Source organism: Neomonachus schauinslandi, chromosome 11 (assembly GCF_002201575.2).
Source record: "Neomonachus schauinslandi chromosome 11, ASM220157v2, whole genome shotgun sequence".
In the NCBI taxonomy this organism is placed as follows: Eukaryota; Metazoa; Chordata; class Mammalia; order Carnivora; family Phocidae; genus Neomonachus; species Neomonachus schauinslandi.
In genome coordinates, this window is record NC_058413.1 from 54,394,950 (window position 1) to 54,467,038 (window position 72,089).

A 72,089-nucleotide genomic window follows, 5' to 3' on the forward strand; every position below is an offset into this window, starting at 1 on the left:
TCCTTGAACTCCCTAGTCACAATGCCCCCACAGCATCTTCTAGCCAGCAGGCTCCCGGCAGCCACTGCGCTCTTTATAATGGCCTATTGAGATGCCTGTTCTCTCTAGACAGAACCCCTTGAAAGTGGGAGCATTGCTGCACCCCCAGCACATACACATCAGTACATGTTGGGGCATGAGTGGGTGAGTGTGTAGATGGGACAGTTGAGTTGTCAGGGTCCTGTTATCACTTAAGCAATTCTGACAAGGTCTACTCAACTTCTCCTTGTTCATATCCATCTCTGTCCCTCTCCACTGCCACCGCTACCACCCTAGTTCTCTTCTGTCATCGAACGTCTAGACTATGGCAGCTGCCTGCTCACTGACCTCTTTGCAATATTCTCTCCTCCGGTTTATCCTCTACACAGCATCAAAATGATGTTTTGAAATAAAATATCCTTCAAAACTCTCAATGGAAAAGAGGGAAGTCCATAATGGTCTGAACTCTTTGGCCCCTTATGATCTGGCCCCTGGGGACCTGTCCAGCTCTCTCTTGCTGTGCGGTCTCGCACCCGAAGCCTTCACCATAGTGTTGTCTGTGGTTTCACCTAATGCGCTTGGCTGGTTCATGCCCTGATTTCCTTTCTTCTGCTTAGCAAGGCACCAAACCACTTTTTAAAAATTGAATTTTATTTATTTATTTATTTTACCAACCCACCTTTTGAGTTTCTCCCCAAAGATTCTCCTCTACAAAAACTTTCTAATCTTCTCCCCAAGGAGAATTGACTAATCCCTTGTTTGTGCCCCTCTTTCCCTCCTTATACTTTTAGCCTGAGACCCATAACACTCCATTTTTTCTTCTGCTCCCTGCTTGAGTGCAAGGTCAGTGTTTTATTTGATTCCACGGAGCTTAGCATAGCACCAGCAAAAGAGTTTTTAGGTACTTAATAAGTGCTTACAGTGACTGCAAGCATACATGAATGAATATTTGAAGGACAGATTAATCTGAAATACCTGCATTTTAACTGGGATTGTATATATGTATAGAGGCTTGATTTTTTATTTTTTATTTTTGTTTGTTCCTTGGTTGGTTGGTTTGCTCACTTGCCCAACTCTAAACCCCTTTCTTATATGTGGAGAATTCTCCACCATAGGATTCTTGGAGGGGGGCGCCTGGGTGGCTCAGTTGGTTGAGCGACTGCCTTCGGCTCAGGTCATGATCCCAGGGTCCTGGGATCGAGTCCCACATCGGGCTCCCTGCTCTGCGGGGAGCCTGCTTCTCCCTCTCCCACTCCCCCTGCTTGTGTTCCCTCTCTCGCTGTGTCTCTCTCTGTCAAATAAATAAATAAAATCTTTAAAAAAAAAAAAAAAAAAAGGATTCTTGGAGAAAGGCAGATCTTGTCTCCTATTATAGAAGTCAAAAAGGCCAGAAATTTGCTTTCCAGCCCTCCCTGACAGCTAGGGTGTGCGTATATAATTTAGACCCTACCAATCAGGTACATTCTCCTGGAACTTAGAATAAGATGCTTGTATTGCAAAGAAGCAGGGATGGTGGAGAGTTTGGCATTGGTGAGGGCAGTGGCAGCAACATCTAGGTTTCAGGGCAGCAACCCCAGTAGAGTGAGTGGTGGCCTCTGGGTCCAGTGTTCAGGGCAGGGGTAGAAGTTGCAGTGGTGTCCTTATTGAATCGGTTCTGTAGCATGATAGATTAGGGTTGAGGTTGTACCTGCCCTGACTCCCTTTGCTTCTGCCAATTGTTCTAATACCTTTATTGAGAAATAGTTCACATACCATACAATTCACCCATTTAAAATATACAATTCATTTTCTAGATTATTCATCATTATGTGCAACTATCACCATAGACGATTTTAGGACATTTTTATCATCTCTAAAAGAAACCTCGTGCTCTTTAAGTATCACTCCCACCCCTCCTGCTTCCCCCTCCCCATCCCTCTCCTCAGCCCTGAGCAACTGCTAATCCACTTTCTGTCTATAGATTTCCCTATTCCTTTCATATGAATGGAACCACATGGTTTATAGTCATTTGTGACTGGCTTATTTCATTTAGCACAGTTTTTTCAAGGTTCATCTATGCTGTATCTTGTGTTAGTAATTCATTCCTTTTTTATGACTGAATAATATTCCACTGTGTTCCAGATCTTGTTTATTCAGTCATTAGTTGATAGACATTTGGGCCTTTTCTACTTTTTGGCCATAATGAATAATACTACTATAAACATTTTTGTGCAAGTATCTGTGTGGATATATGCTTTCATTTTCAGCCTATTTTTTGAGCCTGATTCTTTAGGCTTTCTGATGACTGTGTGAGCTATAGAAGATCATCCTAACAAATTTATTTCTTGTTCAGATCAGCCAGAGTTGATTTCTATTCTTTATAACCATGAGGTTTTTACTCCTTTCCCTTGGGGCCAAGTTCTTAGCCCCAAGACAAAAGGGTTGTTGTTGGCTACTGTGACACACTTCCCAACTGACCTTCTAAGTTTCGAGTTTAAGCTTTCTCTATACTTTAAAGTGGATATTGAGATCCAAAGAGAGAAAGTGACTTGCCCTAGGTCACACAGCCAGTCACTGGCACATCTAGGACTAGAATCTAGGACTCCCCATCACAATTTAAGTTCTTCCCTTTATACTATGCTTCCTTTCATCAATTCAACAAGTGTTTGTCAAACTCTGGCCATAGGATATATGGAAGAAGCAGAGGATATAAAGTCCAAAGACATGATTTCTATTCCCAGCTTTGCCACTTCCTACCTTTGTGATCTTGAACAGTTTACCTAATGTCTCTGGGCCTCAGCTAGCCCATCCTGGGGGGAAGAGATTGAATTAGACAGAATCTCAAATGCCTACAGCCTCTGTAAGGTGCTACTGTTTTACTTATTCTGTTCTATTTTACTCACTTATAATTTATTCCCTCTTAATTACAGTTTATAGCAGAAACATTTATCTGCATTAAAAAGAATAAATTCTGTTGATGTTTTAGTCCTTTCTTCCATTTTGTTGCTTTTTCATCTCACATCTTTTCCATATTCTTCTTAGTTCTTTTTTTTTAATTTTTTTTTAAGATTTTATTTTATTTATTTGACAGAGAGAGACACAGCGAGAGCAGGAACACAAGCAGGGGGAGTGGGAGAGGGAGAAGCAGGCCCCCCGTGGAGCAGGGAGCCCGATGCGGGGCTCGATCCCAGGACCCTGGGATCATGACCTGAGCCGAAGGCAGATGCTTAACGACTGAGCCACCCAGGTGCCCCATCTTCTTAGTTCTTATTTTGCTTTATTTTCATAATGGCATTTCAGGTTGTATTCTTTCAACACAGACAACACTGTGCTTACTTCCTTTTCACAAAAACTTGGTTCTTTCCCCCTCTTTTTCTGAAGCTTGTGGTCCTCTCAATCTAGCTCTTTCTTCCTTCTGTTGAATACATGGCCAAGAAATATTTCACTTACAACAATAAGGTTTAAGAAAAATAACAGAACAAGTACTTTGACCAATGGCAAAATATCCTTGGCAGAAGATAGCAGCTAGATGTTTGGATTAAAAATAAGACCTGAAATATGATTTTTAATATAAAATCCCCTGTTCTTTAAATTCAGGCAATGAATTCAATTTGAAGATTGACCCACATAGTGTTTTCTAATTAGTGTTGTTGAGATCCTATAGTCATTGTTACTCTTCCCATGAGAAGGAGTACCAGCGCCTCCTAATGGGAGATGACAGAAGGAACGACGACTCTGACCATACATACCCGCCAGTCCTTTATTAGGGTTTGAGCACCACCCTCTGAAAGGGTCAGATCTGGAAGGCCTTGTCCTGGGCCCCTTGTTTTATGGATGGGTGCCTGAGGCACAGGGAGGTCTTTCTTCCCAATACCCAGAAGCCTCCTAGCCAGCTCCTGGGTAAAATCCATGAATAGAATCTGTCGTCTGGTAAGCATCAGGGATGTACTGGCACAGAGCCCAAAGTGTGGCTAGAGAAGGATGTGGGGAAAGGAGAAAGCTTGGAACAGGAGATACCGAAGGAAGTTGGAGGCTGTTACAGAGCTCTAGGAATGGGGCAAGGGCTAAGGTAAGAAAATGAGAAAAAAGTGATTTGAGAAAACAGGACAGAAAAGAAACAGACATGGGGAGACATGGGATCCACAGAATGAAGGGGTGGGACTACCAATGTCCACCAATGAGTAATACTTTATGCTACCAGATTAATTTTTAAAAAACTTCAATTTGGTCATTCATTAACTCCAGCCAAATTTGGCTTCATAATGAGACCAGACACAAGGCACTCTGTCCCCATGTGGACACTGAATGCCCTTCCCCACACCCAGTCTTCTCCCCCCAGAAGTCTATCAGGAATCCTAGACTGGATGGGGGTTAAGAAGTCCCAGCGTGAGTCCCAAGTTCAGTTATTTTCTGGTGCGTGAGCTTGGAAAAAATCACTAAACATCTGGGACTTTAACTTTTTCATCTGTAGTATACCCATCTGAACAATGGCTCCTTCCATGAGGCTGTTCTGCTGAGCCTGTGTTTTCACTTGGTCTCTCCTCTAATTGTGTATGTTGTCTGAATTTACTCTTCTTACACAGGTACAAGTCTTATAGGATTAAGGTCCACCCCAATAACCTCATTTTAACTTAAAAACCTTATCTCCAAATACAATCACATTCTGAGGCACTGGGGGTTGGGACTTCAATATATGGTTGGGCTTGGTGGGGGGGGGGGACACAATTCATCCCATAACAGAAGCCAAACACAAATAACTATACGTTGTAGATTCCATATATATTAAAAGACAAAATTACAAAGACAGAGAACAGATGAGTGGTTACCTGGAGTTGGGGATGGGAACAGGGATTGGTTGTGTAAGTGGGGAATGAAGGCACACGGGAATTTTTGGGGGGTGATGGAAGCATTCTAATATTGGGTTGTTGTTTTAAGTAGGGGGTAACATCATCCTGGGGGCACCTGGGTGGCTCAGTCGGTTAAGCATCCAACTCTTGATTTCCGCTCAGGTCATGATCTCAGGGTTGTGAGATCGAGCCCCTCACTGGGCTCTGAGCTGGGCGTGGAGCCTGCTTGGGATTCTCTCTTTCCCTCTCCCTATCTCCTCCCCCCTTTCTAACAAAAAAAGAAAAGAAAAGAAAAGAAAAAGAAATATCATCCTGGAACTGGTGTTAAAGATGGACCATGGTGCAGATTGGAACAGAGATGAGGCTGCAGAAGATGAAGATGAACATGAATTTCCTTAATAAGCAGAAAAACAAGTTAAGAAAAACAGACCAATGATAAGGATGTCCTGAAATTGGACAGGTACAGAGAAATCAAAGGTGTGATGGAGCCATCTCCTCATGGACAGAGAAAGGGGAAATGAGAATTTGTTTGGGTGAAGTTTACCACTTAATTTCGTTTTTACTCCAGAGTCTTGGGAAAAAATATTGAAAGGTAAGATAATTCAAGTTAGTCAATCCACGGAGTATTTATTAGATGAAATTTACTAGATAAAACCCTGTGTATGAAGTTTATATATATAGGAATGTATGAAGCCTCCGTTTGGGGTCCAGCAGCAGTACTCTCTGCAGCTCTCAAGCCTGTTTAGGACCTGTGCTTGGTCCTAACTTTTGTCCATAAAAGCACCCCTAACCCTGCGTCATTTCTGATCACTGGTCCTTTGAAGGAAGCTGGATTTCCCCAGTTAGTTTATCAGCAATGCTCACTGTGATAACAGACTATGTAATAGTTTGAGTGGTGGAAGGGAAGGTAGACAACACCTTCTACAAACAATATTCCGTAGATCAACAACAGGGATTATAGAACAGAACAATATTTAATTCAGTTTTATCCATCCATTGATTCATTCAACCATTCAGTTACCAGTCAATGCATATTTGCTAAGGGCCTACCCTGTGCCAGCTGTGGCCACTCTGGGTGCTTGGAATCCAGGATGAAAGAGCTTTAAGAAATTTCCATTCTGTGGGAACTGAGGATCTACCATATGCCCTTCTTCTTCAGATTCTGGCCTGAAGTTTCTGAGGGATCCCTACTGAGGACATTCCAGATGGAAAAGACCCCAGAATGCCTGTCATACTTTTTTCTAAGACAAATGCCCACTACCACCTCCCACCCCTATTGCTTGGGTAGATATGTTGTGAAGTTTCATGACCACCCTCACTCCCAACCATTTCTCCATTCCCACATAGTTAATTGGCCAGAGTTGTCTTTACCCTCCATCTTTAGTTCTCCTTCTTACTTTTTCTCCCTCCTAACTCACTGCCATCTGGCTTTTGTGCCTCTTGCTCCTGGGGCCCACATCATCAGAGGCCTCCTGACTGCCTAATCCAATGCCTTCCTTTCAACCCCTACCTAACACCATTTCGGGGAAGCATTTGACACTGTTCCACACTCCCTCCTTCAAACTCACTTCTTTTGTTTCCACACTGAGCCCTCCCAGTGCTCCTCCTCTCTCTCAGTTCCCTTTTCAGGCCTTTTCTTCTTTGCATGTCCCTTATCTGCAGATGTTCCCTAGGGTTCTGCCTTCAGCTCTGTCCCTGGGTGATCTACTCCCCTCTGAAGGCCCATCTAGATGTTGTGGATCCCCAGTCTAACTCTGCATCTGAGCATCTTGTATTCTACTATATCTCATGTATATAGTGGGCGCATAGACGGAATTCAATGAGTGATTGAGGAAGAAGTAAAGGAGCACCTGTCCAAGAGGAACCTGTCCACGGCTGCTCAGTATCCTGAAAAAGATACTGATACTCTGAGCTAGATTTATTTATTTGTTTGTTTGTTTGGGGGGGGAGGAGCAGAGGGAGAATCTTAAGCAGGCTCCACACCCAGCGCGGAGCCCGATGTGGGGCTCAATCTCATGACCCCGAGATCATGACCTAAGCCAAAATCAAGAGTCAGACACTTAACAAACTGAACCACCCAGGTGCCCTGATAACCTGAGATTTAAAAGACCAAACCCTGAGATAAGCTGAGCAAACCAGGCTCAACCACTTAGGAATTACAGAATGGGAATTGTCAAGAGCATCTGTAACAATTCGGGGAAAAGCTGGAGGTAGTGGTGTGGTTGAGCCCTGGTAACTTATGGCTGTTAAACATCTTTGATGTTTCCTCATAAAACCATGAGGAATTAGAAACTGTGATTAAGCCAAAGCCAAACAGAATAGTCGCAGAGAGAGAAGCAGTGATGCCAGGAGAGAGACAAGGAGGCAAAGAGAGCAGCTACTACATCTGCTGGGTCTAGAATGGCCTTTGCCCCTCCTTTACTCCATACCAAAGCTGAGGTCACATGACAATTCCTCAAGAAGTCTTCCCAACCAGCAGTGCTAGGGGCCAGAGAGCAATGGTCTCTAGAGAAGGACCATGTTTCTTTCTAGCCCTGAATGCCAAGCCTCCCTCACCGCCCCCTTCCCACCCCCAATTTAATAATTCAGAAATGATGCACTTAGGACAAAACTTCCCATAACCAATTTCTAATTATCTTTACTTTTACCATCACCCCTCTGGTTGTAGGTAATTTTGCCATAAGCATCTTTGTCACGTAACTGATTGGCTGTAAGGCAATATTGCCACAAAAGAAAAAAGTAACTAGTTGGTTGTTTTGACAGTCTGTTGGTTTCATCCACTGGTTGAATTTGGTTTCATTTCTCCATGAATGCAGTACTCCCATTTTTACATTAAATGAATCTTAGCCCTCATAATGGTCTATACAGTGGCACAGGGGTTTGAACCCACATTTCCCATAGAATTTTATAATGTCTATCAATGGACATGTGGCAATATGCCAAGAACAAACAACAGTGTAGAAGGCTTTCACAACGGCCATACAAAGTTCAATTACAGATACGCATCCTACTCTTCGGAAACGGATACTTCTCTTCATGAAGGAAGAAATTTTAGCAAAAAACGTTTGATGTCCAGTGAGATGAATCAACAAGCAAAAAAAAAAAAAGTATAATACTGTGAATGAAAGACTTTGAAGACAAATGCTTAGGTATAATCCACAAAATAAAATAAGTTATTTACGCAGTACTGACATGAATCTACATTATACATTTTGAGTGTATTCAAATATTTCGTATTTTGCCATAAGGTCTTTTTAATTTTGTTATTCATTTTTAATTATGTCCTTTTTAATGAATGTCCCTCTTTTATTTTTCGTGATTTTATCTTTTATGGCAAAATTGCCTTTTTATGTGGCCAAAATGCTTGCAGCAAAGATGTTTACAGCAAAAATATGGACACACACTCCTCCAAAGCACCCTTCCAGCCCCCAAGGGGATGGGGAAAGGAAAATAATATACAAAGCAATTGCAAGATGGGAGTGTGTGGAGGGGATCTTCCTGCTCTTTTTCTGTGTGACTGAGGCAACAAAGGTAGCGACGTGAACCTTTTGGTGATTGAGCTGAGAAATAAACAGGCTGAGGTGCAAGCGTGGGCTGGGGGTGTGTGTGTGTGATGGGGTGGCAGTGGGTGGGAAACAGGGGAACCAGTGTCTGAGTGCCCTCTTGGCTCACCCACTTTGTTTTGGTAACTAAGGGGTTTTACATTGACTTTTATAGAACTGATAAGGTGTGTTAGAACAGCATGTTATTTTAGCCTTCCCTGGGCTCTTGCCTCCCCAGCTGTCAAGAAGGTTGATGTGTCCTGGCCTTGATAGCTGTACATTCCACAAGACAGTCTGCACAAGGTACCACATGTTCTCATAAAATAGCTCTTTTTATATCAGATTGTTGTGCATGTTAGAAGCTGTAACAATGACAGCACTCCAATTTCATTTGTTATATATTTCACCTAAAGTGAAAGGATATATGCCATCTAGTCCTGGATACCTAAATCCAGTTTTCCCCACATTTCTTCTGATCCCCAGGTTGAGTTAGTTGCCTTTGCCAGGTTTCCCTGGCAACCTGTGCTTCCCTCACAGGGCAGCTGTTTACTCCCCACAGACTAAACTCCCAGAGATGAAGACCATGCTGTGTTCCCAACAGTCACACAGGGCCCAATAGACAGGAGGCCTTGAATAATACTTGATGAATGATCTAATGCTAAATACCTTGGTGTTAATAAGTTCTGGGTCTCCAGGACTCTGGAATGACCCATGGACATTTATGTGGCCCCTAAATCATCATTCTTAGTCTTGGATTCCTTCTGACCTGTTCTCCTTCCTGAAATGCTATCCCCCAGAGACTTGTGGCAGCCCTGTATCCCAGCTAGCTGGGTAGGGCTCCTGAGCTGCTCCCACAGGCCCCCTTTCCTGGTCAGAGGCTTGGCCTCTTTCCCCTACTCTCAGTCTGGGGGTTCTGCCTGCATATAGGTTGACCACTCCTCATTTCTCCCCCATATTGGGTCCAGTCTAGATTTCCCATCTGATACCCTGTCACAATCATTATATTTTCTGATGCCAATCATTTCTGGGATGAAGTGGGAATGAAAAGGAGGAAATAGGAGGGTCAGTCTTCTATTTCTAACATCAACGTCTTTTGAAGCATGAAGGTGAAGAATCTTGATCCTATGGCTCCCACTTCTGGATCAGCTGACACTACCATCCCCAAGTTTTGTCTGGCCTCATTTGCTTAGGAAATACTTTGGTTGGTTGTTCTGATTCCTGGAGAACTCTTCTTGTTTTTGACATTGATGTGAAGCTTCATCTTTAAGGAACAGGGACTGAATTGTCCTTTTTTTTTTTTTTTTTTTAAGCAGCAGCATTAAGGTAGAGGTAGAAATGGTGATACCTTTCCCTTTTGGAGATTTGCCAGTTACATTTCAAATATGGAAAATGTTATAGATGCCTGGAATAAGATGCGTTAATTTTACATTGCTAATGCCCCAGGCACAGAACATGCCCTGTTGGGTCTGCAATTGACAAAGAATGGTAGGGCTTGAGAGCTCCCCTTAGTGACCCCCCAAGTCTATTCCAAACTAGGTTTCCTTTTATTAATTCTTCACGAGAGCCGTTGCTAAAAATTAAATTATATAAATTTACAATTAAATCATATTAAAAACAAAGACAACAAATATCCAAATATCATCACTTCCTAATTATTTTACTACATTTTACTGCCATATATGCTCTTGAGGTTATTTGTTTATTCTACATGTATTGTGGAAGTACTGGTGTGATATTGTGTGTCTCTACCTAACTCTGTGTTTAGTGACATCAATATCAGAACTTGAAATCTGCCGTGATGGAAGTATATACACCACAGACACTGTCAACCACTACAAATCAGGGCTTTTTACATTTGATTGTTAAACATTTATTAGTATACCATTGTGTTTTATTGTCCCTTCTTTTAAAGCTCATGAAATGGAGGACTAGAGAAGTTAAGTGATTTGCCTAAGGCCACACAGCTAGGAAGTGGTAAAGCTGGGATTCAAGCCCAGGTTTTTGTTTGTTTGCTTGCTTTTTAAAAGAAAAATAGATTTCTAAAGCCCACATGTGTTCCATTCAGCTCCTCTCCCCTGAGGTAGGAATGTTCAAGCTGGGTAGGCCTCCCTAGGTTAACTTCTAATCTGGCTTCTAAAAATCATGCAACTTTTTAATATTGGTATATCTGGGGCCATGTTGGGGCAGGTATCCTATACAGTATTATCATCTGCTCCCTTTGGTGGGGGGGTAGTGTCAATATTCTTTGGCCAATTATCTTGACTTACTTCCCATTCCTGTGGAACAATGACAAGAAACTTGAATTCCATTCCCAGCACTACTACTCAACCCTGTGGCCTGGAAAATCCATCTCTCCTCTCTTAAACCTCAGCAATCTAGTCTATAAAATATAAACAAACACAGTCCATTTGCAGGGTTGCTATAGGAATTAAATGACATCTCACTCTCAAAGCACCTAGTACAGTGTGCCTGGTGTATAGTAATATAACCCAACTGTTATTGATTTTATTGTGTGCATGCATGATATGAGGGTTTTATATATGTTTTCTCAATTACAACTATGGCCAAATAGAATTCTTTGATTTTCTCATCTGCTCTCTCTGGCTTCCACAGCTCAGTAGTCAAATGCATCACAATTTACCTAAAGATTTAGATTCCCAATCTAGGTATTTTCCTTCATTCCTGTATTTCCTACATTCTATTCATCTAATTCATCAGCAGGTTTTGCTGACTCTAAAAAGAAAACCTAAGTCACTCAGTTCTCTCAATTTCCACTACCGCTATCCTATTTTAAGCCATTACCATCCCTCAAATATCTTTATGAGAATGTAAGCTACATGTGAGCAAGCTCTTGTGTATTATTAATCATGGCTATATCCCCGGCACCCAGAACAGTGCCTGGCCCTTAGTAGGTTTCTGCTGTTGTGAATGAGTACATGTTGCAACAAAAGTTTTAAGTGGGTACTATTATTATTTCTGTATTATAGATAGGGTAACAGGCTTGCAGTGGTTAAATAACTTACTTAAGGTCACACAACAATGATCAAAACCAGGATTCAAATCCAGGGTCTAACTCTAGAGCTTGCTCCATTTTCCACCATGGTGCCCTACTGAACTACACTGGCTTATGCTGAAATCAATTATTATGGGTACTTTAGCTGATGTTAGGAGAAATTTTAGTTGAAATCCCCCAACCTGAAACCTTTTCCTGAGAATAAAGTTCTTGTGCCCCTTCACACAAACCTCATAGGTGCAGCATGAATTACCTTCTCCCGTCTCACCTCCCTTCAGTGGACTCTTCTCCCAACATTTTAGCTACAACGAACTCTTTTTTTCTTCCCAGCAAATGCCCCTGCCTCTATCTGAAACATTTCTCTTCGTCCATCCCTTCTGGAAAACCATCCATAATTTCTCAATTCTGAGGAATTATAACAAGCTGCACTTTATCCCAGCTGCCATCACTTTACTAAAATTACTGGTTTACTTCTGTCTTTATCATTCACTGCTGTGTCCCCAGTACCTGGACTAGGTACTTGATAAACCTTTGTTGAATAAAGGTATGAAAGGGCAAGGATTATTTTATCAATTTACAGGTGGTAAGGTTGTGGCTCCTACAGATGAGGTCTTTTGCCCTGGGTTAATCATTAGGTTGTAGCAGTGAAACACTGGCTCCAAAAACACCCCCTCCAGATCACGCTCACGAACCTAGCTCCTCACTTCCGTCCTCTCCTACCTACTAGCTCCGCCTACTTGAGTCTGCGCCGTCTCCGAGACTAGTTTGACCCTCGGGCGGCCGCCGTAGCGCGTCGCCTCCGTTGCTGTGGGAAACGACCCGGGACCCGGGAGAGAGGAAATACGTTTCCCGCCGGCGGGAGCTGCGGTTGTGGTGGCGGGGCTCATAGCTCCGCAGCACCATGGCGGACCAGCTTTATCTGGAAAATATAGACGAGTTCGTCACGGACCAGAACAAGATCGTGAGGACCTAGGACTGGGGAATGTGGGCATGCGACTAGAGTCCTGGGCCCGGCGAGGGTGGCGGGGGCCTTGACCCCTCTGCGCTTGGCCTGTTGGGGACTGGCCGAGGGGAGACAGGTCCCCACGTCTCGTGCCCCAGGGCGAGCGAGGACTCGCGGGGGGAATTTCTCTGGCGCGCGCGCAAGTCCGCGTGCCTTGGGTGGGCGTGCTGGGCACTGGCAAGGAGCAGGGGTCAAGAAGGAGAGGCGTGGAGGGAAGGGTACTGGTAGATAAAAATTCTGAGGCGTTTCTACACCTATCTGATAAGGTGGTTGGAGTTTCAAGTCCCAAGTTTTCTGTTGAGGAAATTGTACCTTAATTGGGTTAGGTGACCACTTGTTTAACCTTACAACAGTCGGTTTCCTCCTCTAGGAAGTTTGGTATTCATAGCCTTGACCTGCTTCCCGGGGTTGGAATGAAAGATCCAGTGAGACGATGAATGTGAATGGACTTTGCAAACCGTGATAATTGAGTGCCTACTGTGAGCTTGGGATATGCATTATTACATTTAATGGTTACAGCGACACACCCAGAGGGCCGTGGAAGTATCCCTAAAAAAGAAAGTTGAAGCAGAGGGGCCAAATAACTTACTTACTTTTGGTTAGTAAGGGATAGGCAGTTTTCCAACCTAGGTTAGTCTCTTTTGCTAATGCTTTGCCTCGCCTGTGTAAGTCTTAATTATTGGAAACTCAGCATTTAGAATTGGAAGACTTCAGGAGATGAGGAGCATACAAGGAAGTGACAAATGACAGGAGAGCCCAAGGAAGGATGGACGGAAGATCAAGGCTTGATGCCAGTGGATTCCAATCTAACCGTAGATACAGTAGTCATCCACTTCTTTCATTCCCTTGCCCCTGCACCACCTGTGCCTGTTAATGTTTGTATGGCTGCAACTTTTCTTAGAAGTTTATGAGTCATACACTTCAAAGTAATCTAGCTTTTGGATGAGTTTTAATAGTTACCAGTGGTGGCCACAAAAAAGGACACAATGTGAAAAGGGCACTAGTAAAACAAAGAATGTGAGGAAAAATGAGAGCTTTTTCTTTGTATAATCAGCCTTTCTTTTTAGACTCTCCCGTTAATTAGCCTTTTTAGTATTTGTAAGATAAAGATCTCAGTCGTACCTGCCCAGATGGATGGTTCTTGGCAAAACTAGGGTGGCATCTACTGTAATTTATAAGGCATAATCATCTAAGAGTGGGAATCTTTAGGAGCCCTTAGGACTGACCTACACTCTGGAATCGTCTGATGTTAAAAAAACAATTCCTCTTCTTACAGGTGACATACAAATGGCTGAGCTATACACTAGGAGTTCATGTTAACCAGGCCAAACAGTAAGTCCAATTTACTACTAATTTTACTCACATTGGAGTTGTTTGTTTTGTTTGTTTTTTGTTTTGCTTTGTTTTAAGCTTTGCAGATAGCCTTGAAGTTAGAGATTTTTTCTTCCCTTGGAAAATAGGAAAGAACACTATTTTTACTACGGTATACTAGATTTGTCTATTATTTAGGAGATAGGTGGACTTATATACAAATGTGTGGTGATACATTTACTGGATTTATTTGTAGCGTTGGCTTCTGGTTAACATCACTTTGTTATTTCAAATTTATTAAGTGGGCTAGCCAATTCTGTTTACATCTCAGGTTTTATATACCTGTTATCTTATATCTTTGTTACATTTTCATATGTGTTCCTTAGGCCCACATCTGGGTGTTACTGAAGTACCTTCATAATGAGGTCAGCAGGTGTTTGACAGAAGCTGTGTGAGAGTATAAAACTGGGGAGAACTATTTAAGTGAAAATAAAAAGGGAGTGTTCAGGATGGCACAGAGCATTGCCCTTCTTGAACTTTGCTGTACAACCTTTGCTTGCTGAAACTTGTAGTGCAACTTGAGGCCAAAAGGGAAAAGGCAAGCTTTTGAATTAACTTCAGAATTTCTTAAAGATGTTGTCTCTGTTCCAAGGGGAGGAATTGGTGAACAGGCTGAGGGCACATATATTAAGTTAAATACCCATTCAGTTCACTTTATTCCTAAAAATGGTCTGATTTTTCCCCATTCTTTGAGTCATGGGAGCTTTCTTTGAGTCAGGGAATGTTCCATGTGTCTTAGAAAATTCCTGATTATCTAGAATCGGTTCATTTGGCTTTATGTGGACTGCTGTTTGACAGACCTAGAATCTGGCTTTGACTGTGATGTTCATGCGTTCAAGACCTGAAACTCTTGGCCTAGGGATGAATTTGGACTGATTTTGACTATCTGAGATTTCTGTTGCTAATGCCAGTGCTGACCCGAACCCAAGAGTTTCAGGTAACTTTCAGAATGGACCTATATAAGCCTAATTTGTTATGGTTACAGATGTTTATGAAATAACTATTATTATATAAGCCTGTTGGGGCTTAAAGGTGCATATTGAGGGCTGGGGATGAAATAAAGTTGCCTGTAATTTTATTGTAGTTTACCTTGATTACCTGTAATTTTTATAGAATATAGATTCTGGTGGTTTGCTGGCAGTCTTTGGCATTCTTTGGCTTACAGCTGCATAACCCTAGTGTCTGCTTTCTTGTCACATGGCATTCTTCCTGTGTGCCATATCTTCACCTGGCTATCATATAAGGATACCAGTCATATTGGCTTAGGAGCCCACCCTACTCCAGTATGACCTCATCTTAACTAATTACGTCTGCAAAGATCCTCTTTCCAAGGAAGGTCACACTCTGAGGCACTGGTGGTTAGGACTTCAACATACCTTTTTGTGGGGCGGAAGAGGGGGAGAACAGGGACACAATTCAACCCATAACATACTTAAATAGTATATTTTATTTATCATCATCTATTGATGGACCTTTGGGTTGTTTCCACATTTTGGGTATTACGAATAATGCTACTATGAACATTTGTATACAAGTTCTTATGTGGACATATGTATTCAGTTCTCGGATATATACCTATTTCTGGGTCATATATAACATTTTGAGGAACTGCCAAGCTGTTTTTTAAAGTGGCTGCACTAATTTAAAATCCCACCAGTAAGGTATGGGGGTTCCAATTTCTCCACATTCTTGCCAGCTCTTTATCATCTGCCTTTATTTTAGCCATCTCCTAGTGGGTATGAAGTGATATTATGGTTTTGATTTGATTTGCATTTCCATAATGACCAATGATGTTGATCATCTTTTCATGTGCTTATTAGCTGTTTATCTATACCTGTTCAGATCCTTTGTCTATTTTTTCACTGGGTTGTCTTCTTATTGTTAAGTTGTAAAGACTATGGATACAAGACCCTGATCAAATACGTATGTGCTGCCGAAGTGAGCATGTGATCAGATATATGATTTGCAAGAATTTTATCCTATTCTGTGGGTTGTCTTTGCACTTTCTTGATGGTACTTTTTGAAGCACCAAAGTTTTTATTGTTGATGAAGCCCAATTTATTTCCTTTATCTTTTTAAAGTAAGCTCTATGCCCAATGTGGGGCTTGAGCTCACAACCCCAAGGTCAAGAATCACATGCTCTACCTATTGAGCCAGCCAGGCGCCCCTGTTTCTTTTATCTTTTGTTGCTTGTGCTTTGTATATATTATCTAAGAAGGCTTTGCTCAACCTAAGGTCATGAAGATTTACTTCTATGTTTTATTCTAAGAGTTTTGTAGTTTTAGCTCTTTTAAAGATTTTTATTTATTTATTTATTTATTTGAGAGAGAGAGAGAATGAGAGAGAGCACATGAGAGGGGGGAGGGTCAGAGGGAGAAGCAGACCCCCTGCCGAGCAGGGAGCCCGATGCGGGACTCGATCCCGGGACTCCAGGATCATGACCTGAGCCGAAGGCAGTCGCTTAACCAACTGAGCCACCCAGGCGCCCCTGTAGTTTTAGCTCTTAACAACAGTAATTATCACTATATTCAAGGTTTCTATGTATCATGTGCTTGTTAACATCTTAAAAATACTTCAGACCTCACAAGAATACACTGTAGTTTTCAAATTAGGTGTTGGCTCAAGCCAATTTTATTTTATTTTTATTTTTTATTTTTTTAGGGAGGGATGGGGAGAGGGGCAGAGGAAGAGGGGGAGAGAGTATCTCAAGCAGGCTCCACGCCCAGTGCACAGCCCAGCGCGGGGCTCAATCCCACACCCCTGAGATCATGACCTGAGCCGAAATCAAGAGCTGGACACTTAACTGAGCCACCTGGCTGCCCCAACTCAAGCTAATTTTAAATTAAGCCCTAAAATATGTAAAGAGGCACTATTTCTTCCAGGAATCATTTTGTATATGGTGTAAGGAAAGGTCCAGTTTCATTTCTTTGCATGTGGGTATCCAGTTGATCCAGAATTTTATAATTATTACCATCTGACATTTTCTAGGGCTGCCCGCCTTCACTAGAATATAAACTCCATGAAGATGGGTTACACGCTTATCACGTTGATCACTTTTCCAATTACTATTGCTATGAAACAAATTATCCCAAAATTTAGCAGCTTGAAACAACCATTTTATTATGTTCATAGATTCTTTTGGTTTGGAATTTGGGCAGGGCACAGTGAGAATGGTTTATCTCTGCTCCATAATGTCTGGTGCTTCAGCTGGGAAGCCTCAATGGCAGGGACCTGATCATCTGTGGGCATCTTTTTTTTTTTTTTTAGTTGATATAGAGGGAGAGAGCAAGCACAAGCAGGGGGAGCGGCAGGCAGGGGAGAAGCAGGCTCCCCAATGAACAAGGGGCCCAAGGTGGGGCTCTATCCCAGGACCCTGGGATCATGACCGGAGCCAAGGCAGCTGCTTAACTGACTGAGCCAGCCAGGCGCCCCTGTGGGCATCTTTATACAAATATCTGGCAGTTGATGCTGGCCATCTGCTGGGACTTCAGCTGGGGCTGTAGATCAGACATTGCGTATGTCTTTCTGTATGGCCTGGGCTTTGTCAGGGCATGGTGTCTCCAGGTGGTTGGACTTCTTACACAGCAGCTCTGGACTCCAAAAGCTAGTGTTCCAGAGCAAGGCAGAAGCTGATTGCGTTTTCCAACTAGTGTCAGAAGTCAAGCAGTGTCATGTCTGCTTCATTCTTTTGGTTAAAATGAATCACTAGCCCTCCCATGTTCAAGGGGCAGGGGATGGACTCCACCTCCCTATGGGAGAATGTAGAAGAGCATGTGGGATGGGAGATGTTGTCGTAGCCATCTTTGGAAAATACAGTATGCCACAATCATTGTATCTTCAGTGCCTGGCTCATAATAGGCGCCAATAAATATTTGTTGAGTGAGTACTAAACACTATGGTAGATATTTTCACAAATACTTATCTCCCATAATCTTTTAACAGTCCAATATGATGGGTGTTACCAACTTCTTTTAACAGTTGAGAAAATTGAGACTTAAGTGTCCTGTCATCTTTTTAAAATTTTATCTATAGTGAAAGCATTTTAAGTATCATTGGTGGCACTGAGGGCAGTGACTGGGCGTGGTTGTTATTGATTTGACTGGATTTGTTAAAGAAGTATTTTTTCATTTCTTATTTTTAGCATTATTTTAGACTGTGTCATAAAACAGTAAACCTGACAGACTAGATCTTTCTCATCATTGATTTAAACAAGATAAATTCAGGTTGTAAAAATGCTGTGAAGGAATTAAAATAGGTTAGGGAAGACAGTATAGACTATACACTGTATTCATCCTAGGGAAAATTATGGGTGGAACTGATCAGGGAAAATTAACAAATTAAAATGAGAAATATAGTTAATCATGTGTTGGAAGTGCATCTTATAAGAAGTCATTTGTTGTCATTTGATATTTAAGAATATTTTGCATATTTTGTCAGTAAAGATAAAATGGTGTAATTCAATTAGATAAACATATTTTAGAGACTCAAAAGATATACAGAAATTATTATTATTATTATTTTTTAAAGATTTTATTTTTAAGTAATCTCTACACCCAGCATGGGGCTCAAACTTACAACCCCGAGATCAACCATTGTATGCTCTACTGACTGAGCCAGCCAAGCACCCCAGGAAATTATTTTTTTAAAAGTTTGTGCAGTTTTGACCTTGTTAATATAAAAGAGAACTTGGGTTGATTTGGGGAGACAAGTGCATAGAGGACAATGGCTGTGATGATAGAGATAAGACTACAAGTTGTAGATAAAAGAGAATGCATTTAGCCAGCAAGCTTGAGAGCATCTTGGTCATGGCCCCTGCCTATCATTTCTTCTCCTAACATGATCCTAACTACCATAAATAAGCTAAAATGTTCATGGATCTGCATTACCTCATCTTCCCTAGCATAATTGCTACATGGAAGGAAACACTAAAGAGGACAAGATAGAAGAATCAATAAGAATACTGAATAGGGCACATTTTTTTTTTTAAAGATTTTATTTATTTATTTGAGAGAGAGAATGAGAGCGAGAGCACATGAGAGGGGGGAGGGTCAGAGGGAGAAGCAGACCCCCTGCTGAGCAAGGAACCTGATATGGGACTCGATCCCGGGACTCCAGGATCATGACCTGAGCCGAAGGCAGTCGCTTAACCAACTGAGCCACCCAGGCACCCTGAATAGGGCACATTTTTGTCCTCAAGGAGCTAGCTTATAGTCCAATGGGGAGGCAGATATATAACTAAGTAGTTAGAATACAATGTGATAAGGGCTATAACAGGTATGGTATAGTTTTGGTTAGAACTTAGAAGGCAGGGGTGCCCTGCTAGCCTGGTGGTGTTGGGGAAGGCTTCACACATGAGCTGTTGTCTTGATGAGGAGTAGGTAGATGAGGTCTGAGAAGAGCATTCTAGGCAGAAGAAAGGGCATACAAAGGAGCAAGGGGAAATGTAGAATGTTTCCTAAGACTGAAAATGGTGTGAATGTGGGAGAATGGTGAGAGCTAATAGGGGCCAGAACAAGAAGAGTTGTACATGTCATTGCTAGGGTGTTGGAGTCAATCCTTAGGAGATAGGGAAAGACTGAAAACTTTGGAACAAGGATATTCAGAGAATAATTCCAACTACCTTTCAACATCACTTACCAATAGGCATCTCAGACTTGACATGCCTCAAAACCTAACTCCTAATTTCTCCTCAAGCACCTGCTTTTCTCCATCTCAGTGAATGACAACTTCATTCTTTGAGTTGCTTAGTCCAATCGTCCTTGACTCCTCTTTCTCTCATACCTCAAAATCAGTCCACCAGCAAATTCTGTTGTTTCTCCCTTTGAAATATACCCAGAATTCATCCACTAATTGCTACCTCTATTGTTAACATCCTTGTCTGAGCTACCATCATCTCTAGCCCAGATTACTGCAGTAGGCTCCTAACTAGTCTCCCTCTTTCCTCTCTTGCCCCTCAACAGTATATTCTCCACACTGCAGTAGGAATCCTTCTAAAAGGTGAGATCATCTGATTTCTGTTCTAAACCTTCTGATGACTTCCTTGCTTGAAGCCATAACGACCTGCATATCTGGCACTTGGCTCTCTCTCCCCTACCACTCTTCTTCCTCTACACTTGTCTCTTTTCTGTTCCTTGGACCTTGCTTATTTACATTTTTGCCTCAGAACCTTTACATTCCTGTTCTCTCTGCCTGGAACATTTTTCCCCAGGATATCCGCATTGGTGGCTCCCTCACTTCCTACAGGGCTCTGCTTATGAAGCCTTCCCTAATCACCTTATATAAAATAGCAAAACTTGGGCGCCTGAGTGGCTCAGTCGGTTGAGTGTCTGCCTTCGGCTCAGGTCATGATCCCAGAGTCCTGAGATTGAGTTCCGCAGCGGGCACCCTGCTCTGCAGGAAGCCTGCTTCTCCCTCTCCCACTCCCCCTGCTTGTGTTCCCTCTCTCACTGTGTCTCTCTCTGTCAAATAAATAAATAAAATCTTTAAAAAAAAAAAATAGCAAAACTTCTCATGTACTTTCTATTCTCCTTACCTTTTTTTCTTTCCATAGATTTACTACTGTCTGACATATATATACTTATTTGTTTCTTTATTGTTTGTTTCTCTTTTCTATAATGGTAGGAATTTTGACTCCTTTGTTTACTGCTCTATCCTCAAGACATAAAACATAAAGTAAAATTTTGTTGACCAAATGACTTGATTTACATTTTTAAAACTTCATGGTGGTGGCCTTGTGGATAATGAATGGGAAAGGGGCGGGGCAGAAGTGACACTTGAAATTGAAACAGTCCAGTTAAGAGATTTGGGGCATGGAGTCAAGAATTACTTGGGAGGAAGAACTAATGAGATTTGGCAACTCACTGGATAGGGAGAAATGAAGGATAATGACTCCCAGATTTCGTGTGTGTGTGGTTTGAGCCAATGATGTTGTTGACAGGAATAAATGAAACCATGGGGATGAATGAAACCAAAAGGAGAATAGGTAGTAAGGTGACCAACCATCCTGGTATGCCTAGGACTGTTGGTTTTTTTGTTTTGTTTTGTTTGTTTGTTTGTTTTTTGTTTTTTAAAAATTTTATTTATTTATCTGAGAGAGAGAGAATGACAGAGAGAACACGAGAGGAGAGAGGTTCAGAGGCAGAAGCAGACTCCCCCCTGAGCGGGGAGCCTGATGCGGGACTCGATCCTGGGACTCCAGGATCATGACCTGAGCTGAAGGCAGTCGCTTAACCAACTGAGCCACCCAGGTGCCCCAGGACTGTTGGTTTTAGCACTAAAAGTCCACGTCTCAGGAAACCCCCCAGATCCAGGCACACCTAGATGACTGGTCACTCTATAAATTTAAAAAGATAGCTGACAACAGAACTCCAGCAGTATGGAAAAGGAGGAGGTAGTCAAGTCTGTGCAGGAAATGGGGCAGAGGCAGTTGGAGGGGTAACAGGAGACTCAGTGGGGCATGGGATCATGGAAGCTAAGAGAGCAGATACCTCAAGAAGAGTGGTTAACAGTGTAGGTTGAGTTTCCCTTGGAAGTTTTGAGTTTTTAGCTATCCTTGGCAGAAGTATAACATGTCAGAGACTCAGTAAATGTTTCTTGACATAAAAGACACAAATGATGCATCTCTTTTGTTATTTTTGTTAAACTATTTCCTTAAACTGTAGGTTGTTACAGGAAGCCAACTTCTGATGCTTGCTGGAATATAAGGGTAAAAATGAATGTAGGGATGTTACTAAAAGCAACATTATTTCTACATTGAGTGGCAATTTCAGGTTAAGGAATATTCCGAATACTGGGCAGTGTGAGTAAGTTGTTACATTCTGCAGTTCTGAAACAGCACTGAGTCTGAGTGAACACAAAATTGGAGTTTCAGAACTAAACACTTAATAATCATCTACATAGTGGTTCTTAATGTTTTAGAGTAATCCCTCTGAGAATCTGTTGAAAACCCTGAACTGTCTCCCCCCAAAAAACACATGTGCATTTTGCTTGCATTTTGGGGGGTGGAGGATTATAAATGGCCATATGAATCCCAGGTTAAGAGAATCACTGATCCAATACAGCCTCCTGGTTTTATACCTCAGGATTAAGAGGCCTAGAAAAATTAATTAACTTATCCAGGATCACATAGTGACTGAACTTTTTCTTGACTCGTTGTATCCATTGTATGTTATTGCCACTGTTTTAAAGCAGGTTCAGTCCCTCTTGGCTTATTATTAGATTTATTTCAGTTTGGTCACTGTGCCAACTCAGTACAAGTTGACCCCAACCTGTATGTCCTGTCTAAAGTCTGTCTTTTTTTAACTTTCTGCCCATGGGAGCAAAATATCCCGTAAAAAAAAACTGATAGACTGTCAGATTTAATATATCTAACTTTTAAGTCATGAATTAAGAGTTGATGAGGTGAAAACTCTTAAAAATAATGACTTGTACCTTTTGTTTGGAACAGGATGCTGTACGATTATGTTGAAAGAAAGCGAAAGGAGAATTCGGGAGCCCAACTGCATGTCACCTATTTAGTGTCTGGCAGTCTCATTCAGAATGGACATTCCGTAAGTTGTCAGAATCTTAGAATGAGTTGAAATATGTTTGAGCTGTAAACCGTGTTATATAACATAACATGGGAAAAAAACAGGATTCAGTATTATGGAAGTTTTAAAAGACAATTCAAGATGATGTTTATTTTGGATTTTTAGACTAAACCTAAAACTCTGCGAAGTTTGGGTAATATCTTAGCTGTGATGCAGAGACAATATCATGATTATGCAGTTTTCTTAGGCAATAAGACATTAGGAGACTGCTCTGTTAGTCCTCTTTCTTCCTCTTGAAAGTATATTGGGAACAGTGATGGTTAATTTCCAGACTGTTCAGATGTCAAACCACAAACTCAGGTGTTCAGGAAGTCCAATTTTATTTATTTTTTAACTGAGCTTGATTTCAGTTTGAGCTTTCATTTTGGTAGGCTTATGTCTGAGTAGCTGAAGGATGAGGATGTTGACAGGGGGCTGAGTTAATGCAGTGCATAGGCAGAGGCCAGGAACATCCTTATTCTCATGTATCTTTTTATAGCCCCATCTGGTCTCTGGGCATCCGTCAACACAGGTCACTGCTGTGTTTTCATCATCCTGACCACAAAGCTTTCTCAGGCCTCCTGACTTTCTCTTAGCTACTTTCATGTCCCTCTTAGGGGCTCCGGGATCAATTACTTCCATGCCTGGATGGGCACCAGAGTCTCTGCTGAGATAACTCATTCCTTTCCCTGTGCCGGACTGATCCTTGGGAACTTTGATAATTTCTCCTCTCTGGCTTCCTCCCAAAAGTAAGGCACACGTCTTCTGTTCTCACTTCCCCAAACCTCTACGCTGAAGGCTCTTTTGCTCCCACCACCACCACCATCAGGCCCATAGAACTTAGCCCAAGGATTAGGTTTCCTTCTCAGTTATTCACTAATACATGTTTTCTCTTTCCCTTTGACTTTCCCTTAGAGTCCTAAATTCAGAAAAGTCTAATTTATCAAAATACTGATTGGATTTGTCTTGTAGCAAGAGTCCCAAGCATGTGAGATTTTAAATTGGAATGGCAATTTAGTAATCTACAAGGAGAAACAACTGCTATGGGGATCAGATCCTTATATTGTATGACCAGCATTTTCTTTCCTTATTGGTAAGCTATTTGGCAAGCCAGATGATAATCAAGGTATTTGCAAGTGTAGACAGAATCAGATGTCATTATATATCAGAAACACAAAATTAAGCAGACCCAATTCATTTGCTCTCAGAAATAAACCTGCCACTAGAATCCTTTCCCCATTCATGGCTCTGGAATGGATACTGCCCAAGTTTGCATCTGAACGTCTTCTTTCCTTTTGTTTCCAGGATTAACTAACCCCCTCTGTCTCTTTCTTTAATTAGTCAATGCCTCCAATCCAGTCATGTCCATTCTTTTTTTTTTATGTTATGTTAATCACCATACATTACATCATTAGTTTTTGATGTAGTGTTCCATGATTCATTATTTGCATATAATACCCAGTGCTCCATGCAGAACGTGCCCTCTTTAATACCCATCACCAGGCTAACCTATCCTCCCACCCCCTTCCCTCTAGAACTCTTAGTAGTTTGTTTTTCAGAGTCCATTGTCTCTCATGGTTCATCTCCCCCTCCCGATTTCCCCCCCCTTCATTCTTCCCCTCCTGCTATCTTCTTCTTCTTTTTTTTTTTAACATATAATGTATTATTTGTTTCAGAGGTGCAGATCTGTGATTCAACAGTCTTGCACAATTCACAGCGCTCACCATAGCACATACCCTCCCCAATGTCTATCACCCAGCCACCCCATCCCTCCCGCCCCCGACCACTCTAGCAACCCTCAGTTTGTTTCCTGAGATTAAGAATTCCTCTTATCAGTGAGATCATATGATACATGCCTTTCTCTGATTGACTTATTTCGCTTAGCCTAATACCCTCTAATTCCATCCACGTCATTCCAATGGCAAGATTTTGGGTTTTTTGATGGCTGCATAATATTCCATTGTATATATATATATATATATATATATACCACATCTTCTTTATTCATGTCCATCTATCGATGGACATCTTGGCTCTTTCCATAGTTTGGCTGTTGTGGACATTGCTGCTATAAACATCAGGGTGCACATACCCCTTCGGATCCCTACATTTGTATCTTTGTGGTAAATACCCAGTAGTGCAATTGCTGGATCGTATGGTAGCTCTATTTTCAACTTTTTGAAGAACCTCCATACTGTTTTCCAGAGTGGCTGCACCAGCTTGCATTCCCACCAACAGTATAGGAGGGTTCCCCTTTCTCCGCATCCTCGCCAAAATCTGTCATTTCCTGACTTGTTAATTTTAGCCATTCCGGTCATGTCCGTTCTTTATCTGGGAATCATTGTATTCCTTTAAAGCAGTGGTTTTCTTTTTTGATCACTGATTCCTTTGAGAATCTGAAAGAAAAATATGTATGTTGACATATTCATAAAATTTTGAGTGTTCACAGATCTTCTGGAACAGCATCCAAGGTTAAGAATTTATGTTTTAAGGTAGAATTGTAGATTTTTATTCTAACCCACAGGACAAAAGTTCTTAATTTCAAATCTTCAGGTGGTCTTCAGGGTTCACGGAGCTTGGGGATGAATCCCCGAAAGTGCATTTAAATTGTGTTCCTCAGTGCATTTTTTTGAAACCAATCTTTCAAAATGATGTGTAACTCATAATCAGTTAAAGAACTTCTATGCTGTGGCTTGCTTAAAGAAGGCATTCTATTTCTCAATTTAAGTGGGCATTTAAATCCTGCCTTTTTAAGCAGCAGAATGGTTTTTCAAATGAAATCTTAAAATCCTAATATATAAAATATATTAAGAGTAGAGTTGCTGTGGTTGAAGTGGTTGTGAGACTTTTGGAGCTTTGTACTCACCCTCCAAACAGCCTTGCAGGGCAGCTTTGCGGAACCCTGTGGAATTACAGATCAAGTGTGGATGCTTACCTATGCTTTCTTCCTTAAAGAAAGCCCTCCTAAGGAAAGCCAGATGATTAAGCATAATGTCAGATTTTGTTCTTGTTCCTTCTAATTTCTTTTTAAAGTTTTAAGTGTTTTTATTTATTTATTTTTTAAGATTTTTATTTATTTGACAGGAGGAGAGAGGGAGAGAGAGAGAGAGAGCATGAATATTTTATTTATTTGACAGAGAGAGACACAGCGAGAGAGGGAACACAAGCAGGGGGATTGGGAGAGGGAGAACAGGCTTCCCGTGGAGCAGGGAGCCTGATGTGGGGCTTGATCCCAGGACCCTGGGATCATGACCTGAGCCAAAGGCAGCCACTTAACGACTGAACCACCCGGGCGCCGCTGCTTTTTTTTTTTTTTTTTTTTTAACTTGCTTGATTTTATACTGCTTTTTCTCTTACGTTGTAAATTTTGGTAGTTCCTAACATTATTCATAAATATGTATTTGCTTTAGCCAGACATACCAGATTTAGAAAAGCAGAACTACTATTTTTACTAATAATATGTTTACTGGAAACATTAAGATTTCTTTGCAGTTCCTTTTGTCTGTAGGATATATCTTACTAGGGATGCACAATCAGCCTGTGTTTTAGTTACTTGCAATAACTCCTCTCTGTGGTTAAGCCACCAGCTCAGTATGTAGTTAAATTAAAATCTTTTCCTACTTTCAGTTTTTAGGTTCCCCACTTTTCCTTACAGGGTAGCTACTTTAATAGATTCTGCTTCTCCTTCCATTTTTGTTGTATACATTTTTCATATATTCAAATATATATTCATATTACCCCTTTTCTTAGATAAAAGTTTTCATACTATATACCCTATTTTACACTTTGTTCTTTTACTTAACTGTAGATCCTGAACATCACTCCATAGCAGTTACAGGAAATATTCCTCATTCCTTATTACAGCCACCTGATCCTACATTGATCTACTTTAGCTTTTTCAGCAGTCCCTTTTTGATAGTTTTTTGAGTCATTTACAGTATTTGGCCATTACAGATAGTGTTATAGTAAATATGTGTTTTGTATATTTTTGCCACTTTTAGAGTTACATTTCCTAGGATTCCTAAGATGTGTATGTACTGCATTGGGTAATTGCCAAATCCCTCTCCATTTTTTATTCCCACCAGTAATGTGTGAGAGTTCCCTTCTCCACACAATGCATGTTGTCATCTGTTTCAGGGTCAGTTGCATTTCTTTTTCTGTGCACTGTCCATACCTTTTGCCTATTTTTCTAAAGGAATGTCTTTCTCTATTTTAGAAGCTATATATTAACTCTTGGTGATATGAATTGCAGGTATTTTTTCCATTTTATCATTTGTCTTTGTACTTTGTGCTTTAAGTTTATTTTTGTCATTCAAAAGTTGTATATTTGCTAGTTTTTGTGTATTATTTAAATTAATTCTTACTGTTTATAGTTAGGAAACCTTTCCTTATTCTCAGATTATATCAGTTTACATTTATCCATTTATAGAAGAATTCACCCATATTTTCTTATGATATATATATGGTTTCATTCTTTATATTTAAATCTTTGCTTGATTTAGAGTGTATTCCAAATCTGTGAGAGACAGATCCAGTTTTTATTTGGTTCCATATGATTATACATTAATTCTTATTATATCACTTACTAAGAAGTTCTCTTTTACTCACACTATTTGAGATGCTGTGTTTGCTTTTTGTGTTTGTTTTCACAGTTCTAAAATTTAGTTTTATTTTAATACATTAATACTAATGTATGCCAGATAACCTAGTGATAATAAGTTTAGTAGTTCACAACATTTTTAGAAAGCATGTAATAAACATTTATAGAAAATTTTGTAAAGAATGAAATGTTTACTATAATCCTTCTTAAAAGCCTTGGTTCATTTTGAAAGACCAACATTGAATTTTTAAAAATCAAAAGAAAGGAAAATAAGTCCTTCCCGACCCCCCCCCCCCCAAAATACATAAGAACTACTCTCTGGCATTCATATTTTAAGTGCTCATAATAAAATGGGCTAAATTTTCAAAGGCAGTTAATAACAGCGTGTACAAAGACTTGTTTCATTTGATTTAGCACCAAGTAAAGTAAGAGTAAATATGCCACGGAAGAGTCGTGTTTCTCCTCCAGCTCTCGTATTGCCCCATTCTTCCTACCAGGCCACGGGACGTCAGCAGGCATCTTTGTTGCCCCACTAAGGAATCAAAGCATTTTCATTTTAATATGGCTATTCAGATTATACTCGCTGGTAAAGGTTTTTCCTGCCAGATAACAGTGGATGTAACTATGACAGTGAACACAAGCAGGTGTTAACTTCTTTGATTAGGAATAAAGAACTCATTCAGCAAACTCAGTTATTTCTTGGTCTTTTTTAACCTGTCATGTAAATCCTTTTAATTATTTTTTTGCTAATTATAATTATAATTTTTCAGCTCATGAAGGGCCAAGCAGAGTCATGACATTGTCCGAAATGAGCTTCCCTTGTTCAGTGAAAGTCTTGGCTAACACGTCAACTTCTGTGCCCCAAGCCTATTTCAGACTGGGTCCCTGCTGGAGAGGTGCTTCAGCTCGAAGTATTGGTGATGTGCTATGACACACCTTGCCTGAGCTCAGTGCCACCATGATCACTGCGTTCAGTGGGCCTGGGCCCCACAGATAGCGGGGCTTTGGCCTTGCTGCACACTCACCCCCTTCTGTGGGCTGGCAGCACTGTGAGCTGGGGGCTGCCTTTTGTTTGGTTTTTAATTGTATTGATATGTATATTCTATCACTTTTCTTACGCAGATGGAGAAATTTTAAAGTAAACAAGTTAAAAATAAGTCTGACTTTATTAAACTGTACACAGATTTTTTTTAAAGATTTTATTTATTTGTTAGAGAGCGCATGTGCGCGCGCGCGCGCACACACACACATGCATGAGTGGGGGAGGAGTAGAGGGAGAGGGAGAAGCAGACTCCCCGCTGAGCAGGGAGCCCAACATGGGGCTCGATCCTGGGACTTTGGGATCATGAACTGAGCTGAAGGCAGACGCTTAACCGATTGAGCCACCCAGGAGCCCCTGTGCACAGATTTTTAAAAAAACATATTTATTTGTTTGTTTGTTTGTTTGTTTGTTTTGGGGGGAGGGCAGAAGGGGAGGGAGAGGGACAAGCAGATTCTAATGCCCCGCTGGATCCCACAACCCTGAGATCATGACCTGAGCTGAAACCAAGAGTCAGATGCTGAACTGACTGAGCCACCCAGGTGCCCCTGTACACAGAATTTTTAGGGGTACCCGAATGTTCCTAATTTCACATCCAAGTGTAATTGAATTACCAGCAAATAAACTTTAAAATTGCAAGTTGTATTACTGCTTTAAACACTAATGAAGTGTTATTTCCTTACAGTGCCACAAGGTTGCAGTAGTGAGAGAAGATAAATTGGAAGGTAAGTGTTTTAGCAATTTAGCAAGATTTTCCTCTTACGGCATCAATGTAGGTACCGTAAAAAATCTGCCCCTAGCATCTGCATACAATATATTTAGCTATTTAACTGAAAAGCTGAATATTCCTTTTATTAGTAGTTTCTGAAACATGTTAAAATAGGATACCACCTCTGCCTAACTTCCCATTTTTAAGACCAATAGCTGCTGACATTTACAAAGCACTTTTATTACAGGATTTCAAAACTCATGTCATTCATGCAAAAAACTATCATGAATACCATATGGAACAGCTCATGAACTGGAAAAAGACAGTAGTCTCTAAATACTGTGTTGTGTTCCCTAACGATTTTTTAGGAAGAAAATTAAAGAATGCTTTTCTAAAGTCAGAAAGACTTAATATAACTTCTAAAATAAATGGCAAGTACCTATGCCATTTAAAGGCTATTAATATTACGGTTTTATTATTTAAATATCCAGTTCAAAGGAATTTTGTAACAGGGTCCACATGATCTGGACATACGTCTCAAGATGAAACCTGCACTGTTGTACTTTGTATACAAAGACTCCTGCCATTGGCGTCGTTTTCTTACAAAATAACTCTGAGGTATTCAGGGTAGTGGAGATGTCCACTTTTGTCTTTCTGAATTCCCACAGTGGTGGCCAAAGTGAGATTTATTCATTCAGTAGATACATAATGAGTATTTACTCTGTCAAACTCTGGTAGGTGCTGGAGACTCAGTCACAGTCCCTTTCTTTGTGGAATCTAACATTTGTTCTTGTGATGTTCTTTTGTGGTTTTTTTCCTGCAGACTTAGCTGGCTAGTAGTATTTTTGTTATAGTTGCTTTCTCTGCACAGAAATTGAATTATATAATTGAGTCTTCTCAGATAGAAATTATTCTTTAATTATATACTAGAGTGTAAGATTCTTCCCTGATTGAAAAAAATAAAGAATATCATAGTCATCATCAATCATTCATTAATGTTTACTGAAAGTCCACTGGATGAGTGATACCCTCACAGGTGTTGTACTTAGAACTGACTCACCACCACCTACCTTGTCATGATGTCCCAGTTATAGACAGAAGAGTTGATGTTATACTGTGTATGTGACTCTTTGGCCTTTTAGAGCTTTTGGACCACCACAGATTGCAGATGGTTTTAATGCAGAAGGGTTTCTTGTTAAAGTCCCCACATGCTATGAAGTTTGTGTATTAACAGACTGCTTTTCCTGTTGACTTGTAGCAGTGAAGTCCAAGCTAGCGGTGACTGCCAGCATCCATGTGTACAGCATCCAGAAAGCTATGCTAAAGGACAGTGGGCCTCTGTTCAATACGGACTATGACATCCTTAAAAGCAACTTGCAGAACTGCAGCAAGTGAGCTCCTTAATGTTCCTTGTGGGCTTCTTTACGAATTGATTTTGTAAGATGTTTACACAGTGGCTGCCTCTTAAGAGTGAATGCCAAGTCTAGTAAAACCCCATTTATCTTGCAGTAAGACACATGCCTGGTTTTATTAGTACATCATAAGGTGAAAAATAGCAGCCCATACTGAAAACCCCAATGGACTCCCCATAAATCTATTCCTCATATATTTATCCTGTCACTGCCACCGAAAGGTTTGTTGTGCCCCCTCATTACTCCCTTATCCCAGTCTCTGCTTGTCTAAATCCCACCCATTTTTCAAGAACCAGTTCAGATGTCCTTCAAAAACTATTTCTAATTTGTTATCCCTCTACCTTCCATCCAAAAGCATTTGCTCTTCCACAGCCAGGATCGGGTCTTGTTCATCTTTTGTATCCTTTGTATCATTTTCAGTGAGGTGATGGACTGTAATGCACAGGCTTATGTTGTGGCTTTGCTGCTTAATAGCCTGGTGGTTTTGGACAAATTACTTAAACTCTTTTGAGCTGTGGCTTTTTCATTTTTAAATTAGATATAATAATGCCTACTTTGTGGGGTTGTATTGAAGGTTCAGGTCAGTTCCCCAGACATATTAAGCACTTACTACTTTGACAGGTACTAAGTGAGGTAATTTGAATTCATTCTACAAAGATCTAATAAGTACCTGTGCCATGCCACACACTGTAGAGTGAATATGGCCCAGTACCTGCTTATAGAACTCATGGTCCTAAGGGAGGCAATTATAGTATAGTGTGACAGTGCTCTAGTAGGAGTAATGCTGTGGGAGGATGTTTGGGGGAGCATTCATCCCCCACTTTTGAGTGAGGAGGCAAAAGAGAGAAGGCTTCCTGGAGGCGTGGCAGCTAAGCTGAGGCCTGAAGGCCTGAGTAGAAGTAGCCAGTCAAAGGAGAAGTAGGAAAGTAAGGACAGAGCTGCGAGAAAACCTGGTGCTTGTGTGGGACCACAGTCATTTTCTGTGGCGGGAACTTAGAGTGAGAGGTAGGAAATAATGAGCTATAAGACGGAAGTAGGTGTCAGATTATATGCTTTGACCGCTAGGAGAAGGAGTTTAGACTTTATTCTGAGGGTACTGGGGTGCCACTGAAGATTTTGAAGCAGATGAGTAAAATGATCAAAATTGCATTACAGAAAGATCACTTGGGGGTGCCTGGGTAGTTAAGCATCTGACTCTTGATTTTGGCTCAGGTCATGATCTCAGGGTCGTGGGATTGAACCTTGTGTTGGGCTCTGTGCTCAGCAGGGAGTCTGCTTGAGATTCTCTCTCCCTCTCCACCTCCCTGTGTTCATGTACATGCTCTCTATTTTTGAATGAATGAATGAATGAATAAATCTTTAAAAAAAGATCACTTGGCTGCAATGGTGAACAAGATCAGAAGGGACTGAATAATTGGGAGACAAAGCCATCGGTGAGGAGAAATGTAGTGATTCGGGGTGGAGATGACAGTTACCTGAAGTGTAATAGTAGTGTTGGGGGTGAAGTCATATGAAGGTTAAAAGAGTCATGCTGTCAAAACCTGGATTTTGTAATGCTTGGGGACCAGATGTGTGTGTGTATGGGGTGGGGGTGTTCATAGTGTTAAGGATGGTGGTCATGTGTCTGGATGTGTGATGGTGTCATCACTAAGAAAGGGAATATGTGGGAAGGAGTAGGCTTGGGGAGAGAAGGGAAAACGATAAATTGGGTTTGGACATGTTGAGTTTGGGAAGCCTGTGGGGAGTCCAAGCGGAGATGTCCATGCAGTGGTATAGAGTCAAGGAGAGAAATCTGGCTTGAAGATAAAGATTTGTGAATCAGAGAAAATAGCTAATTAATTGAGCCACAGCAGTAGATACAGTCATGCAGAGAGAATGTATAGAATGAAAGAGGGCAGAAAGTCAAACTCTAGGCCACAATTACTAGCTATATACCTTGAGCAAATTATTTAACCTCTCTGTGCCTCAACTTCCTCCTCAGTAAAATGAAGCTAACAAAGGTACCAACCTCAAAGGGCTGTCAAGGAATAAATGAATGAACACTTAGAATGGGGGGCGCCTAGGTGGCTAGGTTGTTAAGCATCTGCCTTCGGCTCAGGTTATGGTCCCAGGGTCTTGGGATCGAGCCCCGCATTGGGCTCCCTGCTTGGTGGGAAGCCTGCTTCTCCCTCTCCCACTCCCCCTGCTTGTGTTCCCTCTCTCGCTGTCTCTGTCAAATAAATAAGATCTTAAAACAAAACAAAAAACACTTAGAAAGGTGCTTGGCACATAGTAAGCACTATTTAGATGACGACCATTTTTCAAGGGATGGGCAAGAGAAGAGGAGCCTAAACGGGAGCAACCAGAGATGAGAGGAAAATCACAAGAGTATATGGGGTTCTAAAAGCTAAGGAAAGAGTTTCAAGGAGGGACTGATTGACAATGTCATACCTTGCTGAGAAGCTAAGTAAAATAGGAACTGAAAAGTGTTCATTGGATTTAGTGTTAAGAGGGTTTTCAGTGGAGTGACTGGATTCTGGTCAACTGAGTAAATGGGAGCATGAGAAAGTGAGACAGCAAATATGAAAAACTCTTTCCAGGAAATTTGACTGTAAAATGGAGGAAAAAGAGGTAGCTAAAGAGGAATTGAGACTAAGGGAGGGTCTATCCATTTTTAAAGTTGAGAATGCCTTGAACTTGTACTGTTAGGAAAGAGCCATAAAAGAAGAAATGGTTGAAACTACTGGGGAAGATGGGATAACTGATAGAACCAGGTCCTTGAGATGAAATAGATGTAGACTTTCCAAACATAGTTTCTGGAAGTTCCATGAGAATAGGAATTGTGTCTATTTTGTACCCAAAATGGTGCCTAGCGAATGGTAAGCATTCAATAAGTAATTACTGAGTGAATTAATGATAGGCAATAGTTCTTTTATTCTACAGCTCAAAACCTTAAGTATAATAGGCATACAAATATTTATTAAATAAATAAATATAATTACATAGCTAAAGAGTCATCATTTATAAGTGGTGTTTTTTAGGGAAGGATCATAAGAAAAGATGAATACCCTGATATGTTTATGTAAATTACATTATTAGATTCCAAAAATAACCTATATTTAAATGTACTTATGGCATGTGAAGCTCTAAAAATCAGTTCTTCTGTTGTATCTAATTAAGTAAGTAAACAAGAATAAAGGTGACTCAAAAGTTCAAAATGAAATTTGCTCAGGGACCACTAAAGTAAACATGGCAAGTAGAAATGTGGCAATAGGAAGCACTTTAATGAAACTTTACTTAAATATTTAAAGTATCGTGGGTAGAAATGTGAAGAATTTATCTCCAATAAAGAAGTTTGTATTTGGTCCTGAGAATTATGGGCCAGCTGAGATCTGACTCATTGTTTCATGTGTTTTAAGAAGTGCTATGACAGGAAGAAAATTGAAATTTTAGGACTGAGCAGATTCTTCTCTCTTCGGACATGTTCCCAGCCTAACTTGGTCTCTTCCTTATTGCCAATTTCTGGTCCTGACCCTAAGGTGTGGAATGTAGACCAAATGGAGAAAGAGTTTTCTCAGGGCCAACTTTAGATGTTGACAATGAGATAAAACATTGCTCTTTTCCTTGTACATGGAAGCACTGCAAGGCTAGAGAGGAAGACTAGTGGGTGAAAGGAAATTATTTCCGTCTATTCTTAACTCTGATGCACAAAATATCTGTGTTAGTGTGGGGTTTTCTGAAGTGGACCGTAGTAAATCAGTAGAAGATTTTTGGAGCTATACACTCTAGGTTTGAGGCTGTTCAGTCTGAAGTTACTTCTGAAATTAAAGGATTTATCAGAGACTTTTTTCTTAGGCTAGTTATTCTAGCAGTTAATGTTGAAGTTGTGCCTGGTTGATCTCCTAGGTAATTACTATTACCACATCGTTTCTTTCTTAACCTCCATCTTCTCCTATCCCAAGAGAGGGAAACCAGAAGTCTTCACTTCCAGGGACTTCAGTTATCATTCTTTCACTAGTATTTCTGTGTGCCAGGTCTCGTACTGCGTACCTAAAATACAAAAGATGAATAATGCCCTTCCCTACATCCAAGGAGCTCTCAGCAACCCCCAGTAAGCTAAAGACTGGGGGAAATCAAATGTTGTTCTTTGTAAGAAAAGTGAGGGAACTTTGCTTTAAGCACAGCTGTGATTTGTGTGAAACAGGCACATCTACAATGATTATAGAAAAAGAGATGAATGTTCCCTTTAATATGCCATGCATACTGTGCCAAATTTCACTTGGTTTTGGGCATACTTGTCTGGTGCTGTTAGTTGGTATAATTAGAAATTATTAACAAATGACAGTGAAGGACCACCAGTCATACGAACCAATGGCTTTGTTCCTAGCTTCTTCCTTGTTTTAAAGCATGATCCACTCTGGCCAGGAGAGTTGCCAGAAAATTTGTTAATATTTAAAGCTCATAATTTTGGTTCAGTCAATATTTATTGCATATGTAGTCCTATAAGTTGAAGGTCTTTAAAAACAAGAGATAATCATTTGACTTCCCAAGGATGGTGAGATTACTAATCTTTTGTTATTTTTTGGTGTTTTCTTTTTGTTTTGAATTAAGATGCTCTGTTCAAGAAAGTAAAGATATTTAATATGGTACGATGGAAGACATCGGATTCCAGTCCTGGTTCTATTACTAACTAAATATATAATCTAGGGCAAGTCCCTCAGTGTCTCTCCAATACTTGTTTTATATCTGAGAGTTTTGTACAAAATAATTTCTAAAATCCATTTTAGTTCTGAAATTTTCTAACTTAATAGTATTAGAGTTAGAAAGTATTGTGTGGAAGAAGCAAGACTTTGAAATTAATGTAACATTTGTGACCTCAGGTTTAGTGCCATACAGTGTGCAGCTGCGGTCCCCAGAGCTGCTGCTGAATCCTCGTCTTCTGAAAAGTTTGAGCAGTCAAATCTTCAAGTATCAAGTGAGACACCAGCCAATAATGAGTTGACAACCAATGGTCATAGTCTACCTACCTCCAAACAGATTTTCCAACAGCCCAAAGGGATAATGGGAATGTTTGCCTCTAAAGCTGCTTCTAAAACCCAAGATGTCAACAAGGAAACCAAAACAGAGACTAAAGAGGTAACAAATGTAAGTCTTTAAAGATATGTCTTGATAGCTCAGAATGGGTAATGGAAAAGCATTAGAGTTCCAATGGTAGTAGATTAATCACATAATGTTCTAATGTATAATAATATGTTCTAGTTTTTCTACTTTAGTCTGAATCCTTTAATTCTTGATATTTTCATCTGAAATAGTCCTTTTTCTTTCGATAATGCTTCTCATCAAGCCTTGGATTCTCCTGTAAAATGGCCCTGTACACATTGCAAGATTGTTGTGCAAGCCAAATAATGCATATGAGAACATTTGAAAATTACAAAGTTCAAGGAATTGTATATTAACAGTACGTCATTTTGGGAACATCTTATATTCTGAGCTTTACCATGTATGCCTTTCTTCTTAGTATATTTAACATTCTCGTTCTGTTTTATGAATTTTTGTTTTTTTCTTTAGCTGTTTCCCTTAGTTTTTTATTCACTCATCTGAAGCAACTTAAATAGTCTCCTTAAAACACTATTTAAAAATACTCCAGAAAGGCATAATTATTGTTATTATTGTTATTACCTTCATTGTGATTTTACAACTTCCACTTTGGGAAAGGAAAGGGGAGTGGAAGGAAAACACTAACATTTATGGAACTACTGTGTGCCATACTTTGATCTTTGCTCAAATCCTCTGACAGTTCATTGAGGGAGGGATCTCTGTTTTGTATGTGTACTCAAAAACTGAGCGCTAGACTTGTTGAGTGATTTGCCTGGATATCAGATTGCTATTAAGTGGCGCAACCAGTGTTCAAATCCACTTCTGATTATTACAAATGTAACGTTTTGGAGGTTCTCCCTCCCTCTCAGTGTGTACCATACTGCCTCTGATCTGTTTTAATTCTATCAAACTAAGTAGTTTTTTAATATACTCAAAAGTTTAGACACATTTATGGATAGTAAGTCTGTAAGAACAATGAGCAAGTAAGCTTTGGAGATAAACATCAGATACTCTGGTCTGGATTTGTTCTTACATCTAATGCCGACACATTTTCCATGATTTTTTTTTTTTTTTTTAAAGATTTTATTTATTTGACAGAGAGAGACATAGCGAGAGAGGGAACACAAGCAGGGGGAGTGGGAGAGGGAGAAGCAGGCTTCCCGCAGAGCAGGGAGCCCGATGCGGGGCTCGATCCCAGGACCCTGGGACCATGACCTGAGCCGAAGGCAGACGCTTAACGACTGAGCCACCCAGGCGCCCCCATTTTCCATGATTATATAGAGATTGTGCCATCATGACGGTGTGCCCTGCTATTGAAGAGATTAAAACTGCTACTTGAAGAACAACCTTAGACACTAGAAAAAAATGATGTGTGTTTTCTGCTTTTAGGTATCCACAGGCAACAAGGCACCAGGGAAAGGGAATGTGATGAGCAATTTTTTTGGAAAAGCTGCTATGAGTAAGCATGTTTTTACCATTCCTTTGATTAATACATGAATGTTAATATAATAACATATTTGAGGTGAAAGCCACCTTGTTCAGTTTTTATCCATCTGGTATATCATGCAGCCTTCCTGCATCCTAACATAAATTTGCAGTCTACTGACCAAATATTGAATGGAAGTAACCCCACTGGAACAGTGGATTTTATGGGTGAGCTGGGTTCAGTTTAGATCTCTTGTAGGGTGGTTTACTACTCCTGTTTTTACTTCCTGCCTTGGAAAGAGAATTTATTATTTGCTTCATAGGGCTCTTGAAAATGGGTGACAAAATATAAGGGAGGCTGCTTGGTTATACAGTATGGTGTTGAGGTTAATATCCTAGGTGCTGGGCTCAGGTTCGCCTCGTATGACAATTATTAATTATTACCCCTGTCTCCCAGGGGGCTGCATAAACAAATCTTCGGCTTTCTGGAGTTATTTTTTATAGATTACTCATGATAATGAACTAGACCTCAGTATGAATTAGAAGGACCCGGGAGGTAGTGGCCACTTAAAAATAATACTTTTTGAGAAAGCAAAATCGCCTTTATTTAAAAATTTTATTTAAATAAGAATTCTTTCATATGGAAAGAACCAGTAGTCACATATTTTCATACTTCTCATACTAAGTACACATCCCCTGAGGGTATGTGGCATAATACCAGAAAGAATTCAGGAGCCACGGGATAATTATGGCACACTTTCTTGGAGCATCAGTTTTACAAAGATCTTGTGGGAAGGCGTTTTGTTACATGCCTATGCAAGCAAAATTAGTCAGAATTCTCTTTCCCATGATGGTCAAATTAGTGGTTGAAGGAGGCTTTGGAGTGATAGTGTTTATTTGCCAAAAAGCTATCACAAAAAGTTTTTGTGTTCTGAAAATAGATGGAAAATTTGATACTTTTCAGGTTATTGAGAAGCACATTGTGTTGTTGCAGGCGGAGTGCACAAGGAGGGCTCCCAACTTCTGTGAAAATAGATGGTGGCTAATGTCACTGGCCTGCATGGCTGGTACTGGGCCACGGAACCAAATCAGATTGTGTGGTTTCTTGGTGACTTTTAGGGCCACATTTTTATTTGTTTTGTTTTATTTGTTGTTTTTTGGTGCATTTGTAATCAGTGAATTTAAACATTTTTATTATTTCTAAAATATATAAGCCATGACTATTTGCTAGTCATAAAAAAAAAATCAAGCTATACAGAAGTATACACTTGTTTATTTAGGAAATATTTATTGAGCAACTACTGTGTACTTGGAACTATTATGCATGGTGATACAAAGGAGAAAATGTAGGCAAGTGAGATCTCTGCCCTCATGGTCCTTATATACTACTAGGAGAGACAGACAAAGAATAAAGTAATTAATGATTATAATTGCTAGGCAGACAGTAACAGTAATAGAGGGAGTGGAGAACTGGATAAAATAAAAGAATTAAATATTTACCTAATAAAAAGAATGGCTTCTAGAGTTGATTTATTTAACAGATGTTTTTTCAGGGATGAATGTTTAGAATAAAATGATGAATATTTTTATTGTATTTGACACATGACAAGATCATTGCAATGAAAATGAGAGTTGGAGGAAAGAGTTGTGGGGACTTGAAGCATTTAAAACTTAATGCTGGACAATAGCAAGTGTAACAGTTACCCTTATACATTGCTGTGAGGAATATAAAATGATGTGCTTATTCTAAAAACAGCATGGCAGTATTTCAAAAAGTTAAACAATTATCCAACACTTCCACTCCTACATATCTACTCAAGTGAATTAGAACTGTATGTCTACACAAAAACTTGTACACAAATGTTCATAGCATTATTCATAATAGCTAAAAAGTGGAAACAACCCAAAGGTCCATCATCTGATGAATGGATAAACAAAATGTGATATAACCACACAATGGAATATTATTGTTATTTTAAAAAATATTTATTAGAGAGGAGAGAGAGAACACGAGTAGGGGAGGGGCAGAGGGAGAGGGAGAGGGAGAAGCAGACTCCCTGCCGAGTGGGGAGCCCGATGTGGGGTTTGATCTCAGGAGCCGAAGTCAGATGTTCAACTGAGTGAGCCACCCAGGCCTCCCACAATAGAATATTATTGAACCATAAAAAAGGCATGAACCTTTACTATAACATGGATGAGCCTTCAAACATGTGAAATGAAAGAAGCTAGACAGGAAAGGCCACATGTTGTGTAATTTTGTTTATACAAGATGTCCAGAATAGGCAAATCTATCAAGACAGAATGTAGAATATTAGTAGATTAGTGTCATGGGCTGGGTTGGGATTGGGGAGTGACTGCTAATGGGTAAAGGGTTCCTTTTTGGGTGATGAAAATGTTCTGAAATTGGATAGTGGTGATGTTTGCACAGTTTTTAAAAACCACTGAATTTTACACTTTAAAATGGTGACTTTTCTGGTATGTACATTATCTCATTAACAAGAACCTTAATGCTTTATATGTGAAAAAAATTACAGCATTGGTGACAAAATTAAGAAGTCATCTGTATCCTGTAAAGGTGTTTTGTATTTTCTTGAGTATAAAAAGGAGATGCTTTTAATTAGTCAAATGATACAAATGACTTGATCATTCAGATAAAAAGGAAAAAATAGTGATTAAATTTTCCTTAACAGTAGTCTGAAAATGTTGCAGTGAACTGCCTTTTTACCAGCTAATTGGTCACTTGTAGCTGCATATGTGAATGAGTTAGGAGTTCCTCAAATACTGTGAAACCAAGACAGAGAGTAAAAACTCTGGATGCTGAAATCTGTTTGGTCACTGGTATTTTAATTAAGATCAGTTTCCTGAAATTGGTAGACTTGATGCAATAGCGTCTCTTTCCTTACCCCAACAGGGAGATAGGAAATAGTTAACGTTTTTTTTGTAATTTTAAAACAGTTGCTGTCAATATGATATAAATTCTGTAACAATGCAAAATTTGCATAAACTTTAAGGATATATATGCAACTTCAGAGAACTCGCTTTTTGAGGGTCAGTTACTGACTCTGGACCCCCTGGAGATGCATGTTTACTCTCCGATTGGTGGAAAAGTTTGAGAAGTACTGATACTTGAGAACAGCAGTTTTGAAAAGGCGGGAGAGAATGCTGCAATTCTCTAGTGAATTCCACCATTCAGAATTCTCAGTGAAGTCTTCAAAAAATAAAGTATAAACAGATTGCGTGTTATATTTTTATCCGTCATCTGTTCTTTCACATAATATACTTTATTTGTAAATTATTAAACTAAGCTGTGTGTAATGGCCAAGGCTAAGATATCAATTGTTTTTTTGTACACTGTAGCTGGCTTAAGCTATTTTACAGCATATAACCAAAGCTACTTATTGAAGAGCCTCAGGCTGTTTACAGCTTTCTGAGAGTATTTTGTGACTTCTCTTGAAAAAACTGTCACTAAATATAGCAGGAAGGCTATTCTTCTATAATTTCTCAGATGGCTAGGCCCATCTTGCTTGCATTTCTTAGTCCTCTGCGCAGCATAGTAGTTGTTTTTGTGTTTTTCAGCTTGGTGTAGGGAAAGAGGTAAGAATTTTGAGGAGTTAAACTGACTTAGGTTCAAATCCTGACTCTTAACCTTTTCTATCAGTGTTACCTTGGGGTAAGTTACCTTGTGTATAACCTCACACACTAATCCCTTTTAATCCTTAAAATAGTCTCATAAATATTACTTTAGTTTTTACAGAGAAGACTGACTTTTAGGTAACTTACCCAGAGTAAAACAGTATGACTCAAACTTTTCTGATTCCAAACTAGTCTTTTAATTATATCATTAAGATAAGTAGTGAGATGATAAGAGTATCCAGGTTTAAGAATATAGAATGTAATAGAAAGTAAGATCTTGGTACAAATTTCTGTTGTCACTATTTGTAAGCTGTGTACTCTTGGGAAACATCTTTTATCCCCCAGACTCTTAATTTTCTCATCTAATAAATGAGAAAGATGTTAGCTCATAAAGTTGTATTTGCTTTTTGTAAGTCCTGCTTTTACTATTATTTGGCCTGGGGGCTGTGATATAATGAGGGATTAGCAAGAGGCAGAAATGAAAACAGAGCTAGAGTGGTAGTTGGAAAGGAGACATGTTCTCTGACTAGACCCTGAGTTCTGTTAGGACAGGGACTGTTTTTTATCCCTTTAGCCCCTGCTCCTAACAAATTACTTGGCACTTAGTAGACTGTCAGAGGAATGATAGATTAGTATTGCATGATGAAGTTATATATCATCTGCTATACTGTTTTTGTAGATAAACTTAAAGTCAATTTGGATTCAGAACAAGCAGTGAAAGAAGAAAAAATAGTGGAGCAACCTCCAGTGTCTGTCACTGAACCAAACCTGGCAGCCCCTACAGGCCTGAAGAAATCCAGCAAAAAAGCAGAGCCTGTTAAGATGCAGCAGAAGGAAAAAAAAAGGTAGGAAAATTTTGTTGCCTGTGGGGGAGGAGTGTCTCTGCTGGGGGTGAGAAGGTCTGTTTGGGCTTTTTGACAGCAGGCAGTTTTCAGTTGAGTCCTAAATCCTACTTAATGCCTTAGGGATACAGCTGTATAACCAAAATGGAGAAAGAAGCTCAGTAGCTTATCTAGTGAAACTGAACTGTGGAATCAGCCAGTTTAGATGATTTAGAGCCCAAAGCCAGTTTTTTGGGCCCCATCTATCTAAATTGATTGTCTTTTTTTCTTTACTTCATTTTAAATTTGTGGGCATGGCATAAGTATGCCTGATTGTGTCTGTGTGTCTGTTTTTCATTTCAGATTGCCAAGCGAGGGGTTACTGTTTCCAGTCAAATTTAAGAGAAAAAGTTCTTTGTTTTCTTTTTATATCAATGAGTTTATTTTTCAAGTGGTAAAATGTAATTAGAAAAGAAAATAAAAAGCACACAAGCTGTTAAAAATGGATCCAGGAATTTGAGACACTACCTCATAGTTGGTAGGAATTAGTCTGTTGAAAGAAATTCTAAAGACACTGTCAGCACTGATAGGCCCAGAAATACCTAACTTCTGTAGCAAGGCTGGGGCTACTGTAGTAGAAAACATCAACAAAATGCTGAAGTTTCAGAGGGTCAAGGCTCTGTCCAGTGGGCCTTATCCCCAAGAATATGTGATATGGGTAGATTAAAATGTCCCCTAGCCCATGGGTAAGATACTCATTGTTGATGGTTATAGCCAGGAATGCATTCAGTATTTCAGTACCAAGTATGATGTTAACTGTATGTTTTTAGTAGATGATCTTTACTAGATAGAGGCAATCTTTTTCTATTCCTAGTTTGCAGAGGTTTTCTATGAATGGGTGCTGAATTTTGACAGATGCTTTTTCTGATTTATTGAGATGCTCATTTGGTGTCTCTGTTAATGTGGTGAATTTACCTTGGTTGGTTTTTAAATGTTAAACCAACCTTGCATTCTTGAGATAAACTTCACTTTGGTCGTAAGACATTATCCTTTTTATAAATTGTTGGGTTCTATTTGCTAGTATTATAAGGATTTTTTTGCTGCTGCATCTGTCAGGTCTGTAGATCAGTTATTTTCTTTTCTGTTAATGTCTTTATCAGATTTCAGTATCAAAGTTACACTAACTTCATAAAATTAGTCGGGAGTAGTTTCCTTCTCTGTGATCTGAGTTTATGTAATATATGTATTATTTTTTTTCCCTAAAGATTTGATAAAATTCACCAGTGAATCCAAACCCAGAGTTTTCTTTGTGGGAAGGTTTATTTTATTAATTTGGTTTCTTTAAATAGAGCTATTTAAATTTTCTTGTTCTTGTTGGGTCAGTTTTGGTTTTTTTTAAATATATATATATATATATTTTTTTTTTTTTTTTTTTTTTAAGATTTTACTCATTTGACAGAGGGGGGTGCAGGCAGAGGCAGAGGGAGAAGCAGACTCCCTGCTGAGGACCCTGGGATCATGACCCGAGCCGAAGGCACTTAACTGACTGAGCTACCCAGGCGCCCCAGTTTTGGTTATATTTTTAAAGGAATTTATTTCATCTAAGTTGTTGAGTTTATTGGCATAAAGTTACTAATATAGTCTTATTCTTTGAGTATCTATAGAATCTGTACTTATCACTACAGATTCCTTCATTCTTTCATTGCTAATATTGGTAATATGTAGTTTTGTCTTTTTTTAAATCAGGCTTATAAAAAGGTTTATTAATTTTGTTAATCTTTTGCCCCAAAATAACAACTTTCAGCTTTGTTAATTTTTTTCTATTTTATTTCATTGATTTCTGCTCTTCATTATTTTTTTCCTACTCATTTGAGGTTTGTTTTTTTCTAGCTTGAGGTAGAAAAATAAGTTGATATTTAAAGTTACATAAGAAATAAGTTACTTGAAGATAAAAACTATATCTCATACATATTTGAATAGGGTGGTAGAGTATCCAGAGGAGCTAACTAATGACAAGATGAAGTCTAGGTTTTTTATTATGTCATTAGAATCACGTTAAGGTCTTAGGTCTATGCCTTTGCCCATATTTTCTCTTTAAAATATTTGTTTTTTTCTCTTTAATATCTTTGTCTCCCGTTTTTATCTGATAAACTTCCATTTAGCTTTCAGTTTTCAAGTAAGAGTCTTGTCCCATAACATTTTATTTGTCCAGTAATATCTATCACATTGTCTTATATTTGGTGGTGTTTATATCTATTTATTTCTCCTGCCAGAGCTTCTTGAGAACAGTGTTCTTCATCTTTCATCCTCCGTGTTTAGCCAAGAGCCTCTACTTAGTAGCTGTTTATTTAATGCTTGTTGAATGGTTGAAAGGCCAATAGGAGAAGTAAGAAGGAATTTGTAGGAATTTGTAATGATTCTTGATGAGTTGGTAAGTAGCTTCCAATGATCAATATAAAGAGCTAGAAAAATGTTTAATTCTAGTCAACCCATTCAGTGACTTAGTTGTGGTCAGTTAGCAGAGTGTCCTTAAAAAGAATCCTTATTGGTCTACTTTGACTCTTCTGTCCTCTGGAATTAAGACCATGGGTTATGAAGCAAGACTCATAGTAGCATGTAAATACTTATATTTTTATTTTGTGTAACATGCTTAAATTATTCCTGGATGCCAACAGGGGGAAGCGAGTGGAGTTATCTGATGATGAGACAAAAGAAACTGAAAATATGAAGAAAAAGAGGAGACGAATCAAACTTCCTGAGTCTGATAGCAGTGAAGATGAAGGTGGGCATTGCTATTAATTTTTGGCTAGTGGGATTGTCTCAGTGAGCCTACTATAATAAAAATATCATACACTGGGTGGCTTAAACAAGACAGATTTGTTCCTCACAGTTCTGAAGACTGAGAAGTACAAAATCAAGTCACTGCCTGATGTGTAGTTCCTGGTGGGAGCTCTCTTCCTAGTTTGTAGGATACCTTCTTGCCGTATCCTCATGTGGTAGAGAGAGAAATCGTCTCTCTCGTATCTCTTATGAGGGCAGTAATCTCATTCCATTAATTACCTCCCAGAGGCCTCACGTCCAGATACCATCACATTAGGGATTAGAGCTCCAGCATATGAATTTTGGGGGAACACAAATATTTTAGTCAGTAGCATGGGTCAATTCTTATTATGCTTAAGGAGTTAAAAAGTAATTTATTATAGGTTACAATGACAGTAGCAATCCTAGTGTTGAGAGGCATAGAGCACCATTAAAGTCTACTTTAGCCTTTTGACCAGAACCATCATTTTCTGGTAATGTGCCAAAATAATGAACATGTAAGAGAATAAGGATTATTATTGGGCACCTGGGTGGCTCAGTTGGTTGGGCGACTGCCTTCGGCTCGGGTCATGATCCTGGAGTCCCGGGATCGAGTCCCGCTTTGGGCTCCCTGCTCAATGGGGAGTCTGCTTCTCCCTCTGACCCTCCCCCCTCTCGAGCTCTCTCTCTCAAATAAATAAATAAATAAATCTTTTTAAAAAAAGGATTATTATTATATATATTATCAAAGAGCTTTTCTTTTAAAAAATGAAGTGGAGATCTTCCTTTGGCTACCTTCATGTGACTCTTTTAAATTTTTTTTTTTTAAGATTTATTTATTCATTTGAGAGAGCGAGAATGAGAGAGAGTACATGAGAGGGGGGAGGGTCAGAGGGAGAAGCAGGCTCCCGGGAGCCGGGAGCAGGGAGCCCGATGCGGGACTCGATCCCGGGACTCCAGAATCATGACCTGAGCCGAAGGCAGTTGCTTAACCAACTGAGCCACCCAGGCGCCCACCTTCATGTGAATCTTTTAAAACGGGTAATATTGTAGGCATGAAGGGTGTTGGTGGTATGGTGGTGTTCCACACTACATAAATAAACTGTGCTAAGATTAAGACTCTATAGTATCATTGTTGAAAGGGAATGATGCCATGGACCCTTTCAGTATTAGGCTGTGGGCACTGTTGTAAGATAAACAGAATAAGGGCAAGATTCTTACCTGGAAAATTAATGTGCCTTTTCAAATAATATCAAGTATCCTAAGAGCCAAGATCTCTTCCCAAAGAGTGTAAATGTGTAAATGAAGGTGTCTAGAAAGAGGAGGCTGTTAAAGAGAAAGATGCCTTTGTTGAACTCATATGCCAGATGAATTCTACCCTGCTTTGAGAACAGTGGTGAAAAGCTTGAGTTTCTGTAATCAGTTCTCCATGAATTTTGCCATACTGGGTATAAAACATTTTGAGGGGTTAGGGAGATCTAGTCCAAAGGAATTCAGCATCAGGTGAAGGTACAAAGACAAACAAACTGATGCTAAAAGAGATTAAAGAAGAATAACAAAGAAAAAGTAATCTATTCTGCTGACAAAATAAACTTGCTGGACTCTCCTCTTAACAGAAACTGCTGTAAGAACAACTGAAAATGGCAACAGAGGTTCCCCCAAAGCAACTCAGCAACTGTACATGTACAAATGAGTGAAAAAGCTAATTATATAAACAGATGATTGTAACGTAAAAGAAATGAACCAGACCCAAGAAATTGTACAAGGAGATTAAATCTATGATAGAGGGTACATCTTTGACTCTTCCATGGATTTAGATCCTAACAGCCATGCTTACATGTTGGAGTTTATGGACTCTGATATCCCACGAGAGGTATAGTGCCCACCAGAGCTAGGGTTTTTTAATGACTCTGGAATGGGTAGGGATAGGGCATTGTGAGCATCCCAGAGGGGCAGTTGCTGTATACTCATTCCATGTCATTTATCAAAATGCTTTGACCAAGACTACTGAAAGGAGGATACCCAAGCATGTAGATGAAACAAGAACCATCAAGGATCACTCTGACCAGTTAAGAATTGAGGAGAAATAGAGGGAATTCCGTGCAGATACACGGGAAAATAATTAGGAAGTAACAGGAATATGTGCTAATTGGATTAATCTTCCATATTTCCAACCAGGAAAAGGACTTGGGGAAGATTCTGGAAGAGTCTTTCAACCCATCAGCCTAATGTACTTTGAAAAGATAAACTAGATAAACTAGATACTCTAGTGAAGGAGTCCACTCTAAGTCAAGGAATTACTGTGGTTGATTGAGCACTCATTACATACTTCTGAAATATTCTCTGTAGTTCTGATCCTTAGCCCACAAAAATAATACCTGTGGGTGATTAGAAATATGAGTGGGGTTATTTGGAAAGAAGTGAGAAGAGATGTGATAGAGGTGGACAATCTATAATAATAGATAATATAGATGAGAGGCTGTCAGATTTTTTATCTAGTAAAAATAATTTTTAGCATCTGACTAAATTTATAAACCTTTGCCATTTTATTCCTAAATTTTTTGTCTCAAAGCCAATGAGCTTTGATTTAAACCTTCACACTGCCTCTAACCTATTACCATTTTGTTACCAATATATGTTATTCAGTATGCTGCCTTCAGCTGGAAATTAGCAGATGAGCAACAGGAGTGGAGGAAATGGCAGGGACTTTGGAGTCAAACAGACCTGAATTTAAATCTTACCTCTTCCACTTACTGTATGATTTTAGGCAGATTATTTAACTTCTCCATTTCTTTGTTTCTCCATTTCTAAATTGGGGAGGTTGTCACACACTGTGTAGGTTTTTTATGAACATCAAATAAGATATATCAGCAGTGCCGGGACAGCGCTTAACATAGCAGGTTTTCTTACTATTCACCCCACTTTTTTTATGGAGGTGTTCAGTAAGTGTTTAACAGTAGTAAGTCTCTTCTTAGAAGTTCTGTTCAACTTCGTATGTTTAACTCCCTACTTAAGGGACTTTTCCTTTGTTTCTCTTCTTGGCAGAGGCATGAGCACGTTAAGCAGTTCTACGTACTCTGTAAAGCAAGAAAAGGCCAGACCCAGAAAGAAATCACATTAAGAGTAATGTCTACATTACTAGGAAAAAATAGTTTTAACTGATATGTTTAAGTTTTTGCTAACATTTTCAGTTTTTGCCAGTTGCTTATGGAGAATGTTAAGCAAATGACCCTCCTCTTTTTAAAAGGTTCAGATAGGTAGTTTAAAAAATTTCCTAGGAAGCTATGAATGATTTCTAGGATTTCTAATTACCTGTCTCTGCCATAGAACTCTATGATTAAACAGTGGTTACATCACTGGATCCTTAAAATTAGTTTTACCACAGTTCTTTTTTTTTTTTTTTTTAAAGGTTTTATTTATTTGACAGAGAGAGACAGCAAGAGAGGGAACACAAGCAGGGGGAGTGGGAAAGGGAGAAGCAGGCTCCCCGCCGAGCAGGGAGCCCGACTGGGGGCTCGATCCCAGGATGCTGGGATCATGACCTGAGCCGAAGGCAGATGCTTAACAACTGAGCCACCCAGGCGCCCCTTTACCACAGTTCTTATTCTGCACCAACAAAGGTTGTTTTCCTGGGATAAGTGTTACATTTCACTATTTGAGTACCTTTTATCTGAAGAGCTGCAAATTCATTGCAAATATATTTAAACTACACCAATGTATGAAACATTCCTTATGCTTATGTCACTAAAAATACATCAAGGGAGAATGCTTGCCTTGATGGTAAAGACTAAAGTAGGCAGACATGGATTCTAGCATATGAATGTGGGCAAATTTTTTTTAAAACAAATAATAGGAATAGGGATTTTGTGGGATTATTATGAGAATGAATGATTATTGTTTGTAAAGCCCAGAAAATTCTAGTTGTTTTCCCTATCCTTCCTTTCTTAAAATATTTTACATAAAAACATTTTTTTAAACAAAGTGATACACAATTTGAAAAATCAGATAAAATAGAAGTTTTGTAATAGATAGTAACCTCTCCTATCTGACTCATCTAATTGACTGATGCTTCTCTTGTCAACTTTCTCCCATCTGCCTTCCATCTTTTGGGGATTTGTTGAAAATTCTTACTCATTCCAAGTTCTTGGCTCCCTCTTCTTTTCTCTTCCCTGGTATGGTGGGGATGGGGGTGAAGGGGCAGGTTTACAGCATTTCATTCCTTTGTCATCATTGTAATGATTCTCTTTGGGTGGATGTGGAAGGGAGAGGGAGGTATATGCTGACTTTTCCTTGACCTAGAAGCCCCTCATCCCAAATGTAGTTCAGAAAATGATTGTTTTCCTTTATTTAAAAATATTGTTATTTGTTGGGCGCCTGGGTGGCTCAGATAGTTAAGCGTCTGCCTTCCGCTTAGGTCATGGTCCCAGGGTTCTGGGATTGAGCCCCACATCAGGCTCCCTGCTCAGCATCCCTCTGCCTCTCCCCCTGTTCATGCTCTCTCTCTCACTCTCTGTATCTCTGTGTCTCATATGAATAAATAAAATCTTAAAAAAAAAATATATATATATTGTTATTTGTGTTCAGTGCCAGGGATATTGTGATGTTTCTGCCTCTCTGGAGGTTAGAGTCGGGGGGAATCTAGATAAACAATTCCATACAGTTCAGTGAGAGGGGTCTTAGAGGGTGCCACTAGGATTTTCGTGGTTACCGAAGTGGAAATAGAATTAAAACTCCTAAATTTATTACTGTGAGTACTCAAAATTCCTTTTCTTTGGCTTTCTCACTATGTAAACTTTCCTCCTGCCCGTGAAAAACATGTGTACAGCTTTCTTAATTGCTATACCTTCAGAAAAATGGGAGCTTGGTTCTGTGGTCTGACTTCTTTGCTTACTTGAGCTCCTGTCATGTTCTAGCCTCCCAGAGCTGTGTTACTAGCTGGACCACTTTCCTCATATGTTTCTGACTCTTGTTTCCCAGAGCTTATAAAGTTTTGGGGCCCGTTTCATACTGAACTGTATAATTTATTGTTTCGTTCTGGCTTTTGTTTTGCTTCACCTCTTTAGGTCATTTGGCCTTGAACCCTCCACTGTCATAATTTTTAACACTGACCTAATCAGTTGGGAGAATTTCAGATCCAAGACTTGTGCTAAAAATCTGAATACAGCCAGGAGGTTCAGGGAGCAGGTGAGGCTAAGCAGCTACCCAGTCTTTTTACCAGCAGTTTCTTTGTGATGATTAAGCAATAGGTCAGCTGAGGATTTTCACTTCCTCTCTCATGAGCCTTATACAAACCACTATCTCTGGAACTGTTCAGGAATGATGGGATCCCTCTGGTGATGCTCTTTTCTCGGGTGATACCACTTCCAGAGCAATATTGCCTTCCCAAAAGTGTTCTTTCCTGCTAATCTCACTGTAGCAAAGCAAACTTCATCAATGGGCAATCACTAGAAATAGCTGCCCTATACAATATTGAGCAAGTCTTAGTTGTTAGAGCTATAATTGTGACTGTTTCAGGGTAGTTTTTCCTTCAAAGTTTGTGCTCTTAAGGTCAGCTGGAAAATTTCAGCCTAACAAACATCTGTAGGTGATTGCAAATAATCCTTACGTCACAGTCACAAAGACTCTGGAATGGAACATTTGATATAATCTGAGAATTATATCCACTTAATCTTAAAATGTCTGCCCTGAATGGTGAGGCAACACAGGATAGTTGGAAGAGTAAGGCTGTGGCATCAGACTGACTGGGGTTGAAAACTTCCTGTTTCAGTTGTAAGCTCTGACCTTGGCAAGTTCATTAACCTCTTTGAGTCTCTTTTTTACTCAATTGTAATGTGCGAATAATATTTGTTTCTTAGGGTTGTTGTGAGGATAAATGAAACAATTGTAAGTGGAATACATGACACATGGTGGATGATCAGTGGATGTTTATAAAACAACTTTATGGGCGCCTGGGTGGCTCAGTTGTTAAGCATCTGCCTTCGGCTCAGGTCATGATCCCAGGGTACTGGGATCGAGCCCTGCATCGGGCTCCCTGCTCCGCGGGAAGCCTGCTTCTCCCTTTCCCACTCCCCCTGCTTATGTTCCCTCTCTCTCTCTGTCAAAAAATAAATAAAATCTTTAGGAAAAATAAAAAAAAAAATAAAACAACTTTATATCCTGACTCTCCTGTAAAATAAAAAGTTTAGTTAAGATGATCTCTAAGGTTGAGGTGCTTGGGTGGCTAAGGCGTTAATCGTCTGCCTTCAGCTCGGGTCATGATCCCAGGGTGCTGGGATCGAGCCCCACATCGGGCCCACTGATCAGTGGGAAGCCTGCTTCTCCCTCTCCCACTCCCCCTGCTTGTGTTCCCTCTCTCGCTGTGTCTCTCTCAAATAAATCTTTTTTAAAAAATTTATATATCTTTAAAAAAAATGATCTCTAAGGTATATTCCAGCTTTAATAATTCTTAATTCTCTGGTTTTCTTTGTATAAAATTAAGAAAATGTGTATTTTTTTTTTTTTTTTTAAAGATTTAGCTACCTGTGGAGACAGAGAGTGAGCAGGGGAAGGGGCAGAGGGAGAGAATCTTCAAACAGACTCCCCTTGAGCACAGAGCCCAGCATGGGGCTCAATCCCATGACCCATGAGATCATGGCCTGAGCCAAGAGTTGGATGCTCAACCAACTGAGCCATCCAGGCGCCCCAAGAAAATGTATATTTTAAAGATATATAACTGCAGAGCCCTTGGTTGTCATGAATTACTGCTTGCAAAATGTCCTTTGTTGGACATGGAAGTTTAAAAAGCCATTGGAGGTGTTGTACCAGATAGGGCCACAGTTCTCTTATCTAAGCTTGTTTCATTATTTCAGTCATACCAGATTCTCCTGGGGATTATGAAGCTGAGTCACCATCCCCACCTCCTCCTCCTTCTCCACCTCCGGAACCACTGCCGAATAATGAACCGGAGCCTCCTTCTGTCAAGGTAAACCTTTACTGGGATGGTTGCCTTTCCATCTGTCCTTTATCTCCCAAGAACCTGAAACTCCTGTGCTGAATCGGTTGCTGCTGTACAGTTCACCGATACCAGTAGATGGCTCTTGTCTCATTTTGCTCTCCTGTAGGTACTACAGACTGGGCATTGCCTCTTACCTGAAGCGAGGGTTCAGCTATAGGGGCAGAGTCTTAGGAAGGTTGCAGGGGTGAAGCCTGGGAGCGGTTTTGTTTGCATGACCTCCAGCATCAGGGCTGCTGTGCTACTCAGCTCCTGTTGGAATTGTACAAAATAAGGTGTTGCCTGCATCAGAGCAAAGGGTGGGGAAAATAGAACAAACAATTATGCACATTTGTTACTCTTCAGAAGCTCTTTTGGAAGGGCAAGGTGAGAAAAGCTGGCAACAGATGGGGAAATAATAGTTTTGAATGGTCTTCATCTGCACCTTGTCTACATCTATTAGTGTAGATAAAGAAGAGTTGAGGAGAAGGGTGCTAACAAGTTTTTTTTTCCCTTTATGACTTTAGTTTTCCTTAAGTCATTGTATTAAACTGTAATTTAAATTTTTGCACTAATTTCTTCGTTAGCTGAGGAGAAAATGGATGAAAGGCCAGTGGAGATAAAAGGACGTTGGTATTAGTAATAGTGTGTGAGACTAAATTATATGGGGGCAATGTTGCAGTGTCAAGTCTAAAAAAAACAAGTATCGGGGCACCTGGATGGCTCAGTTGGTTGAGCGTCTGTCTTCGGCTCAGGTCATGATCCCAGGGTCCTGGGATCAAGCCCTGTATTGGGCTCCCTGCTCAGCAGGGAGTCTGCTTCTCCCTCTCCTGGCCCTCCCTCCCTCCCTCTAGTGCTCTCTCACTCAAATAAATAAATAAAACCTTTAAAAAAATAAAATAGCAAGTGTCTACAGCAAGTGGGGATGCCATGGAAACTTCTGATCTGGTTTAGGGGCGTTCCCTTTGTGCTCCCATAATGTCTGCCACAGCCGCTCCATTAAAGGCCTAACTACAGTGGATTGCAGGGGTCTGTCTCCCCGACTAAGGTCCTTGTCCTATTGGTCTTTTTAACCATGGTGCCTGTGCTACTCAACAAAAGTTTGTTGACTGAATGAACACAGTACTTTGCTGAACATGCTACTTTTTATCTCCTAAATAGCTTGCATATACAAGAACGTAACTTGTCTGTGTGGTAGGACTGGTCCCTAAAAGGAAATGGGTAGAGTTCCTCATTCCACTTTTTATCATCATGGAATATTGGAAGGTGATTGTTGTAGATTAAAAAGCTTTTGTTATTTTTCTCTGTACATACATTGGTCAACCGAATGTTGTAACCTCTGATCTTCCTGTGATCTTTTAGAGCTCAAGTGGAGAAAAAAGAAAACGAAAGCGGGTGCTGAAATCGAAAACTTTTGTGGATGAGGAAGGCTGCATAGGTAAGAAGAGTTTTTGGCTCCAAATCTAGAGAGATGATTACCATAGAGAGGCCATAATCTCTTACAGAGCAATGCTCCTTACACTTGAGTGTGCACATGACACCCTGAAGTGAGGCCAGGCTGCTTGTCCGTGGCGCACACTCTGAGTAGCAGAGTGCAGAGAACACTACAACTAAAGTCAGAACGTGGGTGCTTGTTTGGGCCATATGCTATAGAAATGCGCTTTGAGATCTTGGATGTCCCATCACCTCTGGTGGGGAGTTTCTTGATCTATGGAATGGATGTAAAATACCCATTTTCGCCTATATGTGGAGTAGTTAAGATGCAGGTGAGGTAACATTTAAAAACACTTTCGGGGCACCTAGGTGGCTCAGTCGGTTGAGCATCTGACTCTCGATTTTGGCTCTGTTCATGATCTCAGGGTCATAAGATCGAGCCCAGTGTCAGGTTCCCTGTTTAGTGGGGAGTCTGCTTGAGATTCTTTCCTTCTGCCCCTCCCCCTGCTTGCACTCTCTCACTATCCATGTCTCTCTCTCTCAAATAAATAAATCTTTAAAAAAAAAAAAAAACTTTCAAGATGGAAACCATAATACCAACTTAAAATGTTGTTACAGACGTTGAGAAACTTTTATTTTTTTACAATGGTTGTTTTATACATTTGAACAGTGGAAAAGAAGCCCCCACAGATGAATAGACTCTGAAGAGAGTGTCAAGAATCTTCTTGGTATTTTGTCCCATTTGTTCTACAGAGGGGTTTGACTCTTCCAAATCATTTCCTTTATGTTGCCTGTTTGTAAGTCATGTTAGACTTACATAGAAAGCATGTGCTTTCTATGGTGACCTAGAGGGGAATTAGAATTTAGGTTTTGAGTTATAGGTTGATTCTTCAGCCATTGTTTAAGCTTGCCCTTCCCTTCCGCAGTTTTAACCCACACTTCTGTGGGATTTTCGCACTTACAGCCCGATAGAATGCTCCAGTCCTGATACTGTCCTTTTGTGTTTAGAAAGAGTTGTGGGCTTCGGTTTGTAAACCCCTTGTTAGTTGGATAGCCCATAATTGTAGTTTCTCCCTTCCTGCGGCACTTGCTCTCCTAAAGAAGTATTTTTTCTTTCTTGATTTTCCTTTTCTGGTTCAAACTTTCGTCTTAAAAAAATTGATCAACTCTGAAGAATCCACTTTTCCTAGGATATGTGGTTGTTCGAGCTGGTGTGAACTACATCTCATTGTTCCCCACCTCCCAGTCCTCTGAAAACACCTGTGCCATTTTAATTGTAGCATATGATTGGGGAATAAAATTCCTTACATGTGGAAATTTGTCTTTTCAGTGCCAAAATTTTTTGTGAGCTTATGAATTCCAGACTTTGAGTAGGGTTGGTTTTTTATTTTTTGTTTTGTTTGCTTTCAGTCTTTTAATAGTGTATTTTTTAAGCCTTTTGGTTTGACTGTTGATGATATATATATTTACTATTGAAGTTCTTATTTTTTTTTTCTTTTAAATTTAAGAGACAAAAGCATCACTGCCAGTTTTTTCCTCCTTCTACCCCAAAAGAAAAATGTCAGCTATATCATTGTGAGCATTCACTGGGAGTTTGTGGCTAATAACCTATTGCTTTGTTCAAAACACAGCACTCAAGTTTGGGCCAGGTATGGGATGTGGGTTTTTTGCACTCCAGTCTCCAGATAGGACTATTAAGAGCCTTGGATGCAACAATGAAAACTGTGCTCTCATAGCATCTTTTTTTTTTTTAAGGTTTTTAGTCCAAGCTCAACCTAATGAATCTTGGCTCCTGTTACCAACAAAGTAGTTGTGCTTTCCTCTCTCTGTTCAGACTATTCCAAGTGTACCAGCACAGGGGGCTTACCCTGTCCTCCGCTGGATCAGAGTTGGTACGGGGTTTTTAAAAACTGGTCTTTCCCTTTCTGTGAGTTTGCTGCGGGGACTGGGGAGTTGAGCCCCTGAGATAAGTTTGGGGTAGACTTCTAGACAAGGTGGATTTCTAAGAGCAAAACGTTGTTTGAGTAGAGAATAATTCTGTGTTACCCATGTAAACTGGGTTCTTTTTATGGCAGGTCAGAACAGTTGCATGTTACTCAGTTAAAATAAAGATTCTGTATCTTTTAAGTTGAAATCTCCTTTGTCCTGTAGTTTGAAGTAATACAGCTTTGAATACAGAAATCCTTCTTTTAGCTCTCGAGGTATACCAAGTGTGCTGCTTAAGAAATTTTGTTGGTGTTGCCCTGACTGGTTTTTAACTCCCCCAAGCAATGCATTGCACAGAATTGGCAATGAGACAACCAGTGGTTTCAGTATTAAGTAATGAAATAATGAGCTAATTGATGTTGGAGTTCAATAGTAAAGACCTGCTGTCATTTGAATACAAAATACACCTTATGTATGAAGGAGCAAGTCTTATACCACCAACTAGTAGTAAGTTGTTTCTTTTTTATATCTGCATGTGACTCTTCAGACTTTCCTAATTTGAGATTTTGAGTAAATAGCAGCTCATAAGCTTGTTCCAATAATCCAGTTACATAATGCTTTTCAATTTGCCTATGAGATGGTGGTGGTATTCAGGGATCGTAATTGCTGAACTAATAGGTATGCCATGGGAATTCCCTAAGTATCTTAGAGCAACATTTCTCAAACTTGGCTGAGTATATGCATTACTTGAGGATCTTGCTGAAGATCAGTAGGCCCTTGGGCAGGACCTGAAATTCTGCATTTCTAGTAAACTCATGGGAGATTCTAACGTCACTGGTCTGTGGAAGACAGTTGAGTAATAAGGCCTTTGAGAACACTTTATATATATATTTAAAGCTTATCAGTGTTTTTAGCCTGTAAGTTGACAGGAATCAGCAAAGTGAATTCTAGGCTCGTGAAAGGAATGACAAATTCTAGGAACTCTTAAGGAGGGAACCATTAATTATGCAACCTTAATGGGATTAGATATGGAGAAGGGATGCTCCACTGGCAATAGCCAGTTGACCTCCAAGATGGCTTTCCCATTGTGAGGGGGGGAAATAGCATGGAAGGTTACTTGCCTAAGATTACTAGGTGCATCCGGACCTTCCGTGGTACCTTACCTTCCATACCTTACTCCATTTTACAGGAGAGGAAAGAACAGTGATTGTCAAAGTGTGGTCCCCAGATCAGCAGACCAGCATTCCCTGGGAACATGTTAGAAAAGCAAATTCTCAGGTCTATCCCCGACCTCCTGAATCTGAAACTCTGGAAATAGAACCCAGCAATCTGTTTTAACAAGCCCTGCAGGTGATCCTGATGCACATCAAAAGTTTGAGAAATGTAAGTGACAGAATAGATGTTAGAATGCAGATATGTTTGATTACAAAGCCACTGCCTCTAGAACAGTTTGACTAATATGTTTTATTAGAAAGAACAATCAGTAGTTAAGTGCTTAAAACTGTTATTGTTCTTTAATGGGAAAAATACCTTTCACTTCAATCGCTTGAGCATTTATTATGCATATTAGGTTACTGTGTTCAGCGAAGAGGAGATGTTTTCCTTTACTGTTTCTCTTCATCCTCCTGCTGCAACCAGGAGGGCTGAGAAAGAATTTAGATGTTAATACAGCTGCTGCAGCTCTCTCAAGTCACAGGAAGGTGGCATTATACTGTTTCTCGTGTTTGGTTTGTGCACTGCAGTCATACTGAAGAGACCCTCATCAGTTCTGTGACATCATTGTCCGAAGTTAGTGCCTGTGCCCTTTTCAGCATCTTTGTACTAACTGCTCACTTTTCAAAGTTTCCATTGGGAAGGGATCAGTGGATATTATTGGTATAAGAAAAGGCAAATTATGCCTTTGGCTGATAGGCAGTTCAGAGAATTGGTAACTTTGTTTCTCATTTTACCACTCCATACTTAAAACTATCAAGGTTGTCATATGATTGAATTCGCTTGAGGCAGTTATCTTCATGATATAGACCACTACTAAGTCTTGGGTCATTCAGAACTAAGAACTGAACAATTGAGTAATCTACAATTCTTTGTACTTAGGATGTGCAGAGTGGATGATATCAGGATAGAGCTAGCCAAGGGGGTCTGTAACTGTGAGCCTAGTTGGACAGGATGGGGACTGGCAAATAGAGAAGAGATTAGGGCCAGGGAAACCAACAATGGAAATAGGTAGGCACTGTTGGTCAGGGAAATGAAACTGAAGAAGTTAGTCAAAGCATGGAGGTAGAAGTAGGTGTTTGAGATATAGACAGTTCCAGTGCAGAGTTTGAGAAGTTAGCTAGCATAGACCAGGACCCAAATGCAGAATTTGGGCAATCAAAGGATAAGGGCCCATTGAAAGGCATGGGACATAGCATGAGACAGTGAAGTCGAATGTTGTTTCTGAACCCCAACTAGAGATTGTGTGAGCTCAGGATACATACTTCCTACCTGTGGCCAGATGTGATCTCCCAATGGGAGAAAGCTTCAGGACTAGGTGAGCACACCTGCCTTTATCAGAGGATCTAAGGGAATCAGAGTGAACAAGACATATCATTCTCTTAATGGTAGTATTCTAAATGACTCGACCCATTCCTATCCCATTTTTTCCTTATTCTGCCAGTGACTGAAAAAGTCTACGAGAGTGAATCCTGCACAGATAGTGAAGACGAGCTTAAGATGAAGACCTCCTCTGTACACAGACCCTCTACTATGACTGTGAAAAAAGAACCCAAAGAAGAACGAAAGGGCCCAAAGAAAGGGACTGCTGCTCTGGGCAAAGCCAACAGACAAGTGTCCATTACTGGCTTCTTCCAGAGGAAGTGAACTGCTGACTCTGTTAAGTCAGAGACATGGAGTGGTCCAAGGAGAAGACCAAGACACAGACTCTCGCTTACTGTGTAAGTTCATCTTGTGCCTCACCTTGCCTCTATCAAAAGACTTCTTCCATCCTGTGAGGTTTATACTGTTTCTGGTTTTTAACCAAAGGGAAAGCACCTGGAAGCAAGAGGCAAAAGAATATTTAAGAAGCCGTTGTGTTCTAAGGACATTTTTTTAAGCACAATCTTTGACCTGTTCTGGAGAAGAATTCACTCCAAAAATAAATTGGAACAGGTTTCAGAATTATCACTGAAGCCATTTAGTTGCTAATTCATTGGGCCCTACCCACCCTGTGCCCTGAGCACTTACGGCTCTGGAAGTATTCTTCCTTGTTCCTTTGCATTCTCTGGACTTGTGTGGGTCTTCATTTATCCCTGATTTTTACTGGACATGTTTACCACTCCCCCTATAATCCCTTCCCCACTACCATATTTCTGTATGAAGCCATTTTCTGTAAGTCTTTTAAATCTTGGTTGGACTAAAGGCTGAAACAAAAATCTCCCTGTAATCCTCTAATCCTCTCTTCCTCCGTTATAAAGTACACTGACTCCTGGCTACAGACCAGCACATTGCTTGTGTTCTCCCCCCTTTCACAAAAGCTCTCTGGACCTTCATTTGCAATTAGTAGGTAGGGAAAAGCTTCAGGCAGAGCACAAATAGAAATGTAATGGTACATTCAACTCCATCAGAAATTACTTAGTGTCAGCTTTGATGACAGTAGAGGCCTTGCCATGTTGCTGACACAGGGCATGCTTTACACTGCTCTTTGTGATTTTTGTGTCCTCCCCTCTCCCACTCTCGATACCTAGAGAGTGAAACCCAGGCAATGAAATGGAGGCTAAAAAGAGAAGTCCCTTTCCACATGCAGAGTACAATAGTTAAGAAAAATTTCTCCTTCTCGAGGAACCTGAATGTTCAGAAATGGCAATTTTCCAGGAATGTAATGAGGCAGATAAAGCACACAGTTTTATACAGAGGTTGTTCATTTGTATTTTTAACCTTCCTATTTGCCTAAAAATACGGGCTGCCACAAGAAAAGATGGAGAGACAGAGTTGTTAATAGGACTAAACAGCAAGTAAAACATTTTCGTTTGTTACTTATGGAAAATCATCTATTCCAGTGATAACTTTTAAGCAGTTTTCATTATGGCTGGATAGTGAGCTCAGTGGATTGAGGGGGTGTGGTGGTGAATCCTGCACAGTGAGTTCCGGGCGAAGGAACGCAGGCTCGGCTGCTGGAGTTACTCACGACTGACAGACGAGGACTGTTTAACTTAGCCTGCGTATGTCATGATGCAGTCAGCCGTCCACTGTTTAAGGTTAGGATTGCGACTGACCTTGGATTCACGTGAATGTCTTCAGCAGTCGTCACCCAGGGCTCTCCGGCCAGGCACTGTGTGGACTTAATTGAGACCAGAAGTTTGGGAGATGAGTCCTGGCATTATGTCTAGGACTTGAGAAGGCAGAAGCTTTGTGTAGCAAGCAGAGTAAAGGTTGACATATTCCACAGCCCTTTCTTTTTAAAATGTAAAAGGATGGAAAGCCTTGACTTATCTTTACAAAAAAACCTCTGGAGAGTGATCTTTTTTATTTTTATTTTATTTTATTTTATTTGTTTATTTTTTTTTTAAAGATTTTATTTATTTATTCATGAGAGACACAGAGAGAGACAGAGGGAGAGGGAGAAGCAGGCTCCCCGCGGAGCAGGGAGCCCGATGCGGGACTCGATCCCAGGACCCTGGGATCATGACCTGAGCCGAAGGCAGACGCTTAACCGACTGAGCCACCCAGGCGTCCCAAGAGAGTGATCTTTTTTAAATGGTTATTTTTGTCATTGCCTCTAGTCCTTTTTCTAAATAAGAATGGAAAATTAAAGAAAAAGCATCAGTCTAGTCTTTTTTTTTTTTTTTTAATTATGCTGGCAGCTCTAGTAAAACTGAATTTTGAATTGGAAAATGCCTGGTGGTGGTCGGATTTCCACCTTTGAAAGGAAGATGCAAATCCTGTGATCACTCTACCCAGTTTGCTGCCTAAACTCTGAGCTGTCTACCAGGCTTAGGAAGGAGTAGAGTGGTGGCCTTTTTTTTTCTTTTTATACAAAACCCTACCATGTTCTCCACAGGAGTTAAATAAATTTGAGAAGTTGTGTTAAAAGAGTGCTTCAAATGGAATGTCTGCTGAGGCTGTTACTTGACAGGATGGCAGGAGTGTGTGCAGTTATCTCAACTCTGAACGGGAACAAGGCTGGTTTTCAGTTTATATTGTTAAAACTGCACACCCGTAGTCTGAGATGAACAAGTTATTTGCTGCCTTCATCATTTTTCAACCCCACGGGAAATCTTAGTTTCAGCCAACATCAATTTTTAGTTCGTTTAGGAGAAAATGTAGTCCTGATCTTGCACATTGTATTAGTTTGGCTTCATCACTTGCTAGCCATGTGACCTTGGGCACATTTCTAAGCCTCGGGTTCTTTGTCAAAATACAGCTAAAACGAGGTACGATGGATTGTCAAGACTGAAGAAATGTGTATATATGTAGCATAAATTTGGTATACAAGTAGTAGCACGTAGATGCTCTATAATTGGTGGCTGCCTTCCTGATGTGAGAAATGACGCAGTCAGCTACCAGCTTTCCGAAATGTTATCAAGGATATGAGCCAGATGTTAGACTCTTTCAAAGTCATCATTCTGGCTATAAATGTGATCAAACGGAGATGATAATTGTCCAATTTTATGAAACATTTTAGAGAATAGATACTTTTCTTTTGAAAGAAAGTGAGATTCCTTGGCTGTATTTACTATTCATGAAAACGTGTTTGTGTATCTACTATGTGTCAGGCTCTGACCTGGGCACAAGAGGCTATATATAGTAGAGTTCTATGCTTGTCTACAGGATCTAGTGGAAGAGACAAGCCAGAAAAATGAAATTATAACGTCCTGTGGTGAATGCAGTGACAAATAAGCACAGGGTTCTCTGAGAGCTCAGGAGGCTGGACTTTCTTTCTGGAAGAGAGAAAGCTAAGCAGATATTTGAAGGATGAGTAGGATTTTACCAAGCAAAGAGGAATGGAGAAGATTTTCTAGGCAGAGGAGCATGGCTTTGGGGGAAATGGCTGGTAGACTTTGGGAGTAGGGAGGAAATGTATTGAGAAATGAAGCTGGGGTCCTGCTAAGGAGTTTGGATTTTATTTGAAGACTGTGAGGGCCAATTAAGAATTTTAAGAAGAGGAATAACATTAGAAGTTGACTGTCATTTAAGAAGACAGCTGGTATTTTCTTTGATTTTTGTATGCCATGTAGAGAGTCTACCCACGCACGCACATTGTATCTTGGTTCTAGTACTACTAAAATTAAAGTTTTAATGGGATTAAAGAAAAATGTCAGTGTTAAAACGAGGCTGCTTAATTCTGGCAGCCAGTGTAGACATTTGCAGTATTTCCCTTGTCTTCCCCCATCAATACAGATTTCTCTAGAAGTCATTTCAGTTTTTTAAAACTGATTTCAAAAACTGGGTCATTCTCTGACACTCTCAAGGATGTGTGCTTCTCCTCAGCTCCCTGAAAAGAACTGAGGAGGGGAGGGGGGGACGAGTGGAACAGTTCTATTTCTTTTCTATCTTTGTTTCTCTAAGAAGACATTAGTTATTTTATAGGAGAGAGCTGAAGAGAAGGGCCATATAAGGAAACTAAATAGTTTCTCCAGGACAAGAGTAGAATGAGTGCATAATAACATATTTGCCAGAAACGTACTCTGTGTCAAGACTCGTTTTGGTAAACTTGTCTCCTTTCATTGGTTCCGGGATCTCAGTGTGCTGTAATGCAGCTTTTTACCACCATGAAACATTCTGGGGCTGCCTCGTTTTGTTGTGAGAAGGCAGTATTGCTTTCTGAGTTATTGCCCTGGCGGCTCTGTAAATTAGCCCATGCTGTCACCATGCCCTCTCTGAAGGGCACATTGTACCCAAATGACTGCATTTAGGATTGACTCTTGCCACTCCCTGCTGCATGACACTTCTCACCACTTGTATCTGTGTCCAGTTTTTTTGTGTGTGTTCTTAAGTGTGGGCCACCCACAGACTGCCACCCAGGCTCTTTAGCCAGAGAAACTTGGTAAGGCTTCAGATCCAAACCCACCTTAATTATAGAATTGCCCTTTCATTTCAAACTCTAAATATTGTCTGGCTCCCCCAACACCATTCCCTCTCTTTTTCTCATTTGCTCTTGCCAGACTCCTTGTTTCTTGAGGCTTCGCTTTGGCTTATCCCCCCCCCCCTTTTTTTTTTAAATACTCAAAAGTTCCTCATAGCTAGTCCTTCTTTGACTTCTTTGTTTTCGTCTTTCAGGCTTTCTTCAGGTTCTTTCACATCTTTTACTGGACTGCTCTTGAAGAATGGAAAAACCGTGTTGTTTAATAGCTGATTTGGATCATTCAAATCCAAAGTGTCAAGCAGTTGTTGAATGCTAGTTATGTTTATTCCTGGATAAGATACTTTAGAGATTGCAAGAGCTCAGAGGTTACCGTTTTGGAATGGCAGGACATGCACACTAAATAGCATTAGGTAGCAGTGGAGATGATGCTTAGAGGAGTGGTGACAAGGGACTTAATAATTCAGAAAAGAACCAGGATAATCATATTGGGCAACAGTTCATAGTCCTTTGTAAGAACAACAGAGGATTTAACTCAGGACACAGGCTAAGGAAGGTTCACCATTTTAGTGGATTTTATTTAGCTGTTTGAATGTCACTCATCATTTACACAGTCATGGTATAAATACTCCATAATTAAATGAACCTTTAATGGAGTTATTTCTGTCCTATCTTAAGAATGAGAATTTTTTAAAAGATTTTATTCATTTATTTGACAGAGCGAGAGAAAGAAGGAGCAGGAGTAGAGGTAGAGGGAGAGGGAGAAGCAGACTGCCCGCCGAGCAGGGAGCCCAACATGGGGCTCAATCCTGGGACTTAACAGACTGAGCCACCCAGGTGCCCCAAGAATGAGAATATTGACAAGAAAGAAGCAGGTACCAAGGATTATTCCCAAAGGCAGTTTATGGGATATATATTGGATTAGCATTAATTCAACTCAGTTTTGTGCATGCTCAGTTTTGGCATACTGGGGAAGCAGGGTGCTTTGATGGAAACCGCACAGGTTGGGAGGCAGAGGGCTCTGGATTCAAACTCTAAGGCACTGACTTTAGGTAAGGTACTCATCCTCCAAGAACTTGTTTCCTCATCTTTATTTATTTTTTAAAATATTTTTTTTTACTTAATTATTTAGAGTGAGCACGTGTGTGGGGGCAGGGGTGGGGGCAGCGGGAGAGGGAGAGAATCTCAAGCAGACTTCACACTGAGTGTGGGGCCCAATGAGGGGCTCGATCTCATGACCCTGAGATCATGACCTGAGCTGAAATCAAGAGTTGGACGCTCAACTGACTGAGCCACCAGGTGCTCCTACTCTTCTTTACAATGAGCTACCACCTACCTTAAAGGGTTTTAAGGCCTTAATGAAATACTCCATAGGTAGCTCCTAGTATTTGGACATATATTAAACTCACACAAAACAGAATAACAGGCTTTTGAGCACCTACTATGTGTCAGACACTGTTCAGGTATGTTAAGAAGTGTTAACTCTTAATGCTCATAGCAACCCTGTGAAATAGGTACTTTTATTCCAGTTTTACACATGAGGAAACTGAGGCAGAAAAGTTAAGTAACTTGTTCAAAGTCACAGAGTTAGCAGGTGACACAGAGCCAAGATATAAATCTTTTTTTTTAATAGTTCTTTTTTTTTTTTTAAGATTTTATTTATTTATTTGAGAGAGAGAATGAGATAGAGAGAGCATGAGAGGGGGGAGGGTCAGAGGGAGAAGCAGACTCCCTGCTGAGCAGGGAGCCCGATGTGGGACTCGATCCCAGGACTCCAGGATCATGACCTGAGCCAAAGGCAGTCGCTTAACCAACTGAGCCACCCAGGTGCCCCCAAGATATAAATCTTGACAATTTGGCTTCAGTGCCTGCAGTCTTAACCAATATGCTATCTTGCTCTTGGTTCTGTATTAGTTCACACTTTGATACTGCCCAGTGATGATTGATGTTCGTTTTTATTTTTATTTTTATTTATTTATTTTTTTGACAGAGAGAGACACAGCGAGAGAGGGAACACAAGCAGGAGGAGTGGGAGAGGGAGAAGCAGGCTTCCCGCAGAGCAGGGAGCCCGATGTGGGACTCGATCCCAGGACTCTGGGATCATGACCTGAGCTGAAGGCAGTCGCTTAACCAACTGAGCCACCCAGGCGCCCGATGTTCGTTTTTATAAGTGAAAGTACAACTAGTTGTTCAGTTTCCAGATTGTGAGATGTGAAGGCGATCTTAATGTTTATCTAACTCCACCACTTATCTGCTGCTTTAGTCCTCTCTACAGTATTGCTGCCAAGTGGTCTTGAATCTATAAACAAAGATTCCATTATGCTCAGTATACCGTGCTTACTAAATTACCAAGTTAGATAAGTAGACTAATAAATGTTAAGAAGAGTTTAAAGAGAGGCTAGAATAAAATAAAGTTTTCTGATTAATTTAAGATCACCAGGAAACTCTTCTAAATAGAGCATAGTTCTCTAAGCAATGCATTTAGTTGGTTTTGGTTTAAATTAAGAACACTGTTTTTCTTTGAAAAAAGATTGTCCAATTCGTGGCCTTGCCTTTGGCTTAACCTTGTAAGAAAATCAAGAAGAAATTTGGCATTTTTTATCCTATTTAAGCAGGCTCACAGGTGGAGAAGTAGCCCCTGAACATTTGTTGCTTACTGATTGTACTGGGGTAGGACAAGGCAGTGTTTTCCATTTTGAATATCAAAACCAGGTTTGGGGCACCTGGCTGGCTCCGTTGGAAGAGCATGGGACTCTTGATCTCGGAGTTGTGAGTTCAAGCCCCACATTGGGTGTAGAGATTACTTAAATAAATACAACTTAAAAAAAAACAAAAACAACAACAGGTTTTTCTAAAAGATGTGTGAAGAATATATAAACAGCATAATCATGGTATTATGTTTTATTCTATCCTGGAGTGGGATGTACAGGAAGCAGAACCGTTTTCCTGCAAACCATAAAGCCTGATAGGAGTGTGTTTCCATTATATCTCTTAGTTATATTCTACCTATATATGAGTGCTTTATCTTATTTCATCCTTGTGATAAGCTGCAAAGTTTTTCTCTTCCCCATTTTGCAGAAAACAAGCCTAGTTTGCTTAGTTAGTATGCCCAGCATCTCTCAGTAAGGTAGTGAACCGGGGCTAGACCTAAGTCTTCAGACTTCACATCGTGTGACTTCCACCTCTAGTAAGAAGAATGTATTGGTCCATTCATAAGTGTGCTTTGAAAATGCTTCCTGAGCATTTTCCTGATGTGCCCAACAGCCAGGATGGCTGCTGTGGAAGACAGAAGAGAAGCACATGACACATTCTCTGCCTTCCTGGGACAGACCGTCATTGGAAAGGCAAACATGTGCATGTTTGTGCATTTCACAGACTTTTGTTAAAAGTTTACTACGTGCCCAGCACTGTTGTGCTAGATGCTGGGGATACAAAGATGAATTTTTTGCCCTTGAGGAATTAGTACTATCTAGTGGAGGAGAGATGTAGACAAGTAATTATAATGTGCTATAATACTAATATAATACTTAAGACTGCTTACCAAAGGCCAAATTCGTGCAAGATATCTAAATCCACTTTCTCTAATCCTCACAACACTTTCATTTACAAACGAAGTTAGGGAGTCTCCGAGAGTTACATGATTTGCCCAATAAGTGGCAAAGGTGAGATGTATCTTTTTTCTTTTTTAAAGATTTTATGTATTCATTTAGAGAGAGTATGCACATGAGCCTGGGAAGGGACAGAGGGAGAGAGAATCTCCAGCAGACTGCGCTGAACGCGGGGCCCAGTGTGGGGCTCGATCCCACAACCCTGAGATCATGACCTGAGATGAAATCAAGTCAGACGCTTAACCAACTGAGCTACCCAGATGCCCCTCTTTTTTCTTCTTTTAAAGATTTTATTTTTAAGTAATCTGTACACCCAACATGGGTACAACCCTCAAATCAAGACTCAAATGCTCCCCCAACTGAACCAGCCAGGTGCCCCGATATGTGTCTTTAATAATAAATTTATAATGAAAAATTGGAGGAACTGAAATACTTGAACGATTATGATTAGCAAACCTGTATAGGAAGCTGACTCCCTGTCAGATAGGTGTGGGAGTGAACAAAAGAAGTAAAATGAATTGCACCTTTAAAATTATTGATCCCAGAATGGGATGATCTTGCCAGTGGTTCAAGTCACTGACTCTTGGCTATGATGCCCTGCTTCTATCTTTACATAAGGAAAACCACGCCCGTGGACTATACGTTAGGCTAGAGACTGAGGCTCGTTCTCCTCTGGTTGCCCTGGAGAGCCAGATTTGAATGCTAGGCTTTCTGACTTGCAGCCTGTATTCTTTCTACTGTACCATGTCCTTCCTCCTCTATGTAAAGAGGGTATGTGCCCACAACTTGGTGTGGGCCCCAGGGTGGGCTGTCTGTGATTGCCTTAGGGATTGAGGACTCAGAGGACAAAGTGCTTAAACTGAGGTTTTTGAGAATAGGAGTTTGCCAGATGGGAAAGTGAAGGGCATCCCAGGCAGAAGGAACCGGACATGTGGCATAAGAGGCCCACAGGCATGAGAGAAAGCATGGAGTGTTTAGAGATTATAAGTGGTTTGAGGAGAGGTGGTATAGTGGGCTGTGAGGTCAAATACGTGAGCAGAGGCCAGATCACAGAGGTCTTTGCTAAATAGTTTGAGGTCACTCTAATAGGAAGCCACTGAGGAATTTTAACTTGTCTGAATTGTACACCTTTTGTAGCCTAAAGAGGGAATTACCAGTATGAAGGAGGTCGTAAGTCAGAGCCAAGTTGCACGTGCATCTTGAAATAAAGCAAGCAGGAGAAAATATTATGGAGTTGGATTTAGTTCAGTTTTAGGCAAATGACTTCTTGATTTCCTTGGAAACTCCGGACAGGAGAGAATTGGGAGTAACTTCAAATTTGGAGTGATTAGCCTTTTGCTAGGTCATCTGATGCTTGGAAACCCTCTGGCTCTTGCCTGAGCCATTGTCCTAGTTAAACCATGGAGATGGGATTGGTTCCACAGTTCCACTAAGGATACATGTAGGCCATTCTCTGACGCACAAACACAAACTCTGGTTTAGACCTGGAACTTACTGCATCTCCCTGGAATTCTTTGGGCCAAAATAACCCATAGTCCCAGAATGGTCAACTAAATTCATCCCAAGTCATATTTATTATAAATTTATTCTATGCCAAGTGCTTCCAGATACTTTTTGTTATTTAATGCTAATAATTTTGTGAGGTGTAGCTATCAGCCCAATTTTGTGAATTAGGAAATTGAGTAGCAGAGAGGCTGCCCAGCTAGTGCATGGTAGAGCTGGGATTTGAGGGTCAGACTGAGTGGCCTATCACTGTCCATTCTTGACCTGAGTTCTTTTCCAGCAGTGTGGAGCACAGTAAGCAGTGTTGCGTATCACACTAGGGTGTGTATCAGTCACTCACTGAATGGCCATTATACTTGGGACTGGTCAGTGATATGCTTTTATTTCTAGCAGTAAGTTTTTTGCTGCAAACCCCAAAGCTCACCCCTAAGGTAAGGGAACAGCTATCTTGAATGAAGCTACATGAAGACTGTTGTTATTATAATCTCTAATCCTCACAACAAGCTACATGAAGCCCCCTTACCCTCATTTAGAATTGTGCATAGCTCACAGTATGAGTTATATGGCTTCCCAGCTTATAGAAGCAGCGGAGTAGCTAGGGACAGTTGCTTTTTGCTATCGGGCAAGTGGTCGTCACTTGCTGGTTTTGTAGAAAGTACTTGGACTTTAAAGTTGGACCAACTAGGGGCTCCTGGGTGGCTCAGTCTGTTAAGCGTCCAACTCTTGATCTCAGCTCAGGTCTTGATCTTAGGGTTGTGAGTTCAAGCCCCTCGTTGGGCTTCATGCTGGGCTTGGAGCATACATACATACATAAAAATAAAGTTGAACAGACTGGAGCTCAGTGCCTATTGACTACCTGTGTGACATCTACAAAGTCACTTAACTTCTCGGAGCCTCACTTTGCTCATCTGAAAGATGAGGGTATTAGCTACCTTAAGATTGTTGTGAGGATTAGAGATTATAATAAAGTGCCCAGTTTATAGTGGTTGGTCAGGAAGTAAATGATAATGATTATTTTTTTCAAAGCAGTGCTTTGGGCTTTATCCTATGTGAGAAAAATGAGTTGTCATCGTTTATTTTCAACAGTCATTTCTTGGAGTGTCCACTTTGTTATAGTCAACACATTTGAACTATCAAAACTAATTTATGACAAAGCAAGGGGGAGGTGCTAATGGACCCAATGTTTTGGTGGGCTTCCTCGTGATTCTGCTCACCTGTCCAAGCTCCCCTTTGATCTCCCAGCACCCCTACTTTTCAGGTGGGCTGCCGTGTGCCTCCTGGACTCTTCATTTCAACCACATTTCTACTTGAGACAGTTTAGAGGAAAGCCAGTGGTCTGAGCGTCCATTCTGTTTCCCCAAGTACAGACATCAGGGGGCACCTTTATAAATGAAAAAATAAACAGATCTCCAGCAGGGATGAGGCCTCCTCCTGCCTCCCCCAATGATGTATGGGGTGCTCAGGCAATAGTCACGCCTGTAGTTTGAGCCCATCTGTTTTCTCTGTTCACCTCCTGAGTACTGTCCCCTTGTGGTTTGCATCATTCCCAGAGACCAGCCAACTCCAGCCCTCCTCAAGCCACTTGGTCAATAGCTGTCTTATTTAAACACTCTCCCTCTCTTTGGGTGCCAGATGTGAAGTTTCAAGGCAGTAGAGGCCAGGCTGGCTAACGCTGTGACACCTGCTTTAGCAGGCAAGCCAGTCAGCTGCTGCTTCTGATGATGTTGGCCCTTTTTCATGGACAGCATGAGGGTTTCATCCCACCAAGCACACACACAGGCAGCTGAGGGAGCCTCATAAATTATGGTTTTGTTTGTTTACTCAGGGCAAGCAGCGTGGTGTAGTGGAAAGAGCCCTGCACTTTGAAGCTGAAAACATGGGTTTGGGTCCTCATTGGTTATGTGATTTTGTCTTCAGAGCACCTCTTTCTTTGTAGATTTATAATGTCTGAGATAGTGATAAGTGCTATTTGTTTATCTGCTTATTGGCCATTTCCTCTATCACGATGCAAATTTCAGGAAGTCAGGGGCTGTCTTGGCTATCATTCTAACTCCAGCACCTAGGACAGTGCCTAGAACATAGTAGGTTCCTAGAAAATATTTATTGAGGGGCGCCAGGGTGGCGCAGTTGGTTGAGTGTTCAACTCTCAGTTTTGGCTCAGGTCGTGATCTTGGGTTGTGGGATCAAGCCCTGCTCTGGCTCCGTGCTCAGCAGGGGGTCAGCTTGAGGGGTTTTTTTCCTCTCTCTCTCCCTCTGCCCTCCCTCCATGCGCTCGCTCGCTCGCTGTCTCCCAAATAAATAAGTAAATCTTAAATATATTTATTGGGATGCCTGGGTGGCTCAGTTGGTTAAACGTCTGCCTTCAGCTCAGGTCATGATCCCAGTGTCCTGGGATTGAGCCCCATGTCTGTCTCCTTGCTAAGCAGGGAGTCTGTTTCTCCCTCTCCCTCTGCCTGCTACTCCCCATGCTTGTGCTCTCTCTCTCTCTCTGTCTCTATGACAAATAAATAAATAAAATCTTTTAAAAAGAAAAAAGAAAATGCCATTTGTGTTCTGAAACAGAGATTTAAGAAAACATTTATTGAATGAATGGGTGAACTCTAAAACTACCTTGTTTACTTACTGGCCATGTGATCCTGGAAAAGTCATTTATCTTCTCTGGGCCTTAGTTTTGTCAGCTGTAAAATGAAGGCATTAGATCTCTATTTCTAGTGCTCTAAGATAATAAGGATTCATTCATTTAACAAATTACTTCGGGTGTCTGTGCTGGGCACTCTGCCAAGCCCTGAAAATATAAGTCATGAACAAGTCAGAAACAGAACCTGCCCTCATGGAGTTTTGAAAGGGAGAGGCAACCAAATAAATAATGGGGTAAACATGTATTTAAGGACCACTGTGATAAGCCTTACAAAGCATCTGCAGAGGGCACTGCGAGAGGATATAATTAATAGAGAGAACCTACCCATGCTGGGGGTAGTCTGGGAAGATGGCCTGATGAAGGTGACATTTAAGCTCAGATTCTACAGATCAATAGGAGTTGGCCAGGGGAAAGGAGTACAGGATTTTAGGCAGAGGGAAAGGGCTTATGTGAAGGCCCTGGGGAGAAGTGTGGCTGGAACAGTGACCAACAGGGAGGTTGTGCCCAAGATGAGGCTAGAGAGGTAGGCTGGGCCAGACTATTGGGAACTTTGTGGCTGTGGGAAGGATTTTGTCATTCTAAAGGCAAAGGGAAGCCAATAAAGACAATTCCTATTATTATGGAGAGCTCACTAGTTCAGACAAAAGAGAAAGTTGGATCCCCTCCTTACATGCCTGTCCCGTGCAGATAGGGCAGATATTACTCCATTTTGTAGATGAAGAAAGAGAGGTTAGGTGATCTTGCAAGTCAGAGGTGGAGCTTAACCTTTGAAATTTTGTCCACCTCTCTCAATACTCTACCACATTTATAGAATTTAGAGCTTTTTTTCCCCTCTCAAATCCTCCAAATGGCTAAATTTTAGACCTAAATATCTTGTAATAACAACTCTCATCTGAAAATTGAATGGCTCATAAGCAACTTTTATGCAAGTCTGATAGAGACAAATTTCTCCTGAGCAGTTTCTCCTGCTTGCATTTTGGGTAACTAAAACCAAATCTTTGATGCATTTTTAATTGTCCTTAGGAAGGATTCCTAGGAATAGGATTACTGTGTCAAAGGATATGAATTCTGAAGGAACCCTTGGCACATACTGCCTAATTGCCCTCCCAAGGTTGTACTAATTTTGATACTCATCATCAGTACATGAGAATGACTTTCTCACTGCTTCAAGCCAATCTGATTTCTTCAGCAAAGCTACATAAAGCTGAGTTTCCAGTTGGAGACAGGAAATACAACTAGGCTTTCACAATATTAATTGGGGAAAAAGGTGAAGCTATAGAGATAGTACCCAAGGGAAGCAGGAAACTCCCAGAGGCCTAGGAGGAAGCCAGGAAGTACCTCCTGTGGAGTCTGGTCATTCACTGACAGGAGGCACTCTTGCGTGTGCAGTTGCTGGAAGTTCAGAACTTGGTGTGGTTTCTGGCGACATAAGTAGGGTCTCTAAAGCTGAAAGAACTCTTAAAAGCACCTAGAAAGAAGAAACTCTTTTCCAGCAGAAGCTGAGTTGGTGGGCAGAGCAACGGTGAGTTATGACTACCAGCAGAATCAAGAGAGTATCAGCATGGGCTTTGTTAGCTCAGCAAGTGGGGATGCAGACCTAAGAGTCAGAGATCTTGGTGGTTGTTACCTACCCTTGGGCTGGTGTGATGGGCCTGTATCTTTATCTCCCTACAGTGCCTTGCACAGAGTAGGTGTTCTGAGAATGTTTCAGAGCCAAGCCGAGTTAACAGTAATTTGCTGTTCATTCAAATATCTAATGTGCCAGGCAATGGAAATGAAGATTAGGATAACATGGTTCATGTCCCCACAGAATTTCCAATCTGGTGATGGTTAACTACAAGTTATAAGCAATTACAGAATACTAAGAGAAGGGGTAGGAGAGGAGAAGTACAGGGTACCATGAAAGTATATAGCAGTGGACCCCCATCTCTAGCCTTGGTGGATATAGTAAGGATACAGGGTAAATTCAATGAGGACAGGGCTATATATACCTTATTCATTGCTGTATCCCAGTACCTGCTATATGATGGGTCCCCCGTAAACATTTGATGAATGAATCAACAAAGGAATGAATGAATAAAGTGGTGTCTAAATTGGTAAGCCAAGTGGAGGATGGGAATAATATTTCATACAGAGATAAAGGCAGTATAAAGGCCTGGATAGATTAAGAAAGTGTTGTGGCTGAAGCAAAGTCAAGGGAGCACAGACTATCAAGATTCAAGGCTGAAGAGGTCAAAGGAAGTCAGGCCAAGGAGGGTCTTCTAAGGCCTATTAGGGAATTTGGATTTTTTTGTAAGAGAAATAAGAAACCAAGGAAAGTTATTAGGCAAGGAAGTGATATAGTCAGATGAAAGAGCTACATGTCAGCTGTATGCTAGAGACTTTACATATAATATCTCTTATTTTCAGGACAACCCTGCAAGGTATATATTATCCCCTATTCTTTTTTTTTTTTTTTTAAAGATTTTATTTATTTATTTGAGAGAGAGGATGAGAGGAGAGAGAGAGCACATGAGAGGGGGGAGGGTCAGAGAGAGAGGCAGACTCCCCGCTGAGCAGGGAGCCCGATGCGGGACCCGATCCTGGGACTCCAGGATCATGACCTGAGCCGAAGGCAGTCGCTTAACCAACTGAGCCACCCAGGCGCCCTATTATCCCCTATTCTATAGATGGGATTATGTGGCCTACCTAAAGTCAAATAACACATCTGGGATTGAAATCAAGGCCTGTCTGACTCCAAAGCCTGTGAATTCTTTCCACTAGATCCCACTGCCTCCCTACTGCTTGATGCTCTCACTTTCATTTCTTGTGACAATGCCTTCACCTGGTCCTTGGCTCCAAGAACACCATCTTTAGCCAGGCATGTCAATAGCTGGTTAGGACAATCCAAAGCCTACAGACTATGCCACTGCTGCTGAATTTTTTGCTGTGTGTAATGGTGAGACCTTGTGGCTTCAGGTATGATTCTTCACCTGTCTGTGTTGCTTCCCTGCTAGCCTTTTCAATCATCTCCGCCCAATACAGATTTTAACACATTACACCATAACCGCAGTAATACACAGCAGTCATTTGTGGAGCTTCTGTGAAAGTGCAGACACT

General features: G+C 40.5%; 1 protein-coding gene across 1 annotated transcript; it reads left to right on the forward strand.

Annotated features, from left to right (window-relative positions):
- The first annotated feature begins 12,242 nt into the window (after positions 1–12,242).
- POLD3 (DNA polymerase delta 3, accessory subunit) lies at positions 12,243–57,614 on the forward strand. The gene is made up of 12 exons (XM_021704674.1): positions 12,243–12,360; positions 13,679–13,734; positions 22,220–22,322; positions 28,665–28,704; positions 29,947–30,079; positions 34,960–35,224; positions 36,566–36,635; positions 40,914–41,079; positions 43,731–43,837; positions 50,703–50,815; positions 52,187–52,262; positions 56,841–57,614. Exons 1-12 carry the CDS (start codon positions 12,301–12,303, stop codon positions 57,041–57,043), a joined length of 1,392 nt encoding a protein of 463 aa, XP_021560349.1. The 5' UTR covers positions 12,243–12,300; the 3' UTR covers positions 57,044–57,614.
- Positions 57,615–72,089: the final 14,475 nt, after the last annotated feature.

Coding starts and splice junctions, on each gene's coding strand:
- POLD3 (XM_021704674.1), top strand. CDS start 12,301: ATGGCGGACCAGCTTTATCTGGAAAATATAGACGAGTTCGTCACGGAC. Junction 30,080..34,959: donor AACTTGCAGAACTGCAGCAA/GTGAGCTCCTTA, acceptor TTGTGACCTCAG/GTTTAGTGCCATACAGTGTG. Junction 41,080..43,730: donor CAGCAGAAGGAAAAAAAAAG/GTAGGAAAATTT, acceptor GGATGCCAACAG/GGGGAAGCGAGTGGAGTTAT.